Here is a 67,741-nt window from a genome sequence, read left to right as displayed (position 1 = left end):
CTGAGCTGATGAGGCTGCCTGGAGGCTAGCTGTGCTGAAGACCCTGATTCCTGACAATGACGTAGAAAAGGACGCAGGGCTGTAGTAGATCACAAACTAAATACAATTAAGCAATGTAATAGTCTCCCAGAAAAGAGAACTCCACCCTGAGGTGCATCAGCAGGAGTGTTATAAGCAAGACAAGAAATTTTTCTGTGCTCAGAAGTGAGAAGGCCTCAACTGCAGCAGTGACCAGCCCTGGGCACCACACTGCGGGAAAGATGTGGACAAATTGGAGAAAGTCCAAAAAGAGAGTAACAAATGTGTTTAAAGGTCTAGAGCAAGTGACTTAAGAGAAAAGACTGAAGAAACAAGGGTTGTTTAGTCTAGAGAAGGAAAGATTGCTGCAGGGTAGGGTGACCATATTTCCCTATGCCAAATATGGGACAGCACAGTGCAGGGGGCGGCTCCCCAGCTGCAGCTGCCAACCAAGGCAGCTGCTTGGCTGCTCCGTGCCACGGGGTGCCAGAATGGGTCTGCCACCCCACGGGGGAGCTCCCCAGTTGGAGGGGCAATTGCCTTGTGGAAGAAGTGGAGTTTTCCTGCTACCCCATGCTGCCAGGCTCCAGAAGCGGGGCTGTCACCATGCAAGGATGCTCCCTGGTTCCAGCAGGAGATTTTTAAGCACACATTAAATAAACCCCTGTCATGGATGAGCTAGATAGTACTTAGTCCTGTCCCAGTGCAGGGTACTGGACTAGATGGCTTTTGGAGGACCCTTCCAGTCTTACAGTTCTATGATCTTCTACAGCCAGAAGAGAGAACAGAGTTGTGGTCAGTGAGTATTCCTTGCTCTGTTGAACATGTGTACGCCTCCCTAACTTTGAGCTACACTCTCGCCTCTGCCGATGTGCTCCAGCCAGAAAATGCAGGGTTCTGGTTTGCGATGGCTGTGGGAAAGGATTGAGCCAGAATTTCACTGGTGGTGGGCTGGGGCTGTGGGAGGGGGGCTGTGGGATTAAGCCTGGGAATCCTGAACACTCCATCATCTCAGGCATTGGCACTCTCACTCCAGGATTGTCTGGACGTGTGGACTCTCTACTCAGACCCTATGCTCCCAGTGCTCCCAGCTTTCTTTGCGATACCACTGACTTCCTTAGGAAACTACAATTCAGTGGTGACCTTTCTGAAAACACCATCCTGGCCACCATGGATGTAGAGGCCCTTTACACCAATATGACAAATGAAGATGGACTTCAAGCTGTTAGGAACGTTACCCCTGATCAGACTGAGGCACAAATGGTAGCGGAGCTTTGTGACTTGGTCCTCACCCATAACTATTTCAGATTTGAGGACAATCTATACCTTCAAATCAATGGCACTGCTATGGGCACCCACATGGCCCCATACTATGCCAACATTTTTGTAGCAGACCTGGAACAAAGCTTCCTCAGCTCTCGTCCCCTAGCACCCGTCCTCTACTGGCACTACATTGATGACATCATCATCTGGACTGAGGGGGAAGAGGCTCTTGAAGGCTGCGTCTACATGTGCACGCTACTTCGAAGTAGCGGCACTAACTTCGAAATAGCACCCGTCGCGGCTACACGCGTCGGGCGCTATTTTGAAGTTAACTTCGACGTTAGGCGGCAAGACGTCGAAGTCGCTAACCTCATGAGGGGATCGGAATAGCGCCCTACTTCGACGTTCAACGTCGAAGTAGGGACCGTGTAGACGATCCGCGTCCCGCAACGTCGAAATTGTGGGGTCCTCCATGGCAGCCATCAGCTGGGGGGTTGAGAGACGCTGTCTCTCCAGCCCGTGCGGGGCTCTGTGGTCACCGTGTGCAGCAGCCTTTAGCCCAGGGCTTCTGGCTGCTGCTGCTGCAGCGGGGGATTCATGCTGCATGCACAGGGTCTGCAACTCGTTGTCGGCTCTGTGGATCTTGTGCTGTTTAGTGCAAGTGTGTCTGGGAGGGGCCCTTTAAGGGAGCGGCTGGCTGTTGAGTCCGCCCTGTGACCCTGTCTGCAGCTGTGCCTGGCACCCTTATTTCGATGTGTGCTACTGTGGCGTGTAGACGTTCCCTCGCAGCGCCTATTTTGATGTGGTGCTGCGCAACGTCGATGTTGAACATCGACGTTGCCAGCCCTGGAGGACGTGTAGACGTTATTCATCGAAATAGCCTATTTCGATGTCGCCACATCGAAATAGGCTTCACGTGTAGACATAGCCGAAGAGTTACACCATAATTTCAACAGTTTCCACCCCACCATCAACCTTAGCCTGGACCAGTCCACACAAGAGATCCACTTCCTGGACACTACTATGTAAATAAGTGATGGTCACATAAAAACCACTTTATACTGAAAACCCACAGATTGCTATGCTCACCTACATGCCTCCGGTTTCCATCCAGGGCACACTACATGATCCATTGTTTGCAGCCAGGCACTAAGGTACAACCTCATTTGCTCCAATCCCTCAGACAGAGACAAACATCAACAAGACCTTTTCCAAGCTTTTCTGAAACTTACAATACTCCCCTAAGGAAGTGAGGAAACTGATTGACAGAGCCAGACATGTACCCAGAAGCCACCTGCTACAAGACAGGCCCAACAAGGAAAACAAAAGAACACCACTGGGTGCCACATATAGTCCCCAGCTAAAGCCTCTTCAGTGCATCATCAGTGATCTACAACCCATCCTGGACAACAGTCCTTCACTCTCACAGACCTTGGGAGGCAGGCCTGTCCTCGCTTACAGACAGCCTGCCAACCTTAAACAACTTCTCACCAGAAACTATAGACCACAACACAGTAACTCTAAACCTGAAACCAATCCCTGCAACAAACCTCTCTGCTAACTCTGCTCACATATCTACACCAGCAATATCATCACAGGGCCTAACATCAACCACACCATCAGGGGCTCTTTCATCTGCACATCTACTAATATAATATATGCCATCATATGCCAGCAATGCTTCACTGTAATTTACATTAGCCAAACTGGACAGTTTCTACGTAAAAGAATAAATGGACATAAATCAGACATCATGAACAGTAACATACAAAAACCTGTAGGAGAACACTTCAATCTCCCTGGACACTCAGTAACAGATTTAAAAGTAGCAGTCCAACCACAAAAAATTTTCAAAAATAAAATGCAAAGAGAAATTTCCAAGCTTCAATTTATTTGCAAATTTGACTCCATCAACCAAGGACTGAACAGAGACTGGGAGTGGTTGGCCCATTACAAAAGCAGTTTCTCCGCTCTTGAAGGTCACACCTCCACATTAGCAACTGACAATGGGCCATATCCCTCCTGACTGAACTGACTTGATTTCTCCTCTCTTGACGTTCACAACCCCGCATTAAATGCTGATAATGGGCCACATCCATTCTGACGGAATAGACCTTTTCAGCTCTGGCCCTCCCCTTTACTGAGACTCCCTCTTTAAATCCTCCTCTGAAATGCGCCCCCCCCACTCACGCATTGGATGAAGTGGATCTTTGCCCACGAAAGCTTATGCTCCAAAATATCTGTTAGTCTATAAGGTGCCACAAGACTTCTTGTTGTTTTTGAAGATACACACTAACTCAGCTACCTCTCTGATACTTGCCAGCATAAAGATGAATTTTATACCTCCATAACACAATAGATCAGGTGCTTCACTTGCTTTATTAAGAGGTGATGATTTCTCTCCATATAATTGATTGGCACTTTTCAGCAGGTAATTTTTTAGTGGATTGGTTAATTTCATTGCAAAGTACTTAAACCCTGCATGGATGTTGCTTGACTTCTCCAGATTAGACTTGACAGAAGGAAAAATATTCTGGATATTCATCTGAAATTTCTGAGGCATGTGATTCAGAACTTCTAATTTCATATATTGCACATAGTTTCACTAGTGACACTTGGGTGTAATATTCTGTATAGTTATTCAGGTAATTTTCAAAGAACAGTGTGTTGATATAAAAGCAGGGGTAGGGGGCATTAAAACTGTCAGCAAAATCTCCAGATATGGACCCTGTGGCTACCTCTACACTACAGAGATCTTTCGAAAGACGCTCTTCCAGAAGATCTCTTCCGAAAGAACTTCTTTTGAAGGACTACATTCACACTCAAAAGAGCAATTTGCTCTTTTGAACGAGAGCATCCACACAACCCCCAATTTTTCAAAAGAACAGGCCAGAGATTGAAAAATCAGGCCCCATGTGGACTGCTCATTCAAAATAAAGGGCCTATAGAGGTTCTACACATTTTCTTTCAAAAGAAGCTTTCAGAAGGGGGTGCTCTTCCTGAAACAGGAAACCAAGAGCAATTTTGAAAGGAGCACCATATACTTTCAATTTACTTTTGAAATAACACTTTGGCCATTTCTACACAGGTCACTTTCTTTGAAAGTGGCATGGTAATACACGGCCCGAAATATGCTAATGAGTTGTGGATGCAAATTCCTTGCACCTCATTAGCATATGGTCACGTGATTTGGAGTCCGGAAGAACGGTCTTCCGGACTCCAAATCACGTGACCATATGCTAATGAGGCATGGGGAATTTGCATCCGTGCCTCATTAGCATATTTTGGGCCATGCATTACCATGCCACTTTTGAAGAAAGTGGCCTATGTAGAAACGGCCTTTGTGTGTAGATGCTCTGTGGGATCTTGTGAAAGACCGTCCTTCTTTTGAAAAAATCTTTCGAAAGAACTTGCTAGTGTTGACGCAGCCTGTGTGAGCAAGAGGGAGCTCCATAATGGACTGAAATATGAAGTTATCTAGAGAGATTATTAAAACACAAAATATACCAGAGACTGTAATAGTTCCTTTTCTGCACGATGAATGGAGACTTATCTATATGATGCCCATTAGCTTTAGGAAAGTCACATAAACAAAAATTCCCTAATATCACATTGAATGTTTGCCTCAAATGTGGGAGAACTAGTAACTCCTACATTATAAGCCCATCATGGCTGATATTGTTAGTTTGAAAACTGTTTGTACTGTTGCACATGAAGCAGGCAAAATTCATACAATACGAGATGAACTGAGTTATTTTAAGAAAGTGAAGCAGGAAGTCAGTAATTTTGGGTACACTTTTGCAAGGTGCTTATTACCTGTGGGAGTTAAGAATATTTGAAGATAAGACTAGCCATACTGGATCAGCTCAATGATCTGTCTAGGCCTGTATCCTGTCTTCTGAGATTAGCCAGTTCCAGATACTTCAATCCATCCCGTCACCTAGTTTCAGCTTCTAGCCATCAGAGGCTAGGGAAACCCAGAGCATAGTGTCATGTTGCTTACTATCTTGGCTAATTGCCATTGATGGACCTTTCCTCTGTCCTCCAGGACCTAACCTAACTCTTTTTTAAACCCAGTTATACTTTTGTCCTTCACAGCATCTCTGCTTCTGGGTACCGAGTTGCATAATCAATAGCAACGAGGATGAACCGGTACCCAGCGGCACTCTTCTCCTGGGGGCCGGCTATATCGACGCCAGTCCGCTCAAAGGGTGTACTCATGAGTGGGAGGGGAACTAATGGGATCTTCTCCATGGACCAAGGGGCTGTGAGCTGGCACTCTGGGCAGGAGGCACAGGAGTCTGCAACCTCTCTGTGGATGCCAGGCCAAAAGAAGTGGGCCAGGATCCGGGCCAGGGTCTTGTCTCTCCCCAGGTGTCCCGCCATAGGGATGGCGTGGGCAAGCCTCATGACCTCTCTCCGATATGGCCGGTGGACCAGGAGCTGATGGTGCACCTCTCCTGTCTGTGGGTCCTTCTCCACACGGTAGAGATGGTTTCCCTGGATTTCAAAATGGGGGAACTGACCTGCTGGATGGGCTCCGGTGGTCTCCCCATTCACTACTGCCACCTGATCATATGCACGGCTCAGCATCTCATCCGCCCGCAGCTCCCCCACAAAGTCCAAGGGCCGTGCGAGGACTGCAGATTCAGGCAGTGGGAATGGCTCCCCCTCCAGTTGATGGGGGCTCGGGTCCACCTGGTCTGGGGCTGGCCCCTGGGAAGTCCCTTCCCCTGAGTCCACCACTTCCCCTACTCCAGCCAGATTTGTGGTCCCTGCCTTTCCCTTGCTCAGTGGCTGGGGTTGCTGCTCCCTAGCTGAAGGCTTCTCAAGTCCTGAGAGTAGTTCGTGAAAATGACCCCAGTCTCCACCCAGTATTACCGGATGGGCAAGAGCTGGGGCCAGCCCAACCTTTGCTGGTTCTTCGTGCCTTCCCAGCCGTAGGGTCACCCAGGTGCAGGGATAGGCCTTCACATCCCCATGGACACACTGCAGCCTGATGGTGCCTTGGGGAGGCCCTACATCAGGCACGAGTGCTTGCTGAACCAGGGTCTGGGCACACACTGACTCGATCAGCCCAATTGCCTCTGTTCCATTGACAAACACCGGGACAGTCAGCTTGGCAGGGCCTTGGGGGTGTGCCCGTGTTTGTGGGGTCCAGAGCTTCCCAAAGTTACACTCCATCTATGAGCAGTCCCGGGATCAGTGCCCACTGCCCCCACCTGTGAAGCGGGAGTCCTGATCTGGGGTGGCCTTCAGGGGGTCTCCTTGAGGGGCCCATGAAGGGGATGGAGGTGGAACCAGATCTCCAGGCTGGGGCATGAGTGGGGTCACTGTTACCTTGTCTAAGAGGATGCTGGGTTCCCTATGAGGGAGCTGATAGGTTGGCGCAGGGCCCAGGGTTTGAAACCCAAGGTTAGCCTGGTAACTCCTAGTCTTTCGGGCCCCAGGAAGGAGCGGAAGATGCTGGGGCCCACCTCGGCCTTGTGACTCCTGGCCGCCCTCCGCCCCTTGTGCTGGGGTGCCTCTGACTGACCTGGAGGCTACAGAGGGAGTCATCCCCAGGGACTTGGCTGCTAGATAACTCTCCATCAACTGGATGGCTGCCATCATCTCTTCCGGATGGTTCTTCATCACCCATTCCCTTCCCCCAGAGGGCAGAATCTGGATGAACTGTTCCAGCAGGACCTGCTCGGCTACCTGCACCATGGACTTTGTTTCTGGCTTCAACCACCTCCAGCAGGCATCCCACAGCTTCTGGAAGATGAGGCGAGGTCAGGCTCCCAGGGCCCATACTTCTCCATGGAAGCGCTGGCGGAAAGTCTCTTCTGAGATATTCAGAGCATCCAGGATTGTTGCCTTGACCTGGGCATCCAGTGCCTGATAGGCAGTCTGAGCAACCCCTGTCAAGTAAGGTGCCACGATGGACGCCCACTGCCTGCAGGCCCACTGGGCTACAGTAGCCACCTGCTCAAAGGTCTCCAAGAATGCTTCTGGGCTGTCTTCTGGGCCCATCTTTGCAAGTTTGATTGGTGCCAGTGTCGGCGGCCCATCTGGGATTCGGGGTTGTATCGGGGAAGTTACCTGCTACATCAGCTGTTGCTGGTGGGTTGCTAATTCCCCAATTAGTTGCTGCTGTTGCTGAGTCATCTGTTGGAGCAGCTGCTGCTGATGCTGCTGCTGGCTGGCCTGCTGCTCCACCATCCACTTCAGCAGGGGCTCCATTGCTTCGCACCTAGTGGGTCTATGGCTAGCACAGTAGGATGGCCCTTCTGTGGGTCTGGGATCATACCCACACTCTCCACCACATGTGAGCGGTTCGCATCTGGGCCCAGGTGGCCTAGTGGCTAGGCCCCCTGGCCAGGGCCTGTTGGGTGGGTCACCCAAGCGTTGATGGGCTGAGTTTGGGGCATGGCCCTGAAAGTCTAGTTCCCTCTTTTGGCATGAGAGGGGTTTCCCAGGGAAGGGCTCCCGCTACCCTCAGTACCTGGGGGAGGGTCCTGGGCTGCGCCCTCTGGTGGCTAACTGGGTGTTAGCTCTGGTCTGGGGCCTCCTGCCTCAGAGCCTGCTCCTGCCTCTTTGCTGGTCAGCCCCCAAACAGAGCTGGCTTCTCTCCCTTTATACCCCTCCAGGCCTGACACTGGCCACAGGTGAACCGGGGTGGGGCTGATTGGGCTAACAAGCCTTGTTTAACTCCTGCCTTGCCTGGCCTCCCTCTCACACTCCTACATTTAGATTAAAATTTACAGGGGAAAAATCTCACTTCAAACAACACCACAAAAGTGAAAAACAGAGCAGCCAGTCCAACCAAATTCAAAATAACCATAACCTGATCATGTCAAACTATATGCTTCCCTTTTACTTACACCTCGAGGACTGGTTTTGCAATGGTCGGGATATTTTTGATTTCATTCCAAATTGCCTGGGAGCCATCTTCTCCCCCAGGACTTTCTCTCTGCTGTTACACAGACAAGACACCCCCAAAAGCTGCAATTATTCTCAGTTTAAAAAAAGATACTTCACTCTCATTGGCTCACCTGTACTCAAGCTACATCAGGAGAGATTAACCCCTTCCCTGCACTCCTTCATGATGGGGTAAGTAACATTTTCTCATTCACTTGTTCCACATAATTCCTGATTCTGAGAGCTTCTCTTATCTCCTCTTTGAGTCATCTCTTTTCTAAGATGAACTGTCTCTTTAATCTCTCCTCTTCTAGAATCTGTTCCATATACTTAAGCATTTTTGTTGCTCTTCTTTGTGGCATTATTATTTCTGGCATTACAATATTTTCTATCTTCTTATCTAACCATTTCCTGATATTTATATTTATGCAATGGGAGAATGGCCATCCTCCCTTTGCAATGATACATGCTTTTTGTTTCTAGCCTGGCAAGACCATAATAGTATGTACAGAAAAACTAATCTGTATCTTTTCTAAAGGTTGCTGATGTTCATTATAATTTTTCTCTTCCTTTTAGACCTGCATGATTAGACTGTTGGTGCCAAGAAGCATATGGAAAAGGACACAGATAGAACTTGCTAAAATTCTGTTGAATGGGTAACTAACACAAGACAATGTGGCATTCATTTAGCATGATCTGCATAGCCCTGGAAGAGATCCCAGTGTCAGGATTAATTCTGTGTTTCATGACTGAAGATCTTCTCTCAAAATAATGCAAAGAAAGCAAGCAGAAACACATCAAGCTGAAATAGATTTAAGGGATTCCTTAAATGAAAAATAATCATCATAACACAAAGTGATTAGAAACCATTATCAGAATGGGTGGTATTGAAAATGCTGCAAAGCACTTATCTGTTTTTGTCTTCAGTGCCAACTCTTACTGGAACTGGAGGACCATGTGTTTTCCAAGTAGATTATGATCAGAGGTTCAGAGGCAGGGCCAATTAACAGGAAATTGCTTTGGGCAAACATCCTAGTACAGGGTCTGCAACCGAATTAGTGAGAGGAGCCGTTTTTTCAAATTCAGTTACAAAATCGATCCTTCAAGAGCCACTATGCATGTGAATACGAGACAGTCCTTAACAAATAACATCAATCCATACTTTTTGTCACCCCTGTTTTAAGAGCAGCGCACACACAGTGATTTGTACCAGTTACAAAGTTGTTACCCTCAGCTCCAGGCTTTACCCACCTGTTAGCCAATGGCCAAGGATGTTTGGTGAGGTGCCAGCTATGCCCGTTTTATACCATCCGTGACTTTAACCGCTAGGACGCACTGTCCCTTCGCGGCGGGCAGCCCGGGCTAGGCTGACGGATGCTCCAAGGTCCTAAACACCCGTGACTTTAACTGCTAGAGCTCAGAGCCCCTTCGCAGTGGGCAGTCAACACTGACTGACAGGTGCCCCAATGGCAGCACTAAGAGCCTTTCCACACCCGTGACTTTAACTGCTAGAGCTCAGAGCCCCTTCGCAGTGGGCAGTCAGGATTGACTGACAGGCGCCCCAAGAGTTTGCCCCGTGGAGGCGGCACAACTCAACGCTAGGCTCTTAGTACTCTCACCTAATGGCCAGGCTTTATAGCCAAAGCGGCTGAGGTTCTTTAATTGTGTTGGCTGCTTTACAGTAAACCAGAGAAACAAGTCAGGCTTATGCACAAACGGTTACCCAAAATTTATTAAACTAGATTTTAATCATGTGGTTACAAAATTGCTAGTGCCTACTTATTTAAATGTATAGATGTTACACACACAAACAAGTTACAAAACTGAAGCCACTATCCCAAAGAAAGAAAACAAAGTATAGAGCTCTATGTCAAAATATGTGTACACTAAAGATAGGAGATCAGGTGTGGGTGCTTCTTACCCTCCTTGCATCTCTCGATTCCAGCGGTGCCAAGCCAGGATCGGTCACTCAATTCCGCGGAAAGACGAATAAGGGACAAGGCTTAGGGACCCCTTTAGCTGCAGAAGCCTTGGGAGGCTGTCACTTATCTGACCAGCAGATAGATAGTGAAAAGCACTCAAAAATCATGGTGCTGTAGGTCCCATACTTTTACCTCTGTACTCCTTTATTCTCTTTCTCCTTTCTTATGCCAAATTGGGGCTGGTCTGTCTGGGCGATGCCAGCTCTCGCAAGAGTAGTTTACACTTGCAAGGGAGAGAAACAATAAGTTTCGACTACTGGACATTCTTTTATTAGGGTAAATATTTTCCCACCTAGGATGTTGGTGTGTGTGCATCACGTTATTTAGTAGGGGCTAAGAGCCATGTCTGTCACAGCTTCTCTGTCTGCTGTGAGCCTAATCGTTGTATATGTTCCCAGAGGCACATTGTAGCAGCACACCTGTGCTTCTCACAGCTTCAAAGGCTGTGCTGGAATTTATGTTAAGTGCCCTGTTGTTTTGGCTCCCCTGTGTTCCCAGCAATGCTGGTCTGAGAGGGGGCTGGCTGTCTGGCTACACTGTGGCAGGGAGCCAGAGCCCCATGCGTGGGAGGGGTGAGCTGGGCCACAGGGTAGGGATTGAGCCAGGAGGGGGAAGGGTTGAACTGGGGCATGTCGGGGGGTGGGCTGGCGGGGGTTGGGGCTGAGTGTGGCATGGGGTTGTAGGGGAACCTTAGTCATGCAGCTGGAACCCCCTGCTGGGGCTGGTGAGGTGGGACACATGGGGTGGGGAGTGAGCTGGGGCCATGAGGGTGGATGAGTTGTAGGGGTTGAGCTGGTGGTGGGTTGAGCTGTGCCACTCTGGGAAGGGGGTTTTAGCCTGCCTGGCTGCTTGCAGTGGCAGTCAGCTAGGTGAGCTACAAGCCTTCCCCCTACCTTCCCAGAGCAGTGCCTAGAACCGCACTGGGAAGGCAGGGGAAGGGGCTCTTAGCCTGCCTGGCTGCCTGCTGCTGCGGGAAGCTAGGTAGGCTAACAGCCCAGCAGCTTCACATTGTGTGAAAATTGCGTTAATGTGAGTTTCGTGCAATGTGAAGCTGCGTAAAATGAGGATTTACTGTATACAAATTGTCACTATGTCCTATTATTATTGTGAATAAATAATAAACAGTGAAAATTTATTCATTTTTCATATGTGCTTACATTTTTGGGCTGCAAAAAGAGGTACTGAAAAACACCAGGTCTCAACTATATAAAGTTTGGGACACCCTGATCTAGGTTGGAGACTCACAAAGCAGATTGTCTCTATAGCCTGCAGTACTGAGTTCCTGAAATTCAGTGTACAATGCTAATGAAACTCAACATGAGTCCTGGAGAACTGAAAAACTTAGCACGTTGTGAAAGTTTGTCCCACTTGTTATCTGAGGGGGGTCTTATGTAAACTCAGCCTTTGTGAAAGAGGGAAAGAGAGAGAGAGGGAGAGATCATTATTATACTTAAATTTACTTGGCACTATGTTAGAACCTGAGGTGGTGTAAAACCAGCCTAGTTATGCTGACTTCCATGAAGCTATGGCATTTTATATCAGCTGACAGTGTAACCTGATAAATATTAATTATATTTTTAGATCTGTGTCTTTTCTCACATGATTTGATTTGATATGATCCCATATCATGATGGGAACTTTCTGAGTCACTGTAGGGGCTTGTCTGCATACTTGGCTCAGTCTAATTCTTGACCTTCCCCCCACCCCTCCACTCTCTGATTTGCTCACCTTGATTATCTTTTTCTGATTTGTCCTCCTTGCTTACTGTTTTTGGTTCTCTGTGCCTTAAATATTGAGTCTGTTCTGGTCTGGCTATGGTCTGAAGAAGTGGGTCTGTCCCACGAAAGCTCACCTAATAAACCATTTTGCTAGTCTTTAAAGTGCTACTTGACTGCTTTTTGTTTTGATAGTGTATAGACTAGCACGACTTCCTCTTTGTTACTATTCAACAAGTAGGGGTATAGGTGTGTATCATCTAAAACTGTTCTTTCTTTAATGTGCCTTAAAGGTAAAATCCAGAATCTGTTGGCTGAGGGTGTTGTTGATTCAATGACCAGACTAATCTTGGTGAATGCCATCTACTTCAAAGGCAAGTGGGCTATCCAGTTCATCAAAGATCACACAGAGGAAAGGCAATTTAAAATTAACAAGGTATGAAGTAGGGAAATGTCACTAAGTTTGCACTACTCATCACCCAGTGAAAACAAGAAATATATTGAATCAGGATTGCCCCACCACTTATTCTATCTATCCCATCCCAATCCCTCAGCACAACCGCTTTGATTATTTTAGTAACATGTTTGAAACTATATTTTAATTAAACATATTAGCTTAGTTTTGTTCCTTGTTTATTTCATTCTCTTGCTGTTTGCTACTGTTTCTCTCAGTATCTTCAGTGTTGGAGGGCAGTAGCCTTGATGATAACTACAGAGCTTGCAACAGTCAGAATTTGAACATGGAAGGGAAGAATGTAGATAAATAAGTATCAGACAGTTTGGAATTCCATAAATTGTTCAGTGATTGGAAAGCCTGTAAAGTATTTAACCTCCCTGTCCTCCAAACTGTTGCTATTTTGTCTGTAGAACTACCAGAGTATAAATTTTCAGAGGGGTAGCCCTGTTAGTCTGTATCCACAAAAACGATAAGTCCCACGGCACCTTATAGACTGCCGAAGTGGGTCTTTGCCCACAAAAGCTTATGCTCCAAAAAATCTGTTATTCTATAAGGTGCCACAGGACTTCTTACAGAATTAAGGTTACTTACACAAACTGGTTCCGTTGGCTTCAGTTTTTAATTCAGAGATAAAATTCAACTGTCTCATGTATTGTGAGGTTTGATTTGTCATATGTGTGTCAATAGCTATTTCTCCTCATGCTTATATACAAGAGGAGTAACTTCACAGCAGTGTGAAACAGGTGTCCTTAAGTTGTAAGTTCTTGTGGGTAGGCACAGACTTCTTGCTAGCACAAGGGATCCAGCTCCTGAGGAACTGATAGTGAAGTCTGCAAGCAACTCAGTGCGTTCCAGTGCTAACTGGTTTAGACTTGCCCAATTCACTGGCTTACTCAGTTCTTGCCCTGGGGTTATTGTTTTAGCCTTTTTGTGCTGAGGCATATTTCCCTATAACAATTTAAGAGCGTCTCTGGACCCAGCCTCCATCCCACGTACCTCACTGCATTGTTCAAGTGCCCATGCAATTCACCCTAACATGCCCGAGCGTGGTCGTACACTTAGGGGTCACCAGGTAATTTTGCACAGCTCCATGAGTTGGACCCTTGCTGATACAATAGTAGAAGAAACAGAGGGCTAGCCGTGCTAGTCTATATACTATCAAAACAAAAAAGCAGTCCAGTCTGCATCTTACTGAAGGGGAATTGTTACAACAGTGTGGAAAAAGAGGCTGCTGAACTCTTTTATATTCAAATTCGACACATTAACACGTGGTTTGAACTGGAATGAGAATTTTCTAGATCATTATAGGGGCTCTTATGCACACTTGGATTTATCTAATTCTTGACCCTCCCCCCCCACCCTTCTGCCCATCTACTCTCTGATTTGCTCACCTTGATAATTTTTTTCTGATTTGTCAACCTTGATTACTATTTTTGGTTCTCTGTGCCTTAAATATTCAGTCTGTTCGGGCATGGCTATGGTCTGAGGAAGTGGGTCTGTCCCATGAAAGCTCATCACCTAATAAATTATTTTGTTAGTCTTTAAAGTGCTGCTGGACTGCTCTTTTGTTTTGATAGTATAAAAACGAGTGAGTAGAATTGGGCCCTTAATGTCTACAAGAGGAAGGGTACATGTATGGATTCACTTTTACACAAGGAATGCTTCTATTTACAGACAGCTTTGATCAAAACAAGATCATTTTGCTTTAATATGGATTCTACTACTAAATTAATACTCAAATCAGGTTTCTTAGCTATTCACATCGGGTACCATATTTCCCTATTATGAATAGGGACACCTGACCAATTGAGGGGAGGGAGGGTGAAGCATCATTTGACCTTGACCTCAAAGGGGGCCTCAGATTTAGACACTTGTTATTTTTTTGGCATTTTATAGGCTAGAAAAGCATTTGCTAAATAAGAAAAAAAGTATTTCAATTCTGTCTCACTCTTTCCTGGAACCTTATTTTGTTCTGTTGTATCATCTTTTTTTTTAATCTATATTACAATGAGGGCCCTCAAAAGCTGGGAGTGGCCCAGGCCTCTCTGGACCAGTGATAGGCCCTGCTCGCAACATTCTTTAAAAGCTCCAGGGCCCAGCAGGGGAGCAGGGGGCCATGAAGGTCTGGGGGAGTCTCAAGTATAGGTGTAGTGTAACTTCAGTTTTGGTGCAGGACCCGGCAGGCTCAAACCAGATTCATACGGCAGGCCCAGGGAGACAGCACCACCTCCACCCCCATTCAAGCCAGCAGCTACCCAGCCTGGTTTAGCTGGGAGGGAAGGAGGGCTCATCTCAGAAAGTTTGAAAACAGCTCAGGGGCTGGGTGCATATAGGCAGATAGCTCAGGGTGCAGGCAAGGGTAGCTTAGAAGGCAGGCAGGAGACAGCTCAGTGCAGATTTCAAGGATATAGGCATTACAAATGGGAAAAGCCGAATGGAACTCTGGTTTATTCCCTTCCATCCAAAAGGACAATGACAAAGGCTCTTAGGCTGTGTCTATCCTAGACATAGAAGTCAACCACTGATAAGCAATTCTAGCTACACCATTGCATAGCTAAAATCATCTTATCAGGGTTTGTAGCCAGACAGAATCCCCCTGCTCTACTCCATCTTGCCCCTCTTAGGTGCTTCAGAGCACAAAGGACCAAAGGAAACAGCCCAGTCTTGGAATGCCTGAGAGCACAGATGCGCTAATCTCAAGCACAGTCTTTGATGCCTCAGAGCACTGATGTACTGCCTCATCATGACCCTTAACGGGCTGAAACCAGACAACAAAAGACAAACGGGCTAGCAGACGACCAGGGCATCAGGCTGCCCTTGGCTAGTACCAGTGATTTGATACACCTACACATCGTCCCAGGAGAGGAATCTCACACCCATAAGAAAAGAATGTCTAAGTTATCTCCACCTCGCAGGTGTGAATTAAGTCCCTGAAACTCCCTGTGAGAACTAGCATCACGAGACGATCTAACACAATTGGCATCTTTAAGATAAGGAAGAGTGTATGGGACCCAAGGGGTAGAAAGAAGGGTCCAGCAGTCCCCTCTAACTGAGCTCCAATTACCTCTACCTGCCGGTCAGGAAGGTCTTTGCCTCCCGAGGTCCCAGGGGATGCCCTCCTCGTACTCTTCTTCCTGAGGGATTGAGTGACAGACAATGGCCACACCAAGCCGGGTAATGCAGGGGTGAGGATAAGACTTCCTATGTGTTTTGCTTTTGTGCGCATTTAATAATAGATATATGAATTCAAGTACTTTGTTATAATTTAGCTGCTTGTAACTAAGTGAAATGTAAGCCTTGTAACCATAAAAGTTAAGCTTTCTTAACCAATAAATAGTAACTGTTTAAGTTTTAGCCTGACTCCTCCTGTTACTGTGCAAACCGAACACAAATAAAGAACCCCAGCCGGTTTTTGGCTGTATTAGCTTGGTCACTGGTGAGGTGTACTGAGAGCCGAGCGCTGAGTTGTGCCGCCTCCATGGGGAAGACTCTTCGGGCACCCGTCAGCCTCCTTGGCTGCCTGCTGCGAAGGGACTGTCTGTCCTAGCAGTCAAAGACTCAGGTAAAGGAGGCTCTCAGTACAATCTTTGGGGCACCCGTCAGCCTCCCTGAATGCCCGCTGCAAAGGGACTTTCCATCCTAGCAGTTAAAGACTTGGGTGATAAATCCTTGGGGCATCCGTCAGCCACCCCTGGCTGCCCGCTGCGAAGGGACTGTCTGTCCTAGCAGTCAAAGACTCGGGTGAAGTAAGGGCTCACGTGGTATCTCACCACCGGCCATTGGCTAACAGGGTTCGACTTCAATGTTTGTTTACACAGAAGAAGGTTGATGGGAGTGTTTCTCCCATTGACTTTCTTAATGCTCACTGCTTGCGAGGACTTCTGGGGTCAACTTTGACTCCAGAAAGCGCCAGTTCACACATGTGCGAAACAAAACCCCAGAAGATTGACCCTGAGCAGGAGTTAGCTGATGGTCGGGTGAGATGCCACTATGCCCTTGTATTAATAGGAGATTTTAACTGCCAGAGCAGAGCCCCCCAGTGACCAGGCTAAGAGCTGCTGAAAAGCAGCTAGGTTCTTTTGTTTTTGTGTTTGGGTTAGCACAGTAACAGGAGGAGTCAGGTTACCACTTAATCAATTACTTCGTTTATTTATCTAACAAGTTAAGCTCTTAGTGTTACAATGTTGCTTTATTTGTTACCTGGCGAGTGGTTACAATTGTTACAAGGTTTATACTTTGATTACAAATAGCTAGCATGCACTCTAGTTCATAGATCTATCCTTGTTAAATGCGCGCTAAAGAAATAAAAAGTAAAATACCTAGCAGGTCTTATCCTCACCCCTGCATTACAAATGTGGCTTGGCCCGTTTCCTCTCAATCCCTTGGGAAGAAGCTCCTTTTCCTTTTTTTCCAGGAGTCGAGCATCCTCTGGGACCTGGGGAGACCCCCACTCTCCTGTCCGGCAGGAAAGATGATTGGAGCTCATATAGGGGGTCTGCTGGACCCCTCTTTATACCCATTGGGTCACATAGGCTTCTTACTTGGTTTAATTGAATTAAACTGTCTGATACTGGTTCTCACAGGCAGTTCAAGGGTGTAGTTCACACCTGTGAGGTAGAGACAGTTAGGGGCATTTGAGTCTTAATGGGCCAGAGATTTTTTCCTCCTCATGTCTGGGACTGTGTGGGCGAATCAACTAATGGTAATTAGCCAAGGGCCGTCTGAGGCCCGGCTGTTAATTAGCCCATTGTTCTTTGCTTTGCTCCGGAGCTTCAAAGGCCGTGGCTAAGATAAGTCCATCTGTGGTCTCGGGCATTCCAGGGCTGGGCTATTCCTTCTTTTAACCCTTTCATGCTCTGAAGCACCTAGGGAAGGCAAGATGGAGTAGAGCAAAAGGAGTGGGGGGGCTCTGTCTGGCTACAGCAGGTCAGTCTTCTGTGATAGTATAAATGTAGGCTTACCTACAATGTTTTCTAGTGATCTGTCCAGCCTAGTTTCAACTGTCAGTGACATTCAGAGAAGGGTTGGGCATGTGGAGGGGACATTTAGATTGCTGGACTTAAGAGACTGGGACGGAAAAGGGTGTTACCCAATCTACCTGAGGCAGGTCTTTTACTCATGGTTTATGTTTGTGAACCCAGTTTGGGCCTTTTCCCAAATTAATGCCAAGTTACTTCTATCCTTTTATTTAAAGTTTTATTCTGTATTCACACTCTGTGGTGCTGAGCAGGGGAGCATTGCCTTTCAGAGGTGCCCAGAGCTGGTGTATAATTTTTCCCAGGTTACTGGGTGGGGACTCGAGCTGGTTCTGTGTTGGATCAATGGAAAAGAACCACTAGATATTGAACCCTGCTCTGGATGCCGTTGACTTCACGTTGCAGAAGGGTTGCATTCTGAAAGTAAGGCTGTAATGGATATGAATTCCAACTCCTACAGTGAAAGAGAATTCAGAAAGAACGCCAAACACATAGGCCGTGTGTACACTAGCCTTATACCTATCAGCAGATTTGGGCTAGTGTAGACACGGCCATGTGTCGGGGCTCGAGCTGGGCCGCAGAGGGTTGAAGCAGGGCTGGGGAGGGTTGAACTGGAGCCCTGCGCAAATGTTTCATATGGTTTGAATCCCGGTTCTTCTTGTGCAGCACCAACATGCCAGATCTGTATTATTTGTTGACATCTTGTATTTTTTTTTAGAGAGAGAGCAAACCAGTGCAGATGATGACCACGACAGCTCAATTTAACATGAGATACATACGAGATTTTCAGATGAAAATCCTTGACCTCCCTTATCTTGATAATAAGACTAGTATGATCATCCTGCTTCCTGATGAAATCCAGGATAATTCCACAGGCCTGGAAGGGGTGAGGCACTTGTGTTGACCACACAAACATCTCAAATCCTGCTGGAAAAGAGCATTTGACTAAATCTCATTTAGATCTGTGAATTCAACCCCCAGCTCGTAACTCACCAGGGTTAGCACGGGGTGGGAGAGCCAAGGAGGCGCTGCATCTGTTCCCCGAGAGATGGGAATACCATGCCTCACTGTCAGGCTCTCTCTGATGTCCAGAGAATAGTAAGTTCTGAAAGGAGAGACTCCTTGACCAGAGAAGGCATCACCAGGGACTGGGATGAAACCAGGCTGTGGTGAGTGACAGGCTGAGGGAGATCCTAGAGAGTTTTTATTGTCATACATCACTTCCCGTGAGAAGGATTTTCCCCTATATCCCTTTCTAACCGTTGGGGGTTGGACTCTGCCTCACTGTACCCGACCCTCTACCTAACAGTTGCTTTATATGGGAGTCCTTAAGTGCTCCTGCATTCAAGAGCTATGCATTTCCTTTTCGTGCTGTATTGTTACCAGCTGTCAAGGGACAGTGAAATAGTAATATCTCTCCCACAGTAGCCACCTCTGCAAAGTACACTGCTTTGCTAGTGGCAACACAGAATTGCATTAGCTTGTCACCATCCAGATGGGTCTAGTGACGGTACTTCCTTATAGCACAGTGGGACTCTGAGCTTACCTGGGCCAGGGGGGTTTGGACTCTATTGTAAAAAGAATAAGCATGTTTCTGACCGTCACTCATGCTTCACTTCAGAGTATAGCAGTAGCCTCACCTCCACACCAGGAGAGGGTGCTAATCCCCACTGTGTAAATACACACCAGGATCATTGTTTTGTCGGTATAAATTCATGGCTTTTCTTCCACTTTAATTTTGTGACTTCTTCCTTTAGCTGGAAAGAGAACTTACCTGTGAGAAACTCACTGAGTGGACAAATCCAGAAATGATGGTCCATACTGTAGTGGCGGTGTCTTTGCCTAGATTTAAGTTGGAGCAAGCCTACGATCTGAAGCCTGTTCTGAGGAGCATGGGAATGGCTGATGTATTTGATGAAAAGAAGGTGGACTTGTCTGGAATGTCAGCCAGGAATGACCTAGTTCTTTCTGAGGTTGCTCACAAGTCTTTTGTGGAGGTGAACGAAGAAGGCACTGAGGCAGCAGCTGCTACTGGAGTCGTGGTGAGACTGCACTGTGATGGGTACGGAACGGAATGGTTCATTGCTGACCATCCTTTCCTCTTCTTTCTCCGGCACAACAACACTGGCAATATTCTGTTCTATGGCAGATTTTGTTCCCCCTAAAAAATAAAAAACTTACAGCCATTAACACAAGAAAGTTACTTCCATTTTACTATGTTGGGATTTTTTATGCACGCTAGGCAACAAGCTTTCTGTGGATTTTGTACTCCACATGGAGTAGCCTAAAGACCTTTCTTGTACCTGAAACAGCTTCTTATAGTCCTCTCTTCAAATCTAAGCAACAGTTCTAAATATTAGGATCCTTTAAGAATTCCGTTCCAAAAGGGTCAGACTTAAAATGGTACTTGACAGAGTTCACTGTAAAACACCCCTTGTATCTTCTATACCTACATAAATATGGGGTGCTTTAGGTTGGGCTTGTGCATGTATTTAGCTGTAACTACTGCACTTGCTTAGTGCATCTCTGTGCCCGTATACACATTGCCCTAGAATTTTGATTTTCATTCTTGGAATTGATTCACTCATAGAAGAAGCAAAACAGGTTAATGAAATATGAGTTTCCACACTCAAAGCAGTGCTAGCTAAACATCACAGCTTCTGTGTGTGGACAAGCTTCCAGAGAATGGAGTTCTAAGAAATCTCTCTGTGCTGTAACAAATAGCTTGTGGTGGGGCAGTGGCATGGCACATGAATGTTTACTCCTGGGGGAATTCTGCAGCAAAAAAATATAAAGTCTGCCTCAAAAATTAAGAACTCTTCCCAAACCTGCTTACTTTATTTGTGAAAATAACAAAATGAACATGTGAGTTCCAATTATTTTGGTAATTTATTTCAAAATACTTGTCAAAAAATATATTTGTAACAACAAAAATGATTCAGGAAATGTTTGTTGACAAGTGGATTCATTACTAGGCATGTTAATACAGGCCTTTGAGTGGTGATTCATTTAAACTACAATACAGAAGAACAGCTTTGCTCACCGAGTTGTGTTTTCATACGTAATCCTGCTCAAGTGAGTAGGACTACCATGGAGAAAGGGCTTTTACTCTGCTGTCCCTTACAGTAATCAGGGAAAGTGTCATAATGGCCTTCCTTTTCTAACTTGCAATTTTTATACAACATCCAGATGTATTCACCTGGGCTTGCATGCTGGAAATTGATTAAAATCAGTGCTTATTTGTGCTGGTACTTGCCGGTACTGTGCACTGGCACCTGGGCAGTTACATATGTGGGTTTGGCTGGAGGGTAAGGGGGTGCACGGGTAGCCAGCTGAGCACCAGCTCCTCTGTTTTACAAAAAAGGCACTGATTAAAATATTCCAATTAATACACATACTCTTCATGTTCATTAGTAATTTCATGTTGTGTTCATTCTTTTTCTTTCCACCAACAGATAAACCTTGTGTTCTATGTATATTTTGCCTTTAAATGTGTCTTTACTGTCTTGGATATTTTTTGTTAATGAAATTAGCATACCTAGGATATTTCCCAGTTAACAAGACTGTTATACCTTGACATAAGAACATAAGAATGGCCATACTGGGTCAGACCAAAGGTCCATCCAGCCCAGCATCCCATCTGCCGACGGTGGCCAATGCCAGGTGCCCCAGAGAGGGAGAACAGAAGACAATGATCAAGTGATTTATCTCCTGCCATCCATCTCCTGCCCTTGTTCTGAAGGCTAGGGCACCATACTTTATCCCTGGCTAATAGCCATTTATGGACCTGACCTGCAAAAATTTATCAAGCTCTTTTTTAAACCCCAATAGAGTCCTGGCCTTCACAGCCTCCTCAGGCAAGGAGTTCCACAGGTTGACTGTGTGCTGTGTGAAGAAAAATTTCCTTTTATTAGTTTTGAACCTACTACCCATCAATTTCATTTGGTGTCCCCTAGTTCTTGTATTATGGGAAAAGGTAAATAATTTTTCTATATTCACTTTCTCCACACCATTCATGATTTTATATACCTCTATCATATCGCCCCTCAATCGCCTCTTTTCCAAACCTTTCTCCTTATACAACACAGCTTTCTGTAACTACAGTTAAAATGTGTCTTAAGCCTTTTCTGGCTAGTTTCGTATGCCTGTTTTGTTTTGTTTTTTTGACGCAATACACAACAATGCTAGCAAAAAGACGAATACCACAAGACAAAAGAAAACATAAAATTCTACATTTCTCTTTGCAACAGAAGAGCCGTGGTATTTTGGGTTGCTCTTCAGCTGGTGCTAACTTTCTTTGATTTTCTCTTACAATATCCTTGCTGATTCTTCTCTTTTGCTTGCAATTAACCTTATAGTTACCTGGGCTTTAGTTCTCTATACAGGCCAAGTTTCAATGGCTTCTAAGGCTGAGTGGACACAGAGACATCTTGCTGGCATCTTCTTGCTAATGAGCAGTCTTACAATGGCAAATGGCTGATCATTAGCATATTGCTGCAACTCATTAGCATAGCCATGCAAGAAGGTGCTACTGGCAGTAAACAGGCTATGTAGGCGTGCCTCTTCTGGCAAAAACCCCATCTGTCGCCAGCCCCTTATGCCTGAATTACAGACTGAGCAGGTGCAGAATGGTGGTGGAATGCGCTATTGGACATTTGAAAGTGAGGTTCAGATGTTTATTGACCCGGTTGGACGTTTCTGAAGCTAATATCCCCACTGTTTTGCACAACATATGTTAATCAAGGTGGGAGGCTCTCATGGCTATCTGGAACTCTGAAGGGGAGGCCATAGGCAGGGCTTACATGCAGCCACCTACACAACCATCCACCAGGAGCCACACACAACTGCAGCCATAAGGGACACTTAAAAAAAAACAGCTTTATGACTGATCTGTGACGCACATGCTACCGATGTATGTCTCTGACATAATGCCAATAAATCAACCGTGCTGTAATGAGTGAACGCCCCTCTTTGGTGGGAGGGGGTTAAGTTGCAGTAAATAGAATGTGCTGTGCCTTCAGCACCCCCCCCCCAATCCCCCACAATCGCTTGGTTCCCTCAGCTGCACGTCTGCTGCAGAGCAGGCAGTTTCACTAGCCCGCTGTGCCTTCAGCAGTAATCACCCTCCCCACAACTGCCCAGTTCCCTCAAATGCAATGCCCATCTCCTGCGGACAAGGGAGTATCAGTGGCCAGCTGTGCCTTCAGCGGCACTCCCCCACCCCACCCCCAGCCATTTTGATTTGTGTTTCCACCACGTACTCCTGCAGGAGAAGAAATCACGCTGAGCTCAAAGGAATGATTTTATTTTGGGGGTAGGAGAGCTCTAAGTGGCCAGGAAAAGAAGCCTTCTCAAGGGCGCTTGAATAGCCTTCTGCAGTGGCCCTTGAGCCTTAAGCAGTACAGTAGCCTTGCCCTCCCTTCCCCCTTGTGCGGACCCTGGCAGTGGAGGGTGGGTGACCTCTCTTTGGGGGACTCTGGCCAGTGGGTATCAGCTGATGCCCTGCTGATTGGCAGTCCCTTTGCAACTGCAGCAGGGAGCTCAGGATCTCCATCTGCTCAGTAACAGCTGTTACAAGCTTTGCCGTGACCTCATTCATCTTTGACAATTGCTGCTGCTGCTGCAGGTCAAGCATTCTCTCATTGAAGTTTACTTGACTCTGACGCCACTTACCTGTACGATGATGCCACTGAGCAGCATCTTTTGTCAGGTTCTTGTGCTCTGCCTGAGTGTCTTGCTTGTGCTGCAGGATCAGATCTTGTTTGCGTTTCCTTCATCTCCTGGTTTTCTTTGCAACACTGGGCCCTGGGCCTGGAAAATGAAGGTGCTTTGAAGTGCAATGAATGGCCCTTTCTGTGTACTGTCACTGAATGGATACTTTTGAAGGACACATGGGTTAAGGATGGGACACTAAGTGTGCATTTCACAATACCTTACTTGCCATCACATCTCCAGCACATCGCATTGTCGACATGGTAAGTTATAAGCAAATGGCCTCTTTTGGTGGGAATGAGAAGGTCTGCAGAGCAGGGGCAGCCGCCAGGTGTCCTGGCCGGGTGTCCTGTGGCAGTGACAAATGGACGGCTGCAGGTGGGGCTTCGATGCACAATAAAAATAGTGTAAAGAAAAAAAATCCAAACAAAGGCTGGGTGCAAAGGGATATGGGAGGGGAAAAGCACAGCAGAGGAATCCCCTGCCTGGCGCAGGGGGATTCCTGTGAAATGGGAACAAATGGAGCCTGGTAAGGGACATGGGAGGGGAAAAGCCCAGCAAAGCCTGGCAGCTGTGTGGTGCCTGGGAGTCCTGCAAAATCAAAAGAAATTGTGGGGGAAGGGGGATTGGGAGGGGGAAAGCCCAGCAAAGCCTGGCAGCCGCATGGCATGGGGGGAGACGGGGGAGTCATGAAAAATGAAAAGAAATGCTGGTGGGAAAGGGATGTGGGGGGAACCCACAGAGCCTGCAAACCACGTTGTAGGGTGGGGAATAGGCCAATGTAAATGGACAGGAGGCACATTTTAAAAAAAAAAGATGTGAATTCCTGTGCTTGTGCAGGTTGCCAAAGAAGACATCACCCTCCTAAAACTAACAGATGTGGGGAAAGAACAGCTCCTCCTGCTGTGTGACCAAAAGCCTGGAGAATTTGCTAAAATGCTGTGTGGCACCGTGACCAGATCACTAATTGGTTGCCTGACATGGCAGGTGTGCTGCTGTGGAAGTCGCAAGTCAGGCCTGCCCAAGAACTTTGTGAAAAAAATATGATTGCTTGGATGAGGCCTTTGAGGAGATCTCCAAAAAGAGGAAGTGCTCCATCCCGAGAAACATTAACATGCTGTTCTGAGGGGCACAGCAGCACAGCTATGCCAGTGCCAACTATCTAGCAAGCTGTTCTTCCATTTTCAGGGCTGTGGTTTGAACATACTGGCATTTGCTGTAGACTCCAATGTAGAGTTCAAAAAAAAAAAAAAAAGTCCCAGGAGATATTCTTACCATTATTGCTGTAACTAACAGCTGTATTGTGGGAGAATCAACATATAAGCAGTAAGAATAGTTGCAGCCCATGCCTTAGTATCTTGGCTAAAATACTGGCAAATTCATTAGTGGCCTGTGGGATATCAAGCAATTTTCAAAATTGCAACTATTGTGTTCATAGTGTAATATTCAGATATGAATTTTAAAATAAGCTTGGTGAGAAATCCTGTCCTAATCTCTCTAGCGGGCAGGAGAGATGATCAGAATGGTCCTACATGGCCTCATCATTTGATATTATTAAAGGTGCAAAACTATCCAGCTGATTCTTCCACAAACGCCTTTCTGAAGAAGCAGTTAGATACTGGGCTGAAGTGTTCCATGCCTAACATCTGTCCAAAGGTGATTTTTCTAAAGATTAAGCAAATATCATTGGTTGTTTTCAGTCTGACAGGGATTCAAATGTGTGTGTGTGTGAGGGTAACTCAAAATTCAGGGCTGGCTCTTTCCTGCTTTTACAAATAACTTTACTCACAGGAGTGTAGTTATTTACGCATGTAAGTATTTGCAAAACTGGGTCCTCCACAGGCAATTGAGCCCTACCATCCAGAGCTGGCCCCTTAACACACTCCTTCTCAATATTCCAAAAGGGAGGTAAAGCTCCTTTGAATATTTTGTCAATTGTGGAAAAGGAAATAAAATAGTGTTTCCTTGATGTACATTTCTTATGAAGAGGTGGGTCTGTTCAAAAGATTTGGGTGATTAAGACAAGTGAGGGAAGTCAGGGTAGGACGCATTCTCTCTCTGAAGTATGGAAAATACCAGTGCATTGCTACCAACTAAGTATTGTAACTGGTTTCTGTTCATTGTTCTCCAGAAAAAGAGGACAGAATAAAGTTCTTAGAGCCACTTACAAAATTGTAGCATGAAACAGAGAATTTTCTGATTCAGGAGCAAGGCAGCTGGTATGGAGTCACACCCTGTGGCATCAGAAAAATATTAGTGAAGTTTCTGTACAGGAATATAACCTGTAAACCTATCATTAATTAGTCACAGTGTGTTTCAGTGTTACTATGTGTTGTTACAAGAAATTCAGGCTCCGCTGAATATATTTAGCATTAAGTCAACTGGAAAATTGGAAGGTGGCTTCCTGATGTCTGCGTCATCACCGAGCCTGCATTTTTGTGAGTACAAGAACTCAAGGTGTGTATAGTTAGCAAAGTAGTACTTTTTATGAATTAATTAAATTCTCCCAAAAAGTGTTTTTAAGCAAATTTGAATCAGCAGAAAAACTGAACTTAAGATTCGCCTGCATATAAGTATTGCCCATTTTGAAAACTTGGACTGAGCAAAGTTAACCATGCTTCACTGCCATGAAGAAACTGATGCTTCAAGACTACTGAACATTCGCTTCCTTCAAACACAGTTTGTTCTTTCAACCTAAGAGAAATCTGCAAAACACATCAAAAGTGAACTAAACCAGTTTATTCTTAGAGTCCTGCATGAACAAAGCTTCCAAATGCAATGAGAAGTCCTGTGGCACATTTCTTCCTTGGTAGTCTGTCATATTGGACCATGTCTTGAGTTTGCACAGGCTCATAGGTTGTAGACTCGCATGCGGCTGAGGAGTCCAAGCCTTGAACAGCATGGGCATTCAAAGTAGGGTCAAGGGAATTCTCTTGGCTCTGTCAGTGTGGCTGCTGCTGTTGCTTTCCTCCTCTCATGAGCATCAATCGGGCATATGCGTCACTGCTCTTCAAAGTTGCCATATGCATGTCATATGAGAGCATGCCAGGCTGTTCGGTCTTCTGCATGGGAGGGGGGCAGGAGCTGTCTGGGGCCGTAAGGTCTGGGAGACAGGGACACAGCTTACCTGCTCACCCTGTACGCACATGGCTCTGCACTGCCTCCCTCTGATCCCAGGCACGGCCCTCCACTGCTCTGAGTGGCTGGAATTCTGACCAATCTGAGCAGTGGTATTGAAGCCTCTGGGCAGGCTGCTGAGGCCGCTTCTCCTTCCCCCTGCTGGAGAAACAGCAGCAAGCAGCAGGGACACCCAGAGCTGCTTCCTGCACCCCTCTGTCCCCTGGCAGAGCCCATGATCAGGATCTGGACCGTGACTTACTTGATCTAGCTTGTGAGGCTTGGCACTCCATACCCTCCACCGCACCAAGGGCTGGGTACTATGGAGGGGAGCCCTAAGCCTCAGGGTCTGGATCCAGACAGCGGGTAGAGGGTTCCCTACTGCTGGTTTAGAGGGAAGAGTTCTGTGATTACTGAGTCACCAGCACCACTTCCTCTCTGTTTTGGTGTTTTCCTTGGAGAACCTCTCACTCCACCACACTGATTTAATATATACTGTACTTGATCACCATTGTGTGTGTAACATATATGCACTTCTAATGGATGAAATGTTACATGACAGTAGGATTTAAGAGAAGATACCTTTAACAACATCAGGCTACTTACTAATTAAATTGAATGACCACAGATGTCCTTAATTTAACTACTACCCATATGCATACAGTACAGCACCAGCATCTCCCAAATACTAGCAAGATGTTACATCCTTGCTGTAACACCACTCATGACATTAAGGGAGGAAACTGGCCAAGTACATCAGTCATTCACCCAATGAATAGGGAAGGGTTACAAAGATGATGCCAGCCAAACTGTGTCTCTTGAAAAACAAACAAAACAGCTTATAACTTTCTAATGGGCAAGCATTATTGCAGCACCAAAAGCCTGGCAGTGTGACCTGGCCTCTGTCAGACTCTTGCTGGAATGAGGTTGGGCCAGACTGCCACTATTTTGTTGTGAGGTAAAATAGCACAGACTGCTAAAATGATGAAGCAACTTAACACCGCACACAAAGTCTGCCAGCAAGGCACCTTGTTGCAAGGGGATATTTAAATCACCTGGGTGATTAAAAACTCCTGTCTCTTCATCAAGTTTCTGTCTCTTGTCTCTGTTGTAACGGTAGATGTTCACTAGTTCTATGCCTGATATAGCTAGACAAGACCTGAATATCCAATATGAAAAAGCAAATGTTTATAATATATATTGTGATGGACCTCTCAACCATTCCTTAAGAGTTCTGCACTTCTGGGCAGCTCCTTGTGTGCCTCAGACTCACAGAGGCCCCTTTCATTGCCCTGGGACTTCCCAAGGGCAAGTGTCTCCTTTTACTGAGCCTTTTTCCATCAAAGGCCAGTCTGAATTTGGAGTGGAGTAGGTTCTTCTCTGGCTGTGTCTACACGAGCCCCAAACTTCGAAATGGCCATGTAAATGGCCATTTCAAAGTTTACTAATGAAGCACTGAAATACATATTCAGCGCCTCATTAGCATGCGGGCGGCCGCGGCACTTCGAAATTGATGCGGCTCGCTGCCGCGCGGCTCATCCCAACGGGGCTCCTTTTCAAAAGGACACCGCCTACTTCAAAGTCCCCTTATTCCCATCTGCTCATAGGAATAAGGGGACTTCGAAGTAGGCAGGGTCCTTTCGAAAAGGAGCCCTGTTGGGATGAGCCGCGCGGCAGCGAGCTGCATCAATTTCGAAGTGCCGCAGCTGCCCGCATGCTAATGAGGCGCTGAATATGTATGTCAGTGCTTCATTAGTAAACTTCGAAATGGCCATTTACATGGCCATTTCGAAGTTTGGGGCTAGTGTAGACACAGCTTCTGTCAGCCTTCAGCTGCTCTGTTTCTTCCCTAGTTGGTCAGCCCTCCAGGGAAAGCGGTGGTGGGGGAGTCCAGCCCAGGGACCCTAGGGTACGAGGAAGTAGGTGAGGCTTTTTGCCTTTGCCCCACAGCAGTGACCTTTCCTTGGGCCTCTTCATCCACCACTACCCACCAGGCTCTTTCCCCGCTGTACCATATTGCTGGGGTACTTGGCTGTGTTCTGTTGTCCACACCTCCAGCTGCTTTCTATCTGAGCTCCCCTCCCCTCCTACTGCCTTGGGAAAGCCTTTAATGAAAGCCTGGAGGCCTTAACTGGTCACAGGTGCTTTAATTGCAGCCTGTTGCTGGCTGACTCCTGATGAGCTCCAGCTGCCTATCTAGTCCGCAGGACTTCATCCTCTGTGAGCTTGAGAGGGTTAAAAAAAGGAGTTCCTCCAGCGCCCAAAAGGCTTCTCCTCCCTCAGGTGCTTGTCAGCTGCTGTCTGTGATCCGCCACAATATGTTTTTCTGACCCTCATGACAAGTACTCACCTAGGCAATTTGCATACATGAAAAAGCAGTAGAAAGGGCACAAGGCCTTTCACTATCTCCTTTCCTTGCAGGCCACTTACCGATGACCTCATGGAAGAAAGTGATCAGATATTGCATGATGTGGAAATCAACATATTTCAAAGGAAAGGTTATTTCAAGTAGTGCTGGTTCAAGTCGTTGCTAGCCTGTTCTCATGAAATGGCTGTAGTTATAATGTGTCAGCCAGTCTGGTACTGAGGTCATTCCCACCAACCCTTCACTTCCAGTTTTTATGGGCTAGCTCAGTGCTTCCATAGAGATATCCCCTTTAGGCAAAACTGAACTGTGGATTCTGAGTCACTGGAAATCTTTCTGTGGGAGGGGTGAATGGAACACTATATATTCAGCCTACCATGCATGTGAATAGGAGCAAACCCAAGAAATACACAGTGTGCCAGACTTCATCCTTGAGCAGACCAAGGTATTGTAATTATTTCTATGGACTCCATATTTTCATTCTCGTGGATAAACTGTGGTGTTAGCCAGTGCCTAGGAAGTATACAGGGAGCAGATATGGATGGAAGCAGTGTAATAAGGAACATTTTTAATGAGACAGGAGAGACTGTCTAGACGAGAGAGTTAACTTTTATTTTATTGCTTACAGAAAAATACAAAGAAAGATCAAATTCTGCTGTGAATTACATTTAGACTTGAAAGAAAGAATGTTTTTAAAAGAATTTTTGTTCCATATTATCTCTGTCTATTTTTAGTAATTTTTTTAAAATATTTTTATTTAAATGGTCAGAGCTGAGTGAAAATGTTGGTCATAAAATGTTTCAATGACAGCAAATATTGAGACAAATATTTTCTCAATAGTTAAAAACCACAAACTGTTAATATCAGAATATACAAAGTCAATATTCTTAAATCAATAAACCTTACCTATTTTGCTATTCCTTTTATGGTTCATTTGTAACAAGCTTAATTCAAAGTATGAATCACTGGATTCGGACTCTAATAAAGTTCCCAGGTAGCATTGTTCTCCCTTCACCTTTGTGTAATTTTGATTATGATAGGTGGAAACATGTGTTTGGCAGTTTGTTTATTTCAGTGAAATCAATGTTCACTGATACAAATCCAATCCTTCCAATGTCTTTATATTTTACTCAGTTCCACTGAGTGATGTGTTAATCAGGGCAGAGTATGGACCTGTATTACATTTATTGTGTTCTAGCGTTGTTATTTGTAATCTGCCCCCTCCCACACACTCAAAAAGGAATCTTTGCCTTGAAGATCTGGATAGCTGATGACAACATGCATACCATTCAGAAAAACAAAGTTGTGAATAAAGTACAGAAAAACAAACTGGAAAGTTGCACGGAAGAGAGAGGATTTCAGGAGATTTTTTGAAAGCTAAGACAGGAATTTAAGGTATATGACACTGTTGGCAGTCTAGCTTGTTCAATGTATCAAAGTGTATTTTCTGAAGGGCCGATTAATTTATCCATGTCTGCTTCTGATTTATTCATTCTTTACAAACATGCACATCAAATGGCTTTTGTTTACACAAACAGAAAGAAAGGAATTGCCACAAACAATAGTATCAGGTTCATTTAACCCAGTGTGCTGTCCCCAGCTACGCTTAATGCCAAATGCTGCAGAGGAAGGCACAAGAAGTCCTGAAGTAGCCAACTATGGAGCAATCTGCCATAGAGGAATCTTCTTTCTAAGCCAGTTAGTTGCAGGTATATGCAATGAACCCTGACAGGTTAATTCTTATGATCTTTTTATCATAAGTAAAAATAAGTATTTAGTATTTTCATTAACCACATAAACATCACATTTTCTCTTGAATCCTCCAAAATTCTTGATGACTTAGAGACATCTGTGGTAATGAATTCAATGGGTAGATTTGTGGTTTTCTTCCTTTAATTAGTTTAAATTTACTGCCATTCAATTGCGTTCAATCCTCCTTGTAATTCTTCTGTTACAAGGAAGGAGCTGTTGTGCACACATCTACCTATTTCACAGGTAAGCAAGTATTCACTATACAGTGTTCAATCAAGAAGCAGAAAATTATATGCAGCTCAGGTGAGCAATCACACAGTATGGTTGAAGTGAGCAGTGTGTGGATTCCTGGCAGGCTGAAATGTATTCCTTCAACTCTCAGCACTTCCTTCAGTTCAAAACAAATGAAAATACTTTACAAAGTGCATGATAAGTCTGCAGGACTCATTGCCACAGCAGAGTTTTGGGTCACAACTCTAAGTAGAATCAATATGCTGTACCAGAGGCTTTCGGAAGAGGGAAGGCTTCAAACATACTCTAGAAGGGTCTCTATAAAATAAGAAAAATGAGGAAACTGTATGGCCCACGCTAGGGTCCAAAAAACTATTTAACTGCCTGAACAGAAAATTGTAGCTCTCAGCTCTCAAACCACTTTAGTTTCTTCAGTAGGAAACAGAACTGGGCAGCAGTCACCAATATTAAGCAATGAGCTGCCAACTGAAGATGTATTCTCTTTTCTCTCACTTTCCAGGTTTCAAACAATGGAATCTCTGAGTGCGTTAAACACTGCTTTTGCCCTTGACCTTTTCAAGCATGAGTGTAAGACACAAACCAGCACAAATATCTTGTTTTCCCCTTGGAGTATTTCAACTGCCATGGCCACTGTGTACTTGGGAGCCAAAGGTAACACCGCATCTCAGATTGCAGAGGTGAGCTGGGACTCCAGAGAATGTCAATTTTGAAGCAGTGCCGCTACTGTTGAGTACCACACATTGTACATCAGCAGTTAGATGGAAGATAGGGGCCAAAAATATCAAACTGTGAACATAATACTGTCGCTGTCCAATGTCAAACAGTTTTAAACCAGGTTCATAGGCTGGTGTACAAACACCACAGGCAGCTTAGCACCATGGCAACTGCACCACTAAAATTCTTTAAGCCCTTTATGAAAGATACCAAAAAGAAAGCTATGGAAAGAAGGGGAAGTAGTTAATATATGTTATGTCATGCTTTTATTTCAACAGTCTCCTTTGTTCCCTTTTTTTTTTTTAAGAAAGAGGTTTTAGAAGGCACTGCCCTACTCTTGATAGTTTTTACTTGGTGTTAGAGATGGTACTAAGTGTCTTTCTGGGGAAGAGAGAATGTTGCTGATAAGAGCTGGAGCTGTTATTGTTGCTGGTGATGTTGAAGTGTAATTCTGTTCCCCAGAACAGGGGTGAGCGAACTTTTTACATTGGGCCCCACTTTTTGTCCTGGCAATTAGCAGGCACGCTCCCCTCCTCCCAACCTGTCTAATGTCATCCAAACTGCTAGAAATTTCACTACATTCAAATGAAAAAAAACAAAACCCTTTTGGCACATGTGGCAAAATAGGAATGTAGAATGTAAAAGCTTTATTAAATAGATAGATAAACATGAATACACATAAATAAAAACAGTAATAAATTTCAACACTTTTAATGAGATGGATGCACCTGAGACCTATCAGCCAATTGACAAAACAAAACAAGACAAATAGAGACAAAAGGGGAGAGAAGAGAACAGCAAAGATAGAAAATGCATCTTCTCTCTGTGGTTTTGACTTGCATTTGCAGCGTCATGCAGGACAAACACAGGAACCGTGCAGGATCTTATCAGTCATGATAAGATGAGGACAATTTGTCCTAGTAATGCATGTTGGAAAACATAATCCCAACTATACATGTACAGTGATGGCATCAGTATGGTTACCATGTAAGATATTGCAGATAGTTCTCTGGAAATCTCTCTCAGGGTGCAGTGGCAGACAAAAAAGCCACATAGTATGGCCACATCTTTACCACTACATGCAGATGTGTTCATTCCATACCAAAAAAAGATTCAGTGGAATTGGAAAAGGTTAAAAAAAGAGCAACAAAAATTGTTAGAGCTATGGAACAACTTCCATATGAGGAGAAATTAAAAAGACTGGGACTTTGTAGCTTGGAAAAGAGATAAGTAAGGGAGGATAAAGTAGAGATCTATACAATCATGACGGGGAGGCAAAAGTAAATAAGGAAGCGTTATTTACTTCTTATAACACAAGAATTAGGGCTCATGAAATGAAATTAATAGGCAGCAGGTTTAAAACAAATAAATGGAAGTATTTCTTCATACAACCCACAGTCAACCTGTGGAACACCTTGCCAGATGGTGTTTTTCTTATGTTCTTAGTATTAGGCTGTTTTGGGCATTGCTTTTAGCTGCCTTTCTGGTCTCAGGCTTACAACAGTTTTGCACAACATAAATGACCAGAGAATAAATAAAGCAGGAAAGAAAATAAACACAAAAAGAATGTGTGTAGTCAGAGAGAAAGAGTGAGAGTGAGAGAGAGAGAGAGTGTATGTGTTATATGTGTGTGTGTATAAAAGAGAGAGTGCATCTTACATTTGGGATTCAGCTGGAGCTGGTGGGGGTGGCAAGCTCACCTGTGTCCCTCTTTCTTGGCCCGCTCTGGTCAGGACACTTCTCAGGATTCGGAAGAAAAAGGCACAGCAGTGTTGTGCTAGAGTTAGGGGTCTTAGAAGACAGAGGGGTGGCAGTTACCATGGTGATACTCACTCCTTCCTTTCTTGTCTTTCAGTTAGCTGGTGTTTGCATCTATTTGCTGTCCTCTCCCACCCCAAAGGCTCCCTGAAGAACCCCTAGAGGGAGTAAGGGGTGGAATACCACCTCCCCTGGGTGAAATGTGGGGGGACGTGTAGAGTCAAATTCCTAGGCTCCAATTTTGGCAATAGGGAGGATGGTTCTGTCCTTTTCCTGAGGTGCCTCTCCCCCAGCACTTTTGGTTCACTTGGCCCCTCCCAAGTAGTCAGGCCTGGGCAGGGACGTGAGGAGGCAGCATGGAGTCACTTAGTTCACCAGCTGACTCCAATGAGGGTTGCTGTCAGCAAGACAGTCTGGCTGGGGAAGTGGCTGCTTCAGCCCCAGTTCCCTGGCTGGGTCCAGTTGCTGGGGAGAGAGTCCAAGTGAGATGGAAGTGTGCTGGGCAGGGTAGCAGAGTACTCTGGTTCACTTGGTCCCCGTCCCCAGCAGCTGGGCCCAGGTGGGGAGAGGTGGGAGTTGGCTGCTGCCTCCTCTGCCCGGCTGTTTATCTTAGACAACTGCCACACGGCACAGAGGCAGCAGCCCTGAACAGTTAGCTGTTGTGACAAGTAGCCCTGCCTTGTGTGGGCCTGGCTGCTGGGAACGGGGGCAAAGCAAGCTAGAAATGCTACAGAAGGTGCAGCAGGAGAGGGAGAGAACCCCCTCCTGTGTGGTAACTCTGGCAGAAGTGTTGCTAACTTTCTAATTGCACAAAGCTGAACATACTTGCTCCTCTCTTGCCTTGAGGCCCCTGCCCTGTCCCCACTCTGAGGCCCCATTTACTCCAGCCCCTCTCCCTCCATCACCAGGGTGACCAATATGGGACAGGGAGATATGCAGGGGAGGGGCAGCTCCTTAAAGCCCCTGGAGCCCTGGAGAAGCCGCAGCTGCCAGACTCCCTGGGAGCCCTGGGGAAGTGGCAGCTGCCCATGCTCCATCTGCTTCCCTGAGGCGGGTGGCGGGTGGGAAATATGGGACAATAAGTCCCTTTAAAAAAAAAAAAGTTGGGACACCTTTTTGGTGTCCCAAATACAGGACCATCCCACCCAATACAGGATGGATGCTGACCCTATCCATTACTCACTCTCCCCCACTCTCACTCATTTTCACTAGGCTGTGGCAGAGGACTGGGATATGGGAGGAGTGAGGGCTCCAGCTGGGGTGTTCAGGCTCTGAGGTAGGGCCCAACATGGATTATTTTCTGTTGAAGCCCTCCAATACTTTTCAGCTTATTTTGTTTGCATTATTTTGAAAGGAGATGTACAATGATGAAATGGAGGGGTTAATCCCGACGCTGGGATCTGTCCCAGGCCAGTGTAGGTCATGCTAAATTATATACTATTATGGTAATTCCATAAGTTTTTACAATACCTGTGTTTTTAGAGAATTTTAGCCATTTCTATTTATGTCATTTTTCATAGGTCTGCTATAAAGCTAAGTTGCAATAGCACAAATATTTGGATTGTACATACCTGTAAGGAAGAAATAAATGATAACTAACAAAAGTCAGAAGCTGTTAGAAAAGAGCTAAACTAGCTTTTCTGTACAAACTAGTCTGGTCTTGCAGGGCTATGATCAAAAATCATATGCCATTGTAAATTGAATGTTGCCATTCTCCAGTGGTATGCAGACCCCATTTCTAGCAACTGACAACTCGCTGTGTGTTGAACTGTGAATTTGTCACTACTCCAGGACTAACTATTGCTGTCCTGTAACTCAGAACAGTAGATACCCACATTTTAGGGAAAAAAAATAAAAACTAAATATTTTTGAGGCTGAGTGTTTTGCAAAACTTGGTTTCTTTTGTCTGAGGATTTCCAAAGGTGTCCAAATATCACCATCCCCAGCTCACAAAAAGGTGAAATGGAGGACAAATATTCAAGAAGTGTTGATCACCAAAATGCAGGGCAGAGCCAAATATTGAAATTAATGGAAGGTCTCCCACTGATTTCAACAGACCCTGGATCAGGACCTAAGCATTCGTCTGGAATGCGACAAAAGACCCATTCGAGCTCAGATAGGAGCCCTTGCTCTGGGACCTACTCCTTTCACAGGTACCAGAGCTCATGGTCCACTCTATGAATCAGCAGACCCCAGTCAGCCACAGGTGTTTAACTGCTGTGTAGCTGTATCCTAAGCGACTCCCCTAAGCCCACACAGCAAGTCAGTGGCAGAGGTTAGAACAGAACCAAGATCCAGGTCTCCTGACCCCAAGTCTTCTGCTCTCACTGTAAGAGCTTACGTATACAGCAACCTGTCTCTCATTGCCTATGTTCTGTTTGCAATTCAAATTGCAGGTGTTTCACTTCAGGAAAGTTGGAGGAGCTGGAGCTGCCACCACAACCATAAAACCGCGACCAGCAAGTTCCAAAATGGAGGCGCTTGTATCGAATCCATGTATTAGTCTTAAAAAGGTACCTCCAAAACAAATGACTAGAGCATCCAAGCTGTAGTAGGCATGTTCATCTCTTTTTTTCATAGACTGCCTTTCCTTCCATGTTTGAATGCACTTTGGATTGCCATTCTCCTGTTAAACATACGCCGTGAATGCATACAGTATTCTGAGAGGTTCCCTATAACACTGTCTCTGGCACAACAAGAGAGACATCCTTCCCTTTTTTAAAAAATTACAAACACTGCAGTTGGAATTTCCTCACTCAAGGGACTCAGCAGAGCTGGGCCCATTATCAGTGTTTCTTTGTCCTTCTCTCTCGCTTTTTTTTGCTTTTTGTGGTGGATTTTCCCTTTCTTGTCATTGTTAAATTACCATCCATGGAATAGTAAAAGGTCCTGTGCACTATTAATGACACAATTCCTATTTGCAGCAGTGTCAGGGCTGCTCTCACACATGTACTTGCAGTGCTGGTGAAATTAAATTATTGGCTCAGACAAGAGACGTATCGTGCGACTTTTGAGAAGGAGGGTTATGCTCCATGTCAGCGACGAAGCTAGTTAAATGCACTGCAAATTACAGTGTTGGTTGTAAATGGGCATAAAATCTCTTTAGAATCCACTTGGAGAATATCTCTTTGGCTCTCTGAGAAATCCTTTATCAGTCATTGTACTGCTAGATAGTGTGTGCTTGCTTCACCATTGCAGCTGCAGGGAGAGCAAACCACAACCCCCTGTGCCAGTAGGGGTGCTGTAGCCCTGGTAGGCTCCCCTTCATGGTAGTGCAGAGCCATTGTTTTCACTAACCCCTCTACCCGAGGGGCCAGAAGCTTTCTGTGGCTGGTTACACAGAAGCCCCAATAGTGGATGCTGCTTATCCATTTTAATGAATCAGTGTATCATCCAGCCAACACCATCCACTTTTTTGGCTGTGCTGACAAGCCAAACCCCCAGACTGGTCGAGAAGGAAGTATCTTCCCCTTTTCTCTCTCCCTTATGCCAGACAGTGTGTTCAGGAGCTAAACATGTTGACTGGCATTAATCCAGTAGCTGGGTTATTTTCTACAGTAACTTAATGGATTCTATTTCCTGTATTTTCTCTCAACCCCACCACTGAAAAAGACATGAGCAGTGATCCTGGCAATTAACAATGGATAAACCTAAACTCACTACAAGGTCAACTGGTTGAAATTAGAATAAAGAACAGAGTGATCCGTCAACCTGGCTTTGGTAAAGGGGAATCATGCCTGTCCAATCTATTAGCATCCTTTGAGAGGGTCAACAACATGTGCATAAGGGTGACCCAGTGTATATAGTATCGGATGACCAGCATCTGATGAAGTGAGTCTGTGCTCATGAAAGCTCATGCTCAAAACTTTTCTGTTAGTCTATAAGGTGCCACAGGACCCTTCGTTGCTGTTCCAGTGTATACAGTGCACTTGGATACTCAGAAAGCCGTTGCCAATGAAGGTTCATAAGCAAAATAAGCGTCTGTAGAATAAGAGAGAAGGTTCTCACATAGAACAGTAACAGGGTAAGAAAATGGCAGATGATATTCAGTGTTGAAAAATGCAAAGTAATGCACAGCAGAAAAGTGCCTCCAAGTGTACATACAACAGGAGAATGTCTAAATTAACTGTTACCATTCAAAAAAGGGATCTTGGTGTCTTTGTGGATAGTTCTCCAAAAACATTGACTCAGTGCGTACAGGCAGTCAAAAGAGCTAACAATATTTGGAACCATTAGGAAATGGATGGATGATAAGTCAGAAATTACCACAGTGCCAGAAATAATAATGCTACAGAGAAGAGCAATAAAAATGATTAACCATATGGAAAAGCTTCTGTAAGAGGAGAGATTAAAAGGACCGGGGCAGTTCAGTTTGGCAAGGAGATGGCTGGGGGGTGGAGGGAGTGTTATTATAGAGGCCCTTCAAATCAGGAATGGTGTGGAGAAAGTGCATAAAGAAATGTTATTTACCACCCTTCACATAGCTTAAGAACGAAGGGTTATTCATGGAAATTAATGGGCAAAACAAAAGAAACCTCTTCTTTATACAGCACTTGGCCAACCTGGAGAATTGTTGCCCAGAGAGTCATATAACTGGGTTCAAAAAAAGAAGTAGGTAAATTCATAGAGAATAAAGGAAAGGTCCATCAATGGCCATTAGCCAAGAGGGTGAGGGACATGGCACAATACTCGGGGGTTCCCTCAGCCTCTGACAACCAGAAACTGAAAGTGGGTGACAGGAGGTGGATCACTGGATACATTCTGTTAATTCCTTCTGATGCGCCTGGCACCGGCCGCTATCAGGATATAGGGCTAGACAGAGCATTGTTCTGATCCAGTATGGCTCTCCTTATTTTCATATATTCTTAACTCCCACAGGTAATAAGCACCTGGCAAAATGGTGCGCAGAATTACTGACTTCTTGCTTCACTTCCTTGAAATAACTGAGTCAGCATAATAAGTCCGTCTCATGTTGTGTCAGTTTTACCTGTTTCATGTGTAACAATGCAAACAGTTTACAATACAGGAAACGCTAATTCTACATATATGTGGCAAACTTTCAATGTGATATTTGGGGATTTTTTATCGTGTGATTTTCATAAATGCTAATGAGCATCATGTCGCTAAGTCTCTGTGCATTGCGCAGAATATGCATGATTACTATCTCTGTGCGTACAGTTTGCTTTTTAACAATCCTTTTAGATAACTTTGTAATTCAGTTCATTCCATTACTCTCTTTTTTTGTGGTATGTCCATATTTGGAGATTTTACTGCTAAGTTCATTGTGTCTCATTCACATCAAAACACCGGTAACGAAAATTTTCTTGGGTAACTATACAGGATATTACTGACAACTCCCAACAGTGGAACTATGTACAATATATGAACTTAGAATTCTGAATCACATGTCCCAGCATTTGCAGCTAAATAACCAGAATATTTCTTCCTTCTGTCAAGGCCAACCTGGAGAACTCAAGCAATATCCATGCAGCCTTTCAGACACTTAGCTCTCAAATTAACCAGCCCACTAAAAATTACCTACTTAAAAGCATCAACCAGTTATATGGAGAAAAATCATCACCTCTCAATAAAGTAAGTGAAGCAGATCATCTATTTGTGTAAAGGGAACACAGTTCACCTTTATGATTGGTCTATGACAATATAGCAGACAGGAACCAAAGTCAAATATATTAATTACATCTGCAGAATGCTTTATGATCCTTTATGATATATTTCCCATTGACTGTTTATGGAGATGCACATCAAGATTACATACTTTTTTTTCAGTCTGATTTTCTGGACTGTACTGCATCTAAACATGAACAATCAGAGAAGAGTAAATGATTGGTAACATATTTATAAATATTTTGCTTCTTTGAGCACAGAGCCTTATGTGCCTGGTAAACACTGTCAGAACATGAGCTCCTCCTTTTGAGTTGGCAGTCGCTGGCCCATACATATAGGCTATGTCTACACTAGAGAGTTCTGTAGACAAAACGGGGGTTTTGTCAACAAAACTTGCGGTTCATTGACACACAAAATGTGTTTTGTCAACAGAAACTGTCAACAAAAAAGCTGTATAGATGTTCCGGGGGGCCATTTTGGAGACGGAATGGATCAAAAGATTGATCCCCTTGTATGGGTAGATGCATTCTGTCAACAGAAATTTTCTAGGAACATCTCTTCTGGCAGCAGCTTCTGTAGACAGATGCTTCTCATGTAGCTGTAGCCATATTGTCCAATAATATGTAAGACTTTTCTCACTCTTGCGTTGAAGGAATACCTGCAATCAATCAAAAAGTATTACCACACAGAGCCACAAGCTGTTGATTTCATGGGAGCTGCAGAAGAAGTCAGAAGAGAGATCAATTCCAGTGCTGAACACCAGACTGAAGGTAAGCTGAGGACTGTTGTTTTACCGTTCCCAAAGAGGACAGCATAGGTGACCCATGGGTAGCACTTGGGAGATGCACCAGCCCCCTATCCACCCACCAACATTTGAATTTTTAAGTGTGGTGCCCCCATGTGCCTTTTCATGCCTCTGAGTGGCCATTTCTGTACCCCGGCCCTGCTGCAGGAACAGTCACCCTTGATCTTTCCACTATAAATTGGTTATGAGGGAAGACAGAAAACAATGGTTTCGTACTTTTTCCCACTGTATTTGAATCGAAACACAAAATGACTGATCCCTCCCTGCCTTAGGTGGCAACAACATTTAAAGGTTGAGTATTACCAAATACAAAATGAAATCTCCTTTCAGTTATAATGCTATCATCACCACAGGGAAAAATATGGAGGACTACCGTTTTCCATTTCCACAAATAATTATAGCAACTATTTAATCAGTATGTGTTGGAAGGAAACAAGATACCACGGTGTTGGGCCTGATACGAATACATAGCAAAATGGGTTTCACTTTGTTTGGGCACCATGCAGCATGTATGTGTGGGTTCATTATCTGTTATAAACAGTGTCATGAAACAACCTGACCAAAAAGACAGCTGTTAACAGAAAGAGCACATTTTATGGAGATTCTTACATGGGGTTTGCAGGCTTTTGTTTCTCCAAAAATAGAAAGGGGGCAAAGATGTGTCAGCACCAGCTTAAAGTTCTGCAGCCAGTGTGATAAGCTCTGAGCCTCTTACTTCTCTATACTGTTTTTTCATCATGTGTAGGCAGTATTCCGCACTTTAGTATCTGTGAACCTCATGTGAAATTGCTTTCCTCCCTGGGAAGTCACACTGGTTTTTTATTATTATTATTTTGACACATCTCACCATCTTCCTTTTTTCTTCAGTTTTCTTTCTCTGTCTCTGGGAAGAATGTGAACTGAGACTACCAGTCAGGGTTATTACTAGCAAGAGGCATCCTAAATACGACAAAGTTACTGAAGGGGACTACAGAGTCCAGCCCCATGTCTGAGAATATTTCACAATAGTCTCTTAGGACATAAGGTGGCCCTACAAGTATGGTGTCAAACAGTAGAGTCTCCAAAACTCTGTTCCTACATTTACTCCAAGCAGAAAATCTGCACAAATATATGACTGTCTCATTTTTTCCTAAAGGTAAAATCCAGGCCCTACTGCCTGCCAAGTCTGTTGATTCACTCACCAAGCTGGTCCTAGTCAATGCTCTCTACTTCAAAGGAAACTGGGCAATGAAATTTAAGGATGGAGATACAAAGGAAAAACCTTTCAGGCTGAACAAGGTATGTGACTAGGCCATGAAATGTCATAAATACTAGTGGAAGGGGATCAGGAGAATGGCTGGGGATAGAGCTCGGTCCCTCTGTTTTCAAAAGTCTGCCAGTCTCTAAATCCTTATGTTGTCAGAACAGTTGTAATTCAGTCATAAGCATTCCCCTGCAGTACCTGCAATTCAAACACGACGCTCAGGGAACTCAGCAGCGGAACTGACACTACCTAGAAGCAAAAGTTAAGGTTCTAGCCTGTTCTCAGGGTGTATCCACACAGCAAAGTCAGCCTGGAATTAATGGGTCCCAGGTCATCTGCCCTGTGTCAGGGAACCCTGAGCTTGGGCATTTACACTGCATTTTCACCCTTGGTGAAGCATTTTCTGGCCCAAGGCTCTGACATCCACAGATCAGTATGTGGACCAGAGCCAAAGGAAATGTTTTCCAAAGTGATTAATGTCCCCTACCTGCTCCCTGTTGTTGACACCCTAGCCTGCTGCCCACTCAGTTTCCTATCTCTGAGCAAGCAACTGATGGGACGCAGGTGCCCATGAGGCACACAGGAGTACATAAACTTCACAGTGAGCTCAGTGGCTGCTGGCAGGGTGGCTGCTGTCTGAGAAGACTTTATATTGAACCACCATCTAGTCTGTGAATTGGGCTCTCCAGGCGTAGGCCAAGCCACAGTGATAGCAAAATGCCCATGTGCACCTGCTCTGAGGAGGATTAGGACATTGGTCTCCAGGGCCGTCAATCTGTTGAGATGAAATCTTGAGGTTCTTAATTTTTAAAATGAGATGCTCCATGGAAGTGTTTTTCTTTGGTTGGCTTTTCATTTATTTTGTCTGTTTTGAAGTTTGACACAAAATGAAGGTACCAGAGGAAAAACACACCGCCCAGCCTAGCTGCTGCTGTCTGGGGAAGGGTGTATGTCACCCCCCTGGCCAGGTGCAGTGAGCTCCAGCACCTCTTGGTGATCCATTTTCTCTGTATTTGCTGTACCCTGGGAGGCAGAAATCAGGGATCCCCAGGTGGTAGGAAGGGAGGAGTGGAGTTAGCTCCTGTGCACCACCCTCACGGTGCACACTGCCTTGGCACCCCTGCACAAGCAGCCTCGGGGAAGACAAGAGGGGCCCAGGAGCAAGGAACAAAGAGCAGATTGGGACCAAGCACTGCCCAACAGGGAGGGGGAGAAGCAGGGCTCTTGGCTCGTCGCAGCTGGGGGAGGGATGAACCGCGACATCCAGGGACTGGAAGCCAGCTCCACTTGTCAGCTTTGCTCCCTGTTCTGAGCAAGCTCCATATAGCAACCAGGAGTAGCAGGAGTAGAGGGTGGCAGTGAGCAGAAAAAGGGCAGGGCAGGACCTCAGAGAAGTGGTGGGACAAGGGGTGGGGCAAGTGCCTTTAATTTTATGTGAGGTGAAAGTTGGCAACCCTACTCAGACCCTTGGTCCCACCTTAACATGGGCTGGAGCGTTCCAGCTCTGCAGGATCCCAGGGCCCTTGGTGTGAGCCCTCAGTTAGCATATTTGCAGTGTGCACACAAAGGATGGTTGGCTTGAAGCCAGGCTCACACCCAAGCTTAAAATGCTGTGTAGGCATAAAATCAGTGCCAAAACCAAGAGACTGAAACAGCAGCATAAATAGTGAATGTTAAATTGGTTCTATGAAGTTTCACTTTTTAGTAAGCTGTCTAGTTGCAAGTAACACAAGCAAGAAAAATTTAACTTTCATTTTAAACTATATTATTTTAATCTGATCCTTTAAATGACATGTGGCCTCCTTTGCCTTGTTGCAGAATACAACTAAGCCAGTGCAGATGATGTTCCAGAGAGGGAAATTTAACTGGACCTACATAAAAACAGTGCGCGCACACATTGTTGAACTCCCGTATGTCAATTATGACCTCAGCATGTTCATATTGCTACCAGGTGACATCAATGATGACACTACAGGCCTAGAAATGGTAAAGAAATTAATCATATTAAAAAGAGGAATTCAATTGTTTTTATATCCTAGATGTTTACATGAGTGCTGCCTTATGGCAAGTCAGGCTACATTCTTTTTCTCGGAACAGGTGAAAAACTGACTCAGGAAAAAATTACAGACTCCTAAACATTGTCTAATATTGTACTCAGAGAACCTGAGCTTTTTGGACTTCAACAGTATTTTTGACTGGGCACTTTTTTCACTTCTTGCTGTTCTCCAGTCATAGAAGCAGGAGTCCCAAAGTCCTGCAAGAAAGACAGTTTTTTCAGCCCAAGCAAAACCACAGACTAGAACCCTTGATAAAAAAACAAGACAGAGGGGAACACTTCATACTACACTATCTCTGCATCCTTGAAGGTTTCCTCAGCAATAATCCGTGAGGACACCAGAGCCTGCAGCACCAATGTATTGAGTTTGCAGGCCTTCCTCAGGCAAGACTCCTGTTAAATTTAATTAGAGTTTTGATGAGGTGAAGCTCTACTGGATCAGGTCTAAGAAGGACAGTGGAAATGCCATCAACTTCCTTATTCCTTTTCAACTCCCCGGTTGAAGAAGTATCAAGTGGCCAGGTTTTCAAATGTATTTTCATAAAGTAAATATTTTAAATAGGGAAAACTGTCACTCAGAGCAACTCAACTAACAAATGGTAATTAAATGTGTGTGTGTGTGTGTGTTTAATTAAGTAATAGTACTTTTCTCATATTTGTGTATGGAGAAGCTAGCAGACCAAAGGCACTAACAGATACAACAAGAAAGTAACTGGGTTATTATCTTATAAAAAAGGACTCTGGTGCCATTACACATGAATATTTATCACTGAAGTTACTCACTATATGGGATCAGGAAGAAATTTTCCTCTAGGCCACTTTGATGGAGACCCTGTAGGTTTTTATCTTTCTCTGCAGCACAGGGCACGAGACACTGGCTGGTTTGAACTGGAATAAATTCCCTGGAACTTGAAATCTTGAATTTAAGATTTGACAGCTTCCCGTAACTCAGCCAGGATTGATGGGCCTATTGTAAATATGAGTCAATACAGTTTGATGACCTTCAATGTGCAGAAAATCAGAAAATCAGAATAGATGATCATTATCCTCCCTTCTGATTTTTAACACTATTCAAAATAATCATCTGTAAGAAAGCACACTTTACAGTTGAAGAAGAGACCTGTAAATGACCCAGCAACTTTTCAATGATCTTCACTATGTTTTTATACCAGTACACATAAGCTGCGTCTACACGAGCCAGCTACTTCGAAGTAGCCGTGCCAACTTCGAAATAGCACCCGCCACATCTACACGTGGCGAGCGCTATTTCAAAGTTGAAATCGACATAAGGCGGCGAGACATCGAAGTCGCTATCCCCAACAGGAGATGGGAATAGTGCCCTACTTCGACATTGAACGTCAAAGTAGGGCATGTGTAGATGATCCGCGTCCCGCAACATCGAAATAGCGGGGTCCGCCATGGCGGCCATCAGCTGAGGGGTTGAGAGACGCTCTCTCCAGCCCCTGCGGGGCTGTATGGTCACCATGTGCAGCAGCGCTTAGCCCAGGGCTTCTGGCTGCTGCTGCTGCAGCTGGGGATCCATGCTGCACGCACAGGGTCTGCAAACAGTTGTCAGCTCTGTGGATCTTGTGCCGTTTCATGCAAGTGTGTCTGGGAGGGGCCCTTTAAGGGAGTGGCTTGCTGTTGCCCCGGAAGTGCTAGTCCGCCCTCTGACCCTGTCTGCAGTTGTTCCTGGCACCCTTATTTTGATGTGGGCTGCTTTGGCGTGTAGACACTCCCCTGCAGCTCCTACTTCGATGTAGTGCTGCCCAACATCGACGCTGAACGTCGACGGCACCAGACCTGGAGGACGTGTATACACTATTCATCGAAATAGCTTATTTCGATTTCGCTACATTGAAATAAGCGATTTTGATGTAGCATCCCCGTGTAGACGTAGCTATAGTTTGGCTACTTAGGATTCTGAAGAACATCCCGGGTATGGAAGTTTCATTTCACTGTGTAATTTTTGATCCTTTTTTAATTCTCTGCAGCTAGAAAGAAGCTTGACGTATGAAACGTTATCCAAATGGACCAGCTCAGAAATGATGGAGAAAACTGAAGTGGATGTGTATCTGCCCAGGATCAAAGTGGAAGAGAGTTATGACCTCAAATCTACTTTGAGCAGCATGGGGATGAGAGATGCCTTCAGTGAGGACCGAGCTGATTTCAGGGGGATGTCTGAGAAAAATGATCTGGTTTTGTCAAATGTTTTTCACAAGTGCTTTGTGGAGATCAATGAAGAAGGCACCGAGGCTGCAGCAGCTACTGCAGCTACTATGGAATCACGAAGTCTCATTTCTACCATTCAGTTTGCAGCAGATCACCCTTTCCTCTTCTTCATCAGACACAATCAAACAAAGACCATCCTCTTCTTCGGCAGATTCTGCTCTCCATAAGAATGCAGAATTTTGTTGCTAAACGGGATCTTGCAGCAGCAAAAAAGAGCTTGGGTAATTTTTCTTCAGTTTCCTGTATTCTTGGCCAATCTTTGTAGGTTGGGGAACAACAACTAGATCAAATTACTGAAAAGTTTGCTTTTTCGTTCCTGTGGTTAGAGGACTTGATAATGGTAATATTGGGCTCTGATTCTTAACTGCTCACTGGTTGCTTTTTCCAGCAACTGCAAATTGCTCTGTTTCTTGGCACAAAGTACAAAGCAGAAGAACAAGGTTAATATAAAGAAATACATCTCAGGAATAAAATAAAATTACCTGTGCAGGCATACAAAGAGTACAAAAGGGGGCAGATCTTCAGTAGGTACAGACTGGAACATCCTGCTGAACTCAGTGGAGCTACACCAGTTATACCAGATGAAGATGTAGTTCACAGTCTCAATGGACTTACCACAGGCATGGCCAGCAATGCAATAAAACTATTTGAATGTAAATATTTTGTACTTTTTTTTTTATTTCTACTGGCATTTTTTTTTGTTTGCAGACTGCTTGCAGGAGTTATGTTTCTCCTGCAGTTTACAAACCAATGGGCAAGTGCTGAATAAGAATCAACTGTGTAAAATATACTAAAAACAAAAGGCATTTTCTTACAACCATTTGCTTTGTAGTAATTTTACATTCAACCAGCATCATACTAGGGACTCAATTGACTTCTTCTGGTTTTATGATGGAATAACTTCACTGGCGTAACTAGGGCAATGGAGAAACAGAACCTAAATATTCATGTGTAACTACCTTGCAGTATGATTCTGCAGAACCTGTATCTTCATACTTTTTTCTGTTGAAGCTGTTTGTCATTTCAGCATTCAGTTACAATGGAATGAAATACCAGAAGTGCTAGAGCAGGGGTCATCACCCTTTCCAAGGCAGAGTGCCAAAATTTGACCTTTTGACCTCTATGTATGGGCCAAATGCTGGTGATACTTTTTAAAGTCACGCATACTCCTATTTACAACAGTATCATTAATAAATAAGTTAAAATGCAGAGCTTTACTGTTTAGGTGGTGGTTGGTAGCATTAGCCGGTCTTTTGTTAATCCACAAGTGCCATGGCTTTGAGCAAGCTCCTGGCTGCATGGGGAAAGAGGGGCAGGGCTAAGCTCCCACCTCCCATGCCGATGCCAATCAGCTCACGTGCCAGTCTTGGCACCCATGCCAGGGGGTGCTGACCCCTGACCGAGAGCTTTTGGAGCAGTTCCCTCCCTTTTCTGACAATGCTCCTAATTCCTTCAATTCAGTCCAGAGATTAAATAAACTGGCTACACCAGCGAAATTCTGTGCATATTCAAAACTTCGGAAGTCCCTGCTTCTAGGGAGCAGCACACACCTTTCTTCTTGGTTCTACTTCCTGAACGGGAAAAGAACAAACGTGAAATGACATTAATAAAATAAACAAACCCTCATGTATATGCCCTATGACTGCACACATTCCATCTAAATACAGTCCTGATGACTACAGTAAGATTAAGCTGCATGCTAAAATGTAGCCCCTTTGAAGCCACTATTGTGGTTTATGTCTACACGGGTACACTTTCTGGAAAAGTGCTCCTTCATACAGCTAATAGCCTTCGATTTTCAACATACGTGGACAGCCTATGCAGGGTGAGGATACTGGCACATGGCAGAATTCCTTTTCTGCTCTTTCAGAGAGAGGGATCTCTCGAGCTATTAATTTTCATGCTGGATCTCAGCATGACACAAACTCCCTTCCCCTCCCCAACCTTGGAAATATTAAAAAACATTTCTGTGGTTCTGCATCCCATGCGCCAAGTGTGGGTCAGTTTGTTCATCAAGAGATGTTCTTCAATTCAGCCTTTAAATTAAAAGAGGACACTAGCCCATAGGCAGCAGGCCGTATGGGCCCATGGTGCCCTGGCTCCTCTCATATTCTGGAACATGGGCCTGGATGAGGGGTGTTGTATTTTCAGAGCTGTCCTGTCTATAGGACAGATTGTGGAAACTGCCCAGGCCCCACTCTCAGGGGAAAGCAGGGTCCAAGGCAGCCTGGAGAGTTAATGAGGGGTCCTAGCACCAGCTGCAGTGCATGATCAAGCCTCAGCCTGCTTAGTTTCACCTCTTATTGCCCCTGCTCTGTTCCAGCCCCAACTCTTTCCACCGCTACATCATCCCCTCCCTGTCCCTATCCCCAAGGCCCTGCCTCTTTCTGGCATCTGGCCCATCCTACAAGTGATGCCAAGAGCTGGTGGGGTGGTTCTGAACATGGTGGGCAGGGCCAGCTTGCTTGCTGCTCCTGGTATCAGGCCTCTTGCTAGCCCCTAGACCATGCTGGACACCACACTCCCCTGAAGTGTGGAGGCCCCAAAGCATGAGGCCCAGGGCATTTGCCCCAATCAGTCTTATGGACGGGACACCCCTGCTTGGACTTGTTCTTGGCACCACCAATAATAATGCAAATTTGGAGCACAGGTATGAGCCCTCATCCTTCCTTACACACAACATCCATGACAGTGCTCAAGTGCTCATTCCAGGCATTCTTTGACAAGTCCATTTTGGAAGTCTGACAGTCATATAATAGGCCACTTTCTGGTATTTTTGCATATCTTATTATTAAAATACCAGCGCTGATCATGTCATCGTCTTGTAAATCACTAAGACTGCATTTAAAATACATATGATTAGTCAATAAATGTCTTCAAATTGTACAAGAAAAAATTCTGGAAGCAGAATAGTAACAGAGAGAAAGCCGTGTTAGTCTATATACTATCAAAACAAAAAAGCAGACCAGTAGCACTTAAAAGACTAACAAAATAATTTATTAGGTGATGAGCTTTCGTGGGATAGACCCACTTCTTCAGACCATAGCCATACCAGAACAGACTCAATATTTAAGGCACAGAGGACCAAAAATAATTATCAAGATTGACAAAACAGAAAAATTGTAATCAAGGTGGGCAAATCAGAAGAGCAGAGGGGCGGTGGGGGGAGTCAAGAATCAGATGAAACAAAGTATGTACAAGAGTCCATATAATGATGCAGGTAACTGTTGTCCTGGTTCAAACCACGTGTTAATATGTCACCCCCCCCAACCTTATGAGGATTCTCACCAGCAACCACAGGCTACACCACAATAATACCAATCCTGGAACTTTACCTTGCAACAAGCCTTGCTGCCAGCTTTGTCCACATATCTATTCTGGAGATACCATCACTAGATCTAACCAGCTTATTCACAGAATCTTGGGCACATTCTCAGGTTCCTCTACTAACATCATATATGTCATCATGCACCAACAATGCCCACATACTTTGTAGTTAGGACAAACGGTAAATACGCTTTGACAAAGAATGAATGAACACAAAACAGGCATCAAAAAGCTCTTAACTCACAAGCCTGTCAGCCAGCACTTTAATGGAGTGGGCCACTCTGTTAACGACCTGCAAGTCTGTGTTTTACTGAAAAGGAACTTTAAGAATCGCCTGCAAAGAGAGAGTGCTGAGCTCTCTTTTATATTCAAATTCAACACATTAACCCATGATTTGAACTGGGACGCCAATTACCTGGGTCAGTATATGGACTCTTTTACATACTTTATTGGACTCTTGACTTCCTCGCCTCCTACCACCCCTCTGCTCTCCTGATTTGACCACCTTGATTACAATTTTTCTGTTTTGTCAACCTTGATAATTATTTTTGGTCCTCTGTGCCTTAAATATTGAGTCTGTTCTGGTATGGCTATGGTCTGAAGAAGTGGGTCTGTCCCACAAAAGCTCACCACCTAATAAATTAGTTTGTTAGTCTTTAAAGTGCTACTGGACTGCTTTTTTGTTCTGGAAGCTGGTAAGTTTTGGTGGAGAAATATATGGGGCATTAGAAGTGGAGAATGTAGGCTAGAAGGAAAGTGAACCGCAATCATTTTATTTCTAAATGTATTTATTGCCAAACAGATATTGAGTCAAATTTTATAACAGAAAGTTCTGGAAAGCGGTGAAGGAGGAGGAGTAAATGCAGGTGGCGAAATATATAGGACAATAAGGGTGGAGGTTGCCAGCCAGAAAAGAAGAACAACTGCTTTATATTTCTAAATGTGTTTATTGCCTAACCAACAGACCCAGAACCTGGCTGAGGACACAAGTAATTTCTTCTCTCTCACAGGAATCTCAGGTAATGTAGATAGAGATATAATTAGCTTTCTTTGAAACTTTTTCTTGAATTAGTTAAACCCAGCATGACAGGGCAGATTAAATGATAACTTCCATGTCATGCGGTAAAACAGGGTTTGCACAATTTGATCATGTTTGATTTATATTTCAGTTCTTAGAAAGTAAAGTGTAAGTATTATATATTCTTGCAGAGTTTGAGAATCACTGCTGATATAGAGCAAGATTAATTAAATAATTTTCTTGAGTAGATGACAATCCTGTTCCCTAAAAGTTAGATAAATAAGGATAAACATATGCAAGTGGTAGTTCTTGCTGTAAGATGGTACAACACAGCAAGTTAGTGGGCCAAAGACTAATTTGCTCTTCCCCTGTGGAGAGAAAAAACAATATTTTCATTGGGTCATCCTCTCATTAGTTTTCTCATTACAAATGTTGACAGCCACAGAAACTGAGGAGGCCAAAGGCTGAGGTCCAGATGATCAAAGGTATTTAGGCACCTACAGATGCATATTAGTGCCTACTGAGATTTTAAAGCACCAGAGCAGGTTAGGTGCCTAAGTCCCATTGAAATCAATTGTTAAATAATAATAAAGACTGGGGAAGATTTGTGTGTCAAACAAGTAGCTAGGGTTTGATTTACAGCAAAGACTATAGATCAGATGTTCTAAGACAGTCTGGAATCATTGTCACTTAGATACATCTTCCATTTTCTGAGGAAAGTTAATTTATTATGACACAGAGAAAACAACACAAATTGGAGACCAAAGGTAAAATGCTTTCTCCAGTGAAGTCAAACTGCTACATTCTCTGCATATATATGTCTTAGGTTTCAGGAATGGATTCTCTATCAGCATCAAATGGCAACTTTACTCTCGACCTTTTCAAAAAGCTGAATGAATCTAATAAAGGCAAAAACATTTTCTTTTCCTCTTGGAGTATCTCAGCTGCTCTGGCCATGACTTATGCGGGTGCAAAAGGTAACACTGCAACCCAGATGGCTGAGGTAGGTAGTGAAATTGGACTGTGCCACATACATTTTGCGATATGATAAATGAATTCTACACATGCCACAGCCACCTGATATCACAGTATTTAAGATTACAGCCTTGAAGGAATGGTGAATGGAAATGCTGGGTAGGAAATAACTAATTCACTGCAATTTTCACTCATTTCAGAGTTCCCCACCCAGTTTTACAAGGAAAAAATAACCTGCTGGTAACTGTACCCTAGTGTTCTGTTCCAAGGGAAAGCTAAAATGGAACCATTGGGGCAGTTCCTTGTAAAGGTGAGTTCCAGGTGGCATATAGCCAGAGTAGGCAGCTTCTGTCCCTCTTGGCATGACAGCTGAGGTGAAAGGGGGCTTGGTCAGAACATATTGATCCTGGGCCAGTTGAATGGCTCCTAGTAAGGTATTGCCTCACCTTCCCTGGGCTGAAATCTCCTTTGTTTACATCAGTTTGCAGGAATCCAACTGGTTGAGGGAGGAAACATCCCCGACTCATACCTTGACTAGCCTCATCACCTCACTTTCTCCCCTACTTCCCTGAGTGTGGCTGTTGATTTGCAACATTGGAACTGCTCTAATAGTTTGGAACCTGATCTTCTGTGATGGAAGGGAGGGCTACTACCTCATTTCTCAACACCCCAACATTCAGTTAACTAAGATGCCTGTAAAGTGTTAAACCCAGAGATAGTGGGTCTCTGAAAATCTCCAGGAAGCGTTGTCAAGAAGCCAGGTGAACCAAAGGCTAGAAAGGGGAATTTCTGTATTGGAGCAGAGATTTGCTTTGGCAGTACTATTGTGAGGCCAGAGGAGAGATAACTGAGATGAAATAAGCCAGGAACCTGGTATGAAATTCAGAAAGGGGATGTTTAGTTAAATGTGATCAGGTTATTTTTTAGTTTTGGGTTTGGTTTGCGTGCCTTCTCTGGCTGATGTAGCTCCCTGTACACTGTAACTTTTAAACTGAATCCCCGGGAAGTAATTCTCTGTGCTTTAAACTACCTAATTTAGCTGCTCTGTAACATCTAACAACCAAGCTTACTTCCAAAGTATGTTTCTTTGTTTTGTTAATCATGTTACTTTTTAAGACTATGATCTGATTCCTGTATCCTAGAAAGCAAGAAGTTCTGGTGCACCTGCCTGTGACTGTGACTGAAAGGCAAACTAGTCAAAAACTCATGGGTTGTTTCTGAGCTATCTCCTGAGGTAGGGTGAAGAGCTTGGAGATGTCCTGCTGGGAGATATCTGAAGTGTGTAATATTTCTGAGTTCTCAAAGCGGTGTTCGCACTTGGCTGGTGGCAGCAGATCACCATAGGGTCAGGGCATCTGTGAGCTTGGGGAGTGTTTTTAAGCAGAAACTGTTAGTGGCAGGGTACTTTAAGTTCTTATACCTATCTCATAGAGCTGGAAGGGACCTTCGGAGGTCATCAAGCTCAATTCCCTGCACTCACAGCAGCACCCATCACCATCCTTGGCAGATTTCTTTTTTAAATCTATTTGCCCCAACTGGATTGAATTCCCACTCCTCGGTTTAGAAGGCTAAAGCCTCCCCTCAACTGGAAGTGTCAGGTGGGAGGTCACTCTTGACACTTTCCATTTTAGCTTTCCCTTTGAACAGAACATTCCATTTAACATTATTTTAAGCATGTATCTTAGATGTGAATATTAGTTTTTGCACATAAATAAATCCCATTACTGAGAGCCTGGCTTGGTTCTTCCATACCTCTTCCCAGATAGCCTGCTTATACTCACTCCTGAAACCATTTCGGTTTAGGCCTATATCAGTCTATTTCCATTTGCCTTCATTTTGTTAATAAAAATGAGAAGGTTGCATCACCACTGTAATTTGCAGTGGCCATACTTGAATTGCGTGGTTGCTGCTTCTGTCTATGCTTTAGCCATGAGTTTACAATTTGATAGTTCTCTTGTTTCACCTTTACGGCCATCGGGACAGATTAAGAACAGGAGGGCTCTGGGACATCGCAGTCCCAAGGGCCCCGCAATATATTAAAATATTAATGTAATGTCATTATTTATTCTTTAGAATCTATTCATGCTTATTATTACTCATGACTCATAATAAAAGTAAACTTAATTTTAAAATAAGTGTGCCATGACACATTTCTTTTGTTCCATTAAACTGAATTATTTAAACAAAATGGAGCTATGGAGCCTGGGGGCCCCTCACGCCTGGTGGCCCTGCGGCAACTTCCCCTTTTGCCCTTATGCTAATTTGCCACTGATGACCATTCAGCATATTATGCAACTAATCTTCATTGCCTCTTTGTAACCATTAGGTCAGCACTGGGCCTTTTTATGTTATACAGATGTAACACACCAGTGATGACCAATAATAAGTATGGAGTAATAATAAATGGCTGAAATTATCATGAATTTTGTTTGGTCTGACCACACGTTCAAGTTAACATCCATCCGACTCTTAATAGTGGCCTATTAACCTAATGGTACGCCTGTGTGATTATGACATGGATCTCAGTTACATTCAAACCTTCACTGAAAATCATAGATATAGGATCCTTAGCAGGCTAATTAGTAACCAGTACTGAGAGTAACTAGAATAAATTTAACATTTTGACAAATAGGTCACTAGAAATCAATTTGTGTGCACATTTTTCTTTGTTTTCTTCAAGTATATTTGATATCTTTACAAACTCTGCTTTGCAGGTCCTTCATTTTAAGAAAACTTCAGGAAGCAGAAGCTGTTCTCAGGTGACAAGTACATCTCGTAGAAGGCCAAAAAAGAGGAAGATGGTATTTTTTAAAACAAAAATCTTACAGAAAGAAGTCCACAACTCTTCTGGGAGCAGGAAAGTTCAATGGCGGCACTAGTTTGAATAGTGCTATCATAAGCTGTGTCTACACGTGCACGCTATTTCGAAGTAGCGGCACTAACTTCGAAATAGCACCCGTTGCGGCTACACACGTCGTGCGCTATTTCGAAGTTAACTTCGACGTTAGGTGGCGAGACGTCGAAGTCGCTAACCTCATGAGGGGATCGGAATAGCGCCCTACTTCGACGTTCAACGTCGAAGTAGGGACCGTGTAGACGATCTGCGTCCCGCAACGTCGAAATTGTGGGGTCCTCCATGGCAGCCATCAGCTGGGGGGTTGAGAGACGCTGTCTCTCCAGCCCGTGCGGGGCTCTATGGTCACCGTGTGCAGCAGCCCTTAGCCCAGGGCTTCTGGCTGCTGCTGCTGCAGCGGGGGATTCATGCTGCATGCACAGGGTCTGCAACTCGTTGTCGGCTCTGTGTATCTTGTGCTGTTTAGTGCAAGTGTGTCTGGGAGGGGCCCTTTAAGGGAGCGGCTGGCTGTTGAGTCTGCCCTGTGACCCTGTCTGCAGCTGTGCCTGGCACCCTTATTTCGATGTGTGCTACTGTGGCGTGTAGACGTTCCCTCGCTGCGCCTATTTCGATGTGGTGCTGCGCAACGTCGATGTTGAACATTGACGTTGCCAGCCCTGGAGGACGTGTAGACGTTATTCATCGAAATAGCCTATTTCGATGTCGCCACATCGAAATAGGCTACTTCGATGTAGGCTTCACGTGTAGACATAGCCACAGTCTGTTTTGAGCCTACATTGCCCGTTGCCCTAAAAAATCATGGTTAACAATAAATTAAGGTGATTTAAGTGCAAAACAAACTCACTCAAACTTCAAAGGCAGGAAAGACATCTTGGTTCCCACTCCTGAACATCAATGCAACATGATGCTGAGTCTACTCCTGCTCAGAACACTCCCTTCCACTTTACACACATATAGATGTGCACCTCTTCTCCCCACACATTTTCTCTTCCTCTGACTCATGTTGTAATTCAAATCTGAACTCTAACCTCAGAGACTGGGTAGTTATAGACAGATCCTACAGACACGTGCAATTGTGAAGTGCATGATATGTTGACTTGAAAAGGAAAAGCATCATGTGGACATTAAGGTGGGAGAAGGGTATGTGAAAATATGTTGAGTATGGGGGGGATTTGGAAAGGGCCTGTGTGAAGGTAGAAGAATGGCCAGGTGCATGAGGTGCTGGAGATATGATGGAGGACATGATGGCCCTTTTACCCCCTCCAAATCATCAGATTCATTCTGATGAATCTCCCTTGGTTCATTAGACCAGAATGCGAGCTGCTGGAGTTCTTCTCCTCCTCACAGAGTTCTAAGGACAAGTCCCTAACCTCTCATGATGTTGGGAGTGGGTCAGGAATAGGGATGCCTCTCTCAAAAGCTCCTGTGCCAGGATTTTCTGCAGGTGAATCAACTGTAATTCCTCAACAGGGAGTCCCTGGCTGCTAAAGTAAGGATGCTTTGTTAGACAAGATCTGCTGCCTTTTAAGACAAATAGAGGCCTCTATCTCTTACCAATTTACACACCTTTTCTATCCCTTTGTAAAGGCACCCTATTGCTGCTTCTAGTGCTGAGCAATGTTCCCTCTAATCTTTTCCACTGATGTGCAGAAAAAATGTGTGCACTAAGGCATGTGCAAATGTGTATTATCATGAGAGGAGGGAAAGCTCAGTGATTTGAGCATTAGCCTGCTAAACCCAGGGTTGTTGTGAGCTCAGTTCTTGAGGGGACTATTTAGGGGTCTAGGGCAAATAGATTTTTTTTTCTTAAAAGGGATGATACTTGGTCCTGCTTAAGAGTGCAGGGGACTGGACTCAATGACCTCCAAGGTCCCTTCCAGTTCTATGAGATGTGTATCTCCATATATATTTTATTTACATTTAATAAAAACACAAAACGTGGCTGCGGATGCTCTGCTAATCCACTGAGTGGCATTTGAATTTTTCCTGCATGGCCACACAAGTGCACAGCTTACAGGAAACACTACTGAGGGAAAACTAATCCTTATCCCCAAACAGGTGTGCTCCATCAGAGATGTGCTCTCCAGAGCTGTGACCCTGTTTTGAGTATTAGGAGTCTTCACGGCTCAGCTTTGAGTCCCTCCTGAGATGCAGCACTAAGTACTCCCCAGATGATGTTTGGAGCAAGGGAGCAACTGACCTGCTAACTATCCAATAGAAACAATTAATCTGACTACAGACAGTTCAGTCAAATGCAGAGTCAGTAAACTAGAAAAACAAAGGAATCCCTTTCCCAGTAATTTCTGTCAAGTGTAATCATTTTGGGAAGATACAACATTTTCTAAGAACAGGAATGTGATTTTTAAATTCATTGTACCTCTTTTAAAGGAAACTGAGGACTGCAACGCTGAAGACATCCATTCTGAGTTCCAAGCATTAATCTCTTTAATCAACAAACCCCAGACTTCTTACTTGCTTAAAACTGCCAACAGACTGTATGAGGAACAGACTTACCCATTCCATAGTGTAAGTTGAATATTTTTATTAAGCTGAAGAGAAAGTTTTGAAAGGTATTTATGATGCTCAATACTGATCAAAATTCAAGACTATTAACAGAGCTGTTTGACCATTTTCCAGAGGAGCAATTTATTCATAGGAAATGTTGATGTGATAAAAAGGGAATGTTTTGCGGGAACATATAGCTTTGCCTAAATTTCTTATAAAAACGTATCAAAACTCTTAATTTCAATACAATCAAAGAGCTTTGTTTTGATTTTATTAGCTTGACTGTTATATTATAGAGGCTGTGTCTACACTATGAGATAAAATTGAATTTAATTCAGTTAACTTGACTTTACCACGTGACTGTCTTCACTGTAAATGTCATTAGCTCACTTTTGGGTGCACTAATCTTGAGATTACAAAATTGCAGTTACCTGATGGGTATTGCATCAAGCTCGAATTCAGAAGTTCAATTAAAGGCCAGTGTGGAAGTGCCACATCTTAAAATCGAATTTAAGAGGTGCCCCATATGTAACCCTCAGTGCTCCGCTCTGGCACTGGCCCCTGCTCTCAAGTAACAGGAAGAGCCTGAATTTCCAAGCAGTAGCAGCGAGCCTTTAGCTGTGGGCTCATATTAGTATGACACCCTGGGAAATGGCTTCTTTTTTTCTGTGCTGTTAGCAGTGTGAGTGCATCTGCCCATTCAAATAGCCCCTGCAGGGATTTTGTGACTCTGTCGGTACGCTTGCTATTTTTTTTTTGCACTGCCTGGTGCCAGCCCGTCCTACCGTATCACGTGTCAACAAGGCTGTGCTGGGGTCGTGCTTGCATAACACGCCCAGAAACTTCTCACTGGTTTACATTTGGGTGTGAGCCCCCTTCCCTACCCCACAGGCATCACACAGTCTGGGTCTTTCCCGAGCTCAGGCACATCGTGGGGTAGCCCCCAACCCAACCTGATAAAAGGATATGCCCGCTGTTCAGTGCTGGCAATGATGCCAGTTGTGTGGGAAAGAGAGGGCTTTGCTGCCACTATGGGGAAGCCTCCCCCAGGGGTTAAGTTACTGGGGGCTTTTTGCGCCATGAGGAAGGAACAGCTCAACTGGTCATCCAGCGACACACCCCCCTGCTTGGCCCATACCTGGGCTTGCTTCTGCCGCCAGGGAAAAGTGTACCGCGGTGGCTAAGGGGCTTGCTGCAGATGGGGGAGAATACTTTAACTAGTCATCCAGTGACACCGCCCCTCCTTGGCCCATACCTGGGCTTGCTGTCGCCAAGGGAAGCCAACAATTCTTTTTTCTGTGATGATGGGAAGTGGGATGGATGGCCAGTTGAGAATACAGTCACTGAACCTGTGTTGTCAATGTAGTTTAGGGGGAAACCAAAAATTCTTTCCTTCTACATTCTTCTCAATCTAACATTCCGGGCCCTTGCATTATTTTCAGGGATCACTTTTCATCAGTGATGGGAGGTGGGATGGATGGTCAGTTGAGAACACAGTCATTGCATGCAAACCTTACAGTGCATTGGAAAGCCAACACCCCTTTCCATTAACAATAACGTATGGGGAAACCAAAAATTCTTTCTTTCTTCCTACATTTTTCCCCCTGCATTATTTTCAGGGATCACATTTCGGCAATGATGGGAGGTGGGATGGATGGCCAGTTGGGAATACAGTCGCTGCACCTGTGTTGGCAATGTGATGTGTGGGGAACCAAAAATTCTTTCTTGTAATTTTGAGGGTCTCTGTATTATTACCAGGGATTGACATATTCTCAGGTATAGGGAGGGGAATGATCAAAATGCAATGTAAGAAGATGACATCAAGACCAGCGAGCACACCCAGAATGCTACAGGGATGAGGGAACTGTGAGATAGCTTCCCACAATGCACTACTGCAACAGTCAATGTTAGCCGATATGTGTGTGGCAGCAATTACTTGACTTTATGGGGAGCATGGTGTGAAGTTAGGACGGTCAAAATCAAACTTATAAATTCCAAAATTAGAAAATCAATATAAATAAATTCAAATTTATCTCATAGTGTAGATGCAGCCAGAGTATACTTTTCCCTTATTATATTTTATATTACATACTGTTAAAAGAATAAAATTGAAACAAAGCACTTCAACCTTATTAAAATTTAATTTTTTCATGCATTCTCAAGGTCAGAAGGGGACAGAGTGATCACCTAGGCTGTGTCTGCACTAGAACAATCTGTCGACAAAAGTTTCTGTCAGAAGATATTTTCTGACAAAACTTTTGTGAGCAGATCGTAGCCATACTGCCAAGCTGACTGAAAGCACGATCTGCTCCATCAACAGTGGCCAGACTGCCCAGCCACTCTGTTGACTGAACAGCCAACTAGAAGCACAACAGACAGGTTTGCCTGATGTCCTGGAAACCCTGTCTGTTGACCGAGGGCCCCCTGAAATGTCCAGACTGGCTTTGTCGACAGAATCTGTCGACTAAGGCTACGTCTACACTAGCCCCAAACTTCGAAATGGCCACGCAAATGGCCATTTCGAAGTTTACTAATGAAGCGCTGAAATGCATATTCAGCGCTTCATTAGCATGCGGGCGGCCGCGGCACTTCGAAATTGATGCGCGTCACCGCCGCGCGGCTTGTCCCAACGGGGCTCCTTTTCGAAAGGATCCCTCCTACTTCGAAGTCCCCTTATTCCCATACTACTTCGAAGTAGGCAGGATCCTTTCGAAAAGGAGCCCCGTCGGGATGAGCCGCGTGGCGGCAAGGCGCGTCAATTTCGAAGTGCCGTGGCCGCCCGCATGCTAATGAAGCGCTGAATATGCATTTCAGTGCTTCATTAGTAAACTTCAAACTGGCCATTTGCGTGGCAGTTTTGAAGTTTGGGGCTAGTGTAGACACGGCCTAAGTGTTCTGTCTCATGGGGAAGCTGCAGAACACTGTGGACAGAAGTGCCACATTCTGTCAATTTACCGTCCACAGAATGCCTTGGGAATGTGGAAGCTCCATGGGTTTTGTTGGCAAAATGCTCTAGTGTAGACATAGCTTTAGTGTCTGACCAGTTATACAATAGAGGCCATAGAAAAACTCCAAAATAATTCTTAGAACAAATATTTTAGAAAAATATCCAGTCCTGATTTTAAAATTATCGGTGAGGGAGAATCCACCCTGAGCCTTGGTAAATTGTTCCAGTGAGTAATTACTCTCCCTGTTAAAAATTTACAATTTATTTTTAATCTCAATCTGTCTAGCTTCAACTTCCAGCCATTGGCTTGTATTACATCTGTCTCTGCTACACTGAAGAGCTCACTATTAAATATTTCTTCCCCACGTGGGTGCTTACAGAATGTAATCCAGCCACCTCTTAACCTTCTGTTTGTTATGGTAACTAGATTGAGCTCCTTGAGTCTATCCCTATAAAGGAATGTTTTCTAAACCTTCCACCATTCTCATGGCTCTTTTCTAAACCCTAATTTGTCAATATCCTTCTTGAATTGTGGGTACCAGAACTGAATACAATATTGCAATTATCCTCTTGCTATCATTTTGATATTTTCTAAATGATTTTTTCAGAATGATCCTTTCACAGGAAATTTCAAAATGTTAACCTTTTTCAGATTTGGGATGAAAGAAAATTTCAAAATGTGGGAATTTCCAGTGGAGTTGAAATTCTGAGACTCAACCTTCAGTAGTTATTAAGTGTAATGTACCATAGAACTTATTTTTAAATTTTAGCTAGTTGAATCTTACTCTTTTTAGTATGTATTAAAGTAATCATGTTCTGTAGCAATCTAATATTTTTAAGTAATGCCAATTTCAGTTAATTTTAAGAGCAAATTCTCTCTCCTATCTTTCAGGAATACATAGATTTTGTTAAAAAATATTACCATGCAGGGCCACAAGCAGTAAACTTTAAAAAAGCTGCAGAACAAGTCAGAAAAGAAATCAATTCCTGGGTTGAAAGCCAAACTGAGGGTAAGCTAAGGATTAATAATGACAACTTTGCTTTTCTTTCACTCATTCCTTTTGGGTAGTAACAGAGAGCAAACTGTGCTAGTTTATATACTATCAAAACAAAAAAGCAGTCAAGTAACACTTTAAAGACTAACAAAATAATTTATTAGGTGATGCGCTTTCGTGGGACAGACCCACTTCTTGAGACCATAGCCAGACCACAACAGACGAAAGCTCACCTAATAAATTATTTTGTTAGTCTTTAAAGTGCTACTTGACTGCTTTTTTCCTTTTGGGTAGGTGGATGTGTTTTCACACAAGCTCCTCCTGTAGTCAGGCACTAGTTGGGCTAATGTGGCAATTGAGGAGGGAGAGGCAGCAGGTGGACAAATGGACAGTTGAACAACTTCAAGTGCCTGATCCAGAAGTTTTTTGAATTCATGGAAAAGACTCCCAATGATTTCAATGAGTTCTGGATAAAATCCTAAAAGAAAGAAGAGAGTTGTGTTTTGAACCTGATTTCCTCTAAAGAATCAATAACTCCTGCAGGACCTCTGGCCTCGGGGTTCTCCATCACTGCTAGAACTACTGGAGCAGAATTTATGGCCACGGACTCCCTAGTTCATGAGCCTAATTCTTTGTAGCTTTGCCCCTTGCATTATCTTTTACGCCTGTGAAAAGGAGGGTGAAATGGGTATAAAATACTACCCTTCTGAGCTGGCAGAATTTTCCACCTGCTATCAACAAGTATAAAATGACTCTATAAGGAGCAAAGAAGTGAAGATTCAGAATATGTATTTTTAAGCTGTTGTATTTTTAAACTCCTTTCTAACATCAACTTGTGCCACAATAATAAAGGTGGTTTTAGAAATGGGTTTACATTAATTCCGTCTGGAAAATCACACAGGGATTGGGGGTTCTGAAGCACATACATCCTCTCATACTGCACTGGAATAAAAGCACTCTTTTTCTCCTTCTGAAAGGGAAAATCCAGAATCTGTTGCCTAGAGGTGCTGTTGATCCCAACACTGCACTGGTCCTGGTTAACGCCATTTACTTCAAGGGAAAGTGGAAACAGAGATTTATGAATGAAAACACTTCCGAGATGCCCTTCAGACTGAGCAAGGTATATCCCATCAATGTTCACACTATTGAATAGCAAGAAATGAATGAATGGACATCTTTCACACACAGTTCACACACAGCTATGCCTAAAGTAAATAACAGTGACAATTTTAATATATATTGAGTAAATCTACCACATTTTATAAGCAAATGTTTGACAAATGGGCTTTAGCTTGCAGTGGATCCTGTTGGCTGTGTCTACACTACCTTCCTACTTCGAAGGGAGGATGGTAAGTAGGGTGTCGGGAGATTACTAATGAAGCGCTGTGGTGCATATGCAGCACTTCATTACGCTAAATCTCCCCTGCGGCAACTTTGCAGTGTCAAACTTCGCAGTGCTGGCCTGTGTGTAGCTGCAGGTCAGCCACGGGTACTTTGAAGTGCCTGCGCTACTGTGAAGTCCCTTTACTCCTCTTTGAAGTATTTGTGGCTGACCTTTGAAGTTGCTGTGGGGGAGATTTAGCCTAATAAAGTGCTGCATATGCACCACAGCACTTCACTAGTAATCTCCCATCACCCTAATTACCATGCCCCCTTTGAAATTGGGGGCTGGTCTAGACAGCCTATGTAAATGGATGGAGCTTCTTAGGCCTTTCACCATAAGGTACACTTTCCAATCCTTTAATCCTTTTTGTGGCTCTTTTTTGAATCCTCTCCAATTTACCAACCTCTTCTTGAAGTGCAGACAGCAGGACTAGACACAATATACCTGCAGCCGTTGTACTAGCGCCACATATCACAATAGCCTTTTTGGTTACAACGTGGCACTGAGAGTTTATGCTCAGCTTATGATCAACCATGACTCTCCACGTCTTCTTCAGCATAAGGCCCCATGGCCTATACTCTTTACTCCCAGATGTATGACCTTACACTTGACCACGTGAAATGGATATTGGTTGCTTGCATCCAGCTTACCAAGAAATCCAGACTGCTCTATAGTGGAGAGGAGAGGTTACTGTTATTTACCATTCCCTCGATCGTTGTGTGATCTGCTAACTTCATTAGAAATTATTTTATGTGTTTTTTCCAAGTAGGGGACCCAATAGACTCTGTAGGGCCCTAAGCAAGTGTGTATGAGGGGGGAGCACCTCATTTCCGGAAGGGACAGGCGGGAGGATGGAAGGGGCAGGGCTGAGGGCAGCTGCCCTCAGTGCCAGCCAGAACACACACCCAGAATTCCTACCCCTCCACCCCCAATTCTTAGCACTGCCTGGAGTACACGGTGCAATGCTCCATCAGCAATTTAAAGGGCCCAGGACTCTGACCGCCACCACTGTTGAATCACTGGGCATGAGGCAACTGCCCCCTCTGCTCCTCCCTGTTGGCAGACCTATTTCCAAGTCATAGAGCCAAGAACCGACCCCTGTGGAACCCCTTGTTGATAACTCTGCTTAACCTTACATTTTGAGAGCTATCATTTGAATAGTTTTTAATCCATCTAATGGCTGTCATGCTGATTTCATTCCAGTTTATTAATCAAGATGTCATGAAGTACTATTCAAATGCAAACAAAAGTCTTCTATATAAACGCCATTACTTTTATCTATCACACTTGTAATCTCTTAAAAATTAGCATGTTAGTTTGCCAGGATTTATTTTCTACACACCCATGTTGATTGGCATTAGTTGTATTTCCCTCCTTTGCTTCTTTCGTAATCAAATTCAATATTAGCCCTTCCATTATTTTGCTCACTGTTGATGCCACACTGACAGGCATATGGTCATCGAGAGACAACTCATTTACTCCTTTTTAATATCAGGACAATATTCACTTTCTTTCAGTCCTCTGGAATTTCCCCCGTTTTCCAAAACATATGAGAAATCAGCATTCATGGTCCACAATCTTTCACTGCTAAGCTATCAGAGTCAGCCAAAGGCAGTGCCGTTCTGTTTTGCCAGGGTGGAGAAGAGACCACAGCAGTCACTGCATGCAATGACTTCATTCTCCTTGTATTTAAAAGTTCTCCAGAATTCTTAGCGTTGGGAGCTATGAACCTTCCACCCTGATCTGTCTCCCTAGCCCTATCTTCATAATGGAAACAAATATCAGGAAACGCACTGAGGTAGTCCTTGCAGAATTTTCAGGATTCTCTGCCCCACCTTGGGTGAGTTATTATGCATGCACGGGAGAAGAGTGAAAGATCAGTCCAGCAAACAGTGCTTTCAGACAAAGACCCCTAAGACAATTAATATTTTCTCACAAATGAAGCCCTATTAAGCCATGCAATCATCTTTGGTTCATAAAACTGTTTAAACTTTTATTCTTATTTTTTCCTGAAGCCAGTCACGCACATTGACTGATAATGCACATTTTTCACAGAAAGAAATAATATTTCTTTTCTCATGGAGATATATAATTTCACAGACCAAAACTAAACCAGTGCAGATGATGTTCCTGAAAGATACATTTTCAATATGCGACTTGGAAACAATGAAGGTCAAAATTGCTGAGCTTCCATACGTCAATGATGACCTCAGCATGCTCATCCTATTACCAGATGACATTGAGGATAAATCTACTGGTCTGGAACAGGTAAAATCATTACACCGTACTTCTGTTACATGGAAGTGGCATCTAATGTTCCTTCCATGTGAGACAGCTGTGGGATAAAAGCTCAGTATCAGTTTAGTAACATCCTGTATATTAATATATGCAGCTGTAAACAAGGGCATGGCATACATTTTTGGAAGCAGAACAGGAATTGGGAAGTGAAACTGAATAATTCTGACAATAACATGACCATTCAGTGTGTGTCAGAGAGAGGCACATGGAGGAAGCAGGCAGGCAGGCAGCCACTTTGAGCAGCGTGAGGCTGCCCCCTCCCAGTGGGACAGGCTGCAGGCCACTATCAAAGGCTTGGCAGGCTGAATCTTGCCCACCCCTGGTTCTAGGCTGCATCTTCATTATGAGATGAGTTTGAAATTAAAGCAGTTAGCTCGATATTGCCATGACTGTCTTCACTTTAAATACCGTTAGCCCGACTCAGGGATCATTAATAGCGATATTACAATATCATTGGTACCTGCCGGGTGTAGTGTCAAACTCGAATTTAAAATTTTGAATAAAGGCCAGTGTGGAAGTGCTACACCTTAAAATCAAATTTATTAGCCTCCAGAGGTGTCCCATATGTAACCCACAGTGCCCCTCAGTGCTCCACTCTGGTTTCTGCTCTCCAGGTGCTCAGGATTTAGGTAACAGCAAGACCATGAATTTCAAATAGGGACCAGGAAGCCTGTGGCTGTGGGCTCATGTTTGTCTGAGAGCCTGAGAAATGCCTGCCTTCCTTTGCTATTAGCACTGTGAGTGCATGTACCCATTAAAATAGTCCCAGCATAGAGTTCATAGTTCTGCCTCTACACTTGTTATTTTTTTCTCCACTGACTGGTGCCAGCCGCTGTCCTGCTGCACCACATGGCAACAAGGCTGTTGTGGGGGTTGTGCTTGCATAAGAGGCTGAAAAACTTCTTCTCAGTGGTTTACATTGTGCATGACCCCCCACTTCATCCCCCCACAAGTGCCACACTGTCAGGGTCTATCCTGCACTCAGCCACATCACATGGGTAACCTCCAACTCAGTAAAAGGATGTGCCTGCCATTCAGTGCTGACCATGCTGCCAGGTGGCACCATGTCCTAGCTTTTGTGCAGTTAGGGCTCCAAGGGTGGGAAAGAATTTTGTGGACTTGCAGCCGCCATGGGGAAGTCTCCCCTAGGGGCTAAGATATTCGGGGGGGACTATTTCAACTAGCTCCTCACTGAACCCTCCCACACGCCCCTAGCAAGGGACCAGTGGGGCTTGCTACCACTGGGGGTGAAGTGTCCCCTGGCAGCTAAAATACTTGGGGGCACGCTGCTGCCAGAGGGAAGTCTCCTACCCCCAGTGGATAAGATATTCGGGGTGATTACTTCAACCATTTCAGCCGGCTCTGCAGCCGCAGACCACAGCACACTCCCCCCCACCAAACCCCGCCAAAAATATTTTCAGGAACTCACTGTCCATTGCAGACAACTTCTGGTTTGATATTTCTGTCATAAAATCCTTTTCCTAACATTTCTTACCTGTCTTCCTGCTTTGACCCCCTCAGAAACACAGCAGGGAGGGCTAGCTGAGATTCCTGTTTCAGTTATAAGTTCAGTGTGCAAGATTTCACTGCCATCCTGTGTTGGCAATGTCTGTGTAGTGAAAAGGAAAGACAAAAATCTTGTTTCCTAGACTTTTCTATCCTCTTTCTTCTAACTTTGAGAATACGGTCAGTCCCTGTGTTATTTTCAGGGATCGGATGCAACAACGGGAGGGGGGACACTCAGTGGATGGCCAGTTGAGAACACAGTTACAGAAGAAAGATTGCTGTTAACTTTTTTCCCATCTCTGTGGATGCCTCACCTTCCTTCCTTCCAACGGGAAAAATGGACGTTTGCTTATCACAGGAGGGGAATGAAGAAAATGCAATGTGGGAAGATGATGTTAAAAACTAGCGAGTAATGCTATGGGGATGAAGGAACTGTGGGACAGGCTCCCAAACACCCTACTGCAACAGTTGACGTTTGCCAATTGAGTGTGGCAACAATAAGTTGATTTTGTGAGGAGCACGTACTGAGGTGAGGCTAGTCAAAATCGAATTTATAAATTCCAGAATTATAAAATCAATATTAATAAATTCAAATTTATCTCATAGTGTAGACACAGCCATGTTTCAGATGTGATGCTCAGGGAAAAAATAACCTTTAGTGAAGAAGGAGAAAGCTTATAGTAAAGGGATAACTGGTTTTGATATGTGCATATCTTGTGGATTCCATATTATCATACCTATATTTAGGGAACACATGATTCTCTGCTGTGATAGGCAGGATGTTCAGCACTCCGTTGGGACAGCTACATTGAGTGGACATACAGAGCTTGCTATACATTAGGTAGTGAGTACTCTAACAAGAATTCCACGCTGAAGTTTTTCACTTCTTTTGTCCTGTGTCTGTTGTCTGGGTAGGACCGAGTGGATCACAATCTGACTCTGGGTGCATGCAGTTAATGCCCTTCCAAGCACTGTACTCCCAGTTTTCTGTACTCTGTTTATTTTGGTAGCTAGTGAAATAAGTAATTAGTAACTCACCTTGCAAGGAACTAAACTCTACACAGTAGGTGCTGAGTGCTTTCAGCTCATGGGGAACAGAGATCACGACACCATGAAAAATCAGATGCTCCCTTTACAACCACATCAGGGCCAGGATCATATCCTCTTATTTGTCTGCAAAACTCCAGTCACACCAGTAATATATAGTTGTAATGGACAAGTCTCCCATACTGGCACATGCAGATAGTTTGTTAACATTAATGGTGGTTATGTATGAGCATAAGAGGGGAACATTCCCCGGCATCTTTAAATATATTAAAAAAAAAAAAAAAAAAAAAAAGCTTTGCTCAGTGCTCCCAATCCTGCATGTCAGCTCCCCTCCCATTTAGCTAATTGGAGCATAAGACGCTTAGCACGTTGTAGGATCAAACCCTATTGCATACAGCACACCCTGTAATGATGGCAATAAGCCTGGGTAGTAGCTGTGCGTTTCATGCCTTTATGACAAGCTTTTTCATATGCTAATGATTTCATTTTTGTTCTTTGATTGTCTAATTCTTGCTTTTTTAACTAACTGTAGCTAGAGAAGGAATTGACCTATGAGAAATTATCCAACTGGACCAGCCCAGAAATGATGAAGAAGACAGAAGTGAAGTTGTCTCTGCCCAGAATCAAGCTGGAAGAGAGCTACAATCTCAAGCCCACTTTGAGCAGTATGGGGATGCCAGATGCCTTCAATCATAGCCAAGCTAACTTCACAGGGATGTCTGAGGATAACGATCTGTATTTGTCCGAAGTTTTTCACAAGTCCTTTGTTGAGGTCAACGAAGAGGGCACCGAGGCTGCAGGTGCCAGTGCAGGTGTTGTAGTAGTGAGAACATCCACCAATCCTGTAAGATTTACAGCAGACCACCCTTTTCTCTTCTTCATCAGGCACAACACAACCAAAAGCATCCTCTTCTTTGGCAGATTCTGCTCCCCCTAGGATGCTACCAAATTGCATCAGTTGTTCACCAGGCAACTACATACAAATTCAAAGCATAGGTCCAGTTTGTGGTTTTAGTTAAAGCCCCAAGCATAAGGTGCCCAGGAGTAGCCTCAGGAGCTATTGTGCCTCAGAGACATACACTGAGGCACATTTTCTCCTGTGCTCCTCTACGGCACTAGGGGACAGTGATGCACTGAACTTCTTAGCAGCACACTGCTCTCCTGGCTAGTTTTATGGGGGAATCTATCCCTTGCCACCCACTTGCTCATGGGGGAGGGAACACACGTGGACAGAAGGGGCTTGTCTACACTAGCCCCTTTCTTCGAAGGGGTCATGGTAATCAGCCTGAGTGGGAAATAGCAACGAGGCTAATTCTGACCGTGGGAACTTTGAAGTTAGCAAAGTGCTGGCAAGCCATGTAGTCAGGGGTTCTTTGCAGTTTTGGGGGTAAGGGCACTTCAAAGTTGTGTGGGTACTTTGAAGTGCCCGTGGCTACGGTGCTCCAAAGTTGCTAACTTCAAAGTTCCTGTGGCAAGAATTAGCCTAATGAGGTGCTGCATATGCAAAGGAGCACCTCATTGCTATTTCCCATTTAGATTGATTCCCACGCCCCCTTCGAAGAAGGGGCTAGTGCAGAGAAGCCCAAAATGTCTAAAGCAGTCATGCAGACCAATTTAGGGATGTTTTTGCTTTCTGCTACTGCTGTCCATGACCATATTAAATACAGCCCCAGTCTAGTGCTTAATAATTAGCTTTCTTATTCCTGCGCATCACAGATCTGGATATAACAGGTAACTGAAACACAGTTAGTCTGGTTTGCAAATCCCTGGCACCACAAAGCCAGTTAATGATAGAGATTCAGCATTAGCTCTGAATTTCACAATATTTATTTTGACTTGCCTTTGTATGACGATTTCCCCCCTCAAAATATATTTTCTTTTGTTCGTGCCAAAATTTCAAATATACATTTAACCTCATTACATACAGCATTCTGTTTGGA

At 44.4% G+C, this 67,741-nt stretch overlaps 3 protein-coding genes across 6 annotated transcripts; all 3 read left to right on the top strand.

Moving 5' to 3' along the window:
• Nucleotides 1-11,483: 11,483 nt before the first annotated feature.
• LOC142008284 (leukocyte elastase inhibitor-like) lies at nucleotides 11,484-19,479 on the top strand. Its single transcript, XM_074985466.1, is given in 5 exon segments — nucleotides 11,484-11,523; nucleotides 12,175-12,317; nucleotides 12,563-12,697; nucleotides 18,033-18,200; nucleotides 19,072-19,479. Coding segments are annotated over 5 exon segments (894 nt in total).
• A 9,406-nt stretch (nucleotides 19,480-28,885) lies between these two features.
• Nucleotides 28,886-45,112, top strand: LOC142009549 (serpin B10-like). Of its 2 annotated transcripts, XM_074987769.1 has the most exons (8): nucleotides 28,886-28,953; nucleotides 31,012-31,189; nucleotides 35,381-35,497; nucleotides 38,442-38,576; nucleotides 39,262-39,379; nucleotides 40,550-40,692; nucleotides 42,476-42,643; nucleotides 44,708-45,112. In XM_074987769.1, exons 1-8 carry the CDS (start codon nucleotides 28,886-28,888, stop codon nucleotides 45,110-45,112), a joined length of 1,332 nt encoding a protein of 443 aa, XP_074843870.1. The 2 variants fall into 2 exon arrangements, with proteins under 2 accessions (XP_074843870.1, XP_074843871.1); XM_074987770.1 differs by lacking the exons at nucleotides 28,886-28,953; nucleotides 35,381-35,497 and having other exon boundaries at nucleotides 31,022-31,189.
• A 5,013-nt stretch (nucleotides 45,113-50,125) lies between these two features.
• On the top strand, nucleotides 50,126-66,738 carry LOC142008677 (serpin B10-like). Of its 3 annotated transcripts, none has more exons than XM_074985933.1 (7): nucleotides 50,126-50,293; nucleotides 52,980-53,066; nucleotides 55,508-55,645; nucleotides 59,464-59,581; nucleotides 60,544-60,686; nucleotides 63,051-63,218; nucleotides 66,334-66,738. In XM_074985933.1, the coding sequence occupies exons 1-7, from the start codon at nucleotides 50,126-50,128 to the stop codon at nucleotides 66,736-66,738; spliced, it is 1,227 nt and encodes a 408-aa protein (XP_074842034.1). The 3 variants fall into 3 exon arrangements, with proteins under 3 accessions (XP_074842034.1, XP_074842036.1, XP_074842035.1); XM_074985935.1 differs by lacking the exon at nucleotides 52,980-53,066 and adding an exon at nucleotides 51,006-51,026 and having other exon boundaries at nucleotides 50,126-50,297; nucleotides 55,533-55,645; XM_074985934.1 differs by lacking the exon at nucleotides 52,980-53,066.
• Nucleotides 66,739-67,741: the final 1,003 nt, after the last annotated feature.

Source organism: Carettochelys insculpta, chromosome 2 (assembly GCF_033958435.1).
Source record: "Carettochelys insculpta isolate YL-2023 chromosome 2, ASM3395843v1, whole genome shotgun sequence".
NCBI classification, from domain to species: Eukaryota; Metazoa; Chordata; order Testudines; family Carettochelyidae; genus Carettochelys; species Carettochelys insculpta.
The sequence above is the reverse complement of the archived record's forward strand: the minus strand, read 5'-3'. Positions and strand labels throughout refer to the sequence as shown.

Excerpts from the sequence above, each read along its gene's own strand:
- LOC142009549 (XM_074987769.1), top strand. The coding sequence starts at position 28,886 with ATGCATGTGAATAGGAGCAAACCCAAGAAATACACAGTGTGCCAGACT. Across the intron at positions 40,693-42,475 it reads AACCTTTCAGGCTGAACAAG|AATACAACTAAGCCAGTGCA; the intron begins GTATGTGACTAG and ends GCCTTGTTGCAG. Across the intron at positions 42,644-44,707 it reads ACACTACAGGCCTAGAAATG|CTAGAAAGAAGCTTGACGTA; the intron begins GTAAAGAAATTA and ends AATTCTCTGCAG.
- LOC142008677 (XM_074985933.1), top strand. The coding sequence starts at position 50,126 with ATGGATTCTCTATCAGCATCAAATGGCAACTTTACTCTCGACCTTTTC. Across the intron at positions 50,294-52,979 it reads CTGCAACCCAGATGGCTGAG|GTCCTTCATTTTAAGAAAAC; the intron begins GTAGGTAGTGAA and ends TCTGCTTTGCAG. Across the intron at positions 60,687-63,050 it reads TGCCCTTCAGACTGAGCAAG|ACCAAAACTAAACCAGTGCA; the intron begins GTATATCCCATC and ends ATAATTTCACAG.